The 72089-nt window shown below is 38.8% G+C and overlaps 3 protein-coding genes across 7 annotated transcripts; 1 reads left to right on the top strand and 2 right to left on the bottom strand.

Annotated features, from left to right (window-relative positions):
• The first annotated feature begins 34141 nt into the window (after nt 1-34141).
• On the top strand, nt 34142-46057 carry LOC107820410 (DNA repair protein XRCC2 homolog). 5 transcript variants are annotated; one of them, XM_016646691.2, is made up of 12 exons: nt 34143-34395; nt 35579-35726; nt 38952-39097; nt 40624-40694; nt 41712-41774; nt 42860-42994; nt 44324-44426; nt 44571-44607; nt 44690-44781; nt 44881-45040; nt 45320-45497; nt 45591-46057. In XM_016646691.2, the coding sequence occupies exons 1-10, from the start codon at nt 34213-34215 to the stop codon at nt 44902-44904; spliced, it is 1002 nt and encodes a 333-aa protein (XP_016502177.1). In that variant the 5' UTR covers nt 34143-34212; the 3' UTR covers nt 44905-45040; nt 45320-45497; nt 45591-46057. The 5 variants fall into 5 exon arrangements, with proteins under 5 accessions (XP_016502182.1, XP_016502177.1, XP_016502176.1 ...); XM_016646690.2 differs by having other exon boundaries at nt 45583-46057; XM_016646696.2 differs by lacking the exon at nt 42860-42994 and having other exon boundaries at nt 34142-34395; nt 45583-46057.
• An 8670-nt stretch (nt 46058-54727) lies between these two features.
• LOC142173368 (putative mitochondrial protein AtMg00710) lies at nt 54728-55309 on the bottom strand. Its single transcript, XM_075238949.1, has one exon. It carries the CDS (start codon nt 55307-55309, stop codon nt 54728-54730), a length of 582 nt encoding a protein of 193 aa, XP_075095050.1.
• A 5869-nt stretch (nt 55310-61178) lies between these two features.
• On the bottom strand, nt 61179-69207 carry LOC107787493 (phenylacetaldehyde reductase). Its single transcript, XM_075239630.1, is given in 6 exon segments — nt 61179-61682; nt 61873-62017; nt 62883-63045; nt 64092-64283; nt 66611-66780; nt 68906-69207. Coding segments are annotated over 6 exon segments (999 nt in total). The 5' UTR covers nt 69024-69207; the 3' UTR covers nt 61179-61471.
• Between the last annotated feature and the right edge of the window lie 2882 nt (nt 69208-72089).

The following is a 72089-nucleotide window of genomic DNA, read 5'->3' as shown; positions in this document are numbered from 1 at the left end:
ACATAAAGAAACATTTAAACAAGACCAGACTTGACTTAAACAGACATTTTAAGAAAAACGGCAAAATAACAAGACTCAAAACACCAAAAGACTCTTACAGACTCAAAGACAACAAAGATTAATCAAAGTGGACTTCCAACTAACAGAAGACTCTGATCTCCGCAGGAGAATCCACCGACATCACTGTAGTCAAGGCACTTATTCCTGCATCTAACCCCCAACATCGCGCTATATCCTCTCTAAGTCTGCAGATATGTGACGAGCGACGTTTAATGATACTTCTGCAAATCGCTCAGGCGTCATTCCCTGGCAACTCATGCATGCTCGAGGGGTATATGTGGCTACCTCGAGGATCTTTTCCTTAATGTGCTCCTGAGCCAAAAAACTCTTGATTTTGCTGACCACGGATTTCAGCTAGATCCAGCGCATCATGCTCGCGCTCCAATGCCATATCTCTAGCGTTGAACTTCTAGTGACTCCCCCTCTAATCGATCAATCACCTTTTGATAGTGATGTCTTTATATTTCAAACTCGATGATCTGGCGCTCCTTACTTGACTCAACCCCCCCATCTGATCCCTTAGACCTTAGATTAATGGAGCAAAACCCCTGCACTCATGATCACATACCACCTTGTTGCTGAACGGTAATGACTTTGTATTTCTACCTAATCTAGGCCTTGAGTGCTTGCTTATCTCGTTCCCACTGAGCATTCTCTTCCTCGAAAGCATCATACTGCAGATCCCTATCCACTTTAACGATGTTAAGCTCTTCTTGTAGAGCTCCAAAGGTAGATTCATAATCTATTTTCATCTCTTCCGTGGCCAGCCCAACTCTGTTTCGAATCTCAGCCTCCCAATCAAATGTATTCCTTAGGGATTTTTCTGGCCTTTGCTCCGGGATCGCCTGATTGTGAAACCACTCAAGATTCACGATTGGCTACTATCTCGTCCAAGTCAGAAAATCTACTACCGAACCAAACCTTTTGTGCATATGACTCCCTTGGAAGTTCATCTCCCTTGAATTCCCTCTTTTGCTCGCTCCCTAGTTGGCGCATCACACGTAGGGGCGCGTAGGGTTAAAAACCTCTAAAACCCATGAGTATAAAGAACATGCGATACGCCGACATATGCGTGACCCTAACATAACCCAATAATAGTTCTAAGTGATTATATCAGCAATTAATGGACCAAGTAATGTCCGCCAAGCCCTAACCCCGTTTGGAAGATTACAACTCGTGGCCCTATCCGGGCGACATCCAATGTAATTCATCCAATTATCACTAAAATTTACTACTATTGGATGATGATAAATATGCTCTATGAACCACATCTGCAACAGAATATTGCATCCCTCAAAGTAATCTTCACCCTCTTGGAAGAAGGTATGATCCTCGCTACTTTGCAAAAATGAGACAACCGCAACCAATCAAATTGTGATGCGCCCACCACGCTCTGGAAATACCATGATTCCCAAAAATGATATCATAAACGTGAAGATTCTCAACTCCCTCCAGGCATCGTAACTTAATTAGTTGACGAATTCTGAGCACTAGAAGTTCTCAAACCCTTTCACAACCCCAAATTTGTCATACAAATATTCCAACGGAACCCAACCTTCATTCAAGCAGCCCATTGGAATTCAACGGAGGCATAACTTCTTCAAGAAATTGTTCACGCCAACTTTTCTCGGAGCCACAGGCTTTTTCCCATGAAATTCTCCCCAACCCTGTAAATCCCCCAATTCTTCCAATGTATGCGTCATTTCACAATCTTTGAACTTGTTCACAGGGTCCCAAAAACCCACCAGGGCCTCGATTAAATCTCTATTAGGCTTAACTCCCATTATGTTTGTGAGGAACTTGAGGTGTTTAAATACTTGATTATGTTCCCATGTGGCAAATCTAGCCCACCAATTACTGAGACTACTCGGCGTCTTATCTCTGATCAAGAACATGGAGGTGTCTCGTCCTTTACCCTTTTTTGACTGCTTATTTGTCGAGAATTCATGGTGAAACCTAAGAATAAGGTTAAAAAAAGGGTCAGGACTTACCTAAACTATATGCAACTTCCGATTTTTTTTAAAAGCCAATTTAGGACTCAATCTATTTTTTATTATTATTTTTTTTTGAAATTACTAGACACAAAAGGTGAAATGATAAAAAGTAAAAAAAAAATGGCTATTATTACGAAAACGACCTTTTAATACTCCCGAGAGAGATTTAAAGGCTGCCTCGGCAAAAAGGCCAAACATAGGGATAAAATGATAAAAAGTAGGCAAAATAAATAAAACGACTATTTTTACGAAAACAATCATTCGTTACTCCTGAAAGAGGTTAAAAGGTTGTCTCGGCAAATACAACTAGACAAAACTAGATAAGATGGCTATTTTTACGAAAACAACCTTTCGGTACTTCTGTAGAAGGTTTAAAGACTGTCTTTGACAAATATGGCTGAACAGAAGGGCAAAATGGTAAAAAGTGAATAAAAATGGACAAAGTAGGCAATCTTACAAAAACGGCCCTCCAGCACTTCCAAGGAAGATTTTAAGGCTATCTAAAAAATTGGTCGGATACAAAGGCAACACAGCAAAAAACAAACAAAAACAGGCAAAATTGTTATTTTTACAAAAACAGTCGTACAACATTTTCGTGGGAGGTTTAAGGCTGTCTCGGCAAAAATGGCCGGACAGAAGGGCAAAATGGTTCAAAGGTGACCAAAAATAGCTATATTTGGTTTTTCAAAAAAATTCATGTGCATGTGTAATTAATATATTTTTGAAAAATGGGGGTCGAACTCGATGGAGGTTGCCTACATATCTCATCAGTAGTGAGAATCAGACCCGCGTAGTTCAATGAAATCGACCATAATCTTTTTGAATTTTATGGAAATTAATCTTTAACACCATATGCACTAGACCACATCACTTCTTTTTAGAAAAACAGACATTTGTACAAAAATCGAGAGCAGTTCTTTATTTCTCTTTGATCATTCAATTGATCTACCCTAAAGCCGGTCAACATGCAAGCCTCCTAAATAATGTAACAGGTAGCACATAACATGAACATAATGGTCTCAACAAGGTACATGTCCTAAAACAGAACCCGACCCCTATGTCGAGCCTTGCTAAGTCAAATGCACGTGATGCAAATAAAGTGAACCTATTAGGGATATCCGACATGAGGTTTGTTCTTCTAGGTTTAAATCCTGATGGAGAAGGTATTTAGACTGGCTTACTCGAGCGGACAACTCGAGCCGAGCAGGGTCAGTGTACCGGTAGCATTACTTTCTGGCTTAGCTGGTGGTGCTCCCCGCCTAAAACTTGTGTGACTAAAATCCTTCATCGGGTGGCAAGCACCCCGGTTGTCTCAAAGAAAGCGGGCTACTTCAAGCTAATGCCCAATTTTAATTTCAAGAAGACTCATAGGGGTGCGTGAGAAGACAGTTTATAAGGTAACGTTCAACAATATCAAAGAGGTAAAAAGCATACAAGTATGCACATTAGGCCCAAATAAATCACTGTAAATACAAATTTAATAAAGTCAAATAAAAGTCAACATGTACAAGCTCCAATTCTTATTAGTTCCGCAAATTGTGAAATGAAACCTTTGTTGGAAAAAGCTTGCTGCTCCGAGAAAAGTTGGTGTGAAATATTTCTTGAAGAAGTTATGCCTCCTTCGAATTCCAATGAGTTGCTTGGACGAAGGTTGGGTTCCGTTGGAATATTTGTATGACAAATTTGGGGTTGTGAAAGGGTTTGAGAACTTCTCGGGCTCAGAAGTCGTCAACCAATTAAGTTACGACACCTGGAGGGAGTTGAGAATCTTCACGTTTAAGGGTGGCAAGTGGGCCGGGCCCGGTCCTAAGTGGGCTTCGCGGGCTCGGTCCTAAGTGGGCCGGTCCTATGCGGTCCGGTCCTGGGCTTCGCGGGCTTATTGCTGGTATATATACACACACACTATACTATATATACATCTTATATATACACACACTATACTATATATACATAGTATATAAGTCATATTCGATAGTATACATCTTAAGATATATATAATATATATAGTAAGATGTATATATATTATAGTATAGTATAGTATATACTATATATACAACTTAAGATATATAAGCTATATTCGATATATTCGATATACATATATATATCTTATGAGATGTATATATAGTATAGACTATAGTATAGTATAAATATAAGCTTTTATATATATATAGCTTATATATCTTAAGTTGTATATATAGTATATTATATACTATACTATACTATATTATACTATATGTATAGCTTAAGATATATAAAAAGACAAAAATATTGTAAAGAGATATTCAAATCAATGCGTTATATTTTTATTATAGCATTAAAAATCATGGCAATATCTTTCTTAGTCTTCCTCCCCCCTATGGAATGAGCACAACAAGGTGCTAATACCAAAATTGAGGACCTCCTAATTTCATAGTAGGATTTAACAATGCAGCAATACTATAAATAGGGGGAACAGGGAAAAAAATATTTTTTAAACTTTTTTCTCATGGAATCAATAGCAAGTTGATAAATTTCCCCACCCTCTGAAAAATGATCAAACAAATTTGCAAGTTCTGCAATATAAACTAAACAGTTAGAAATAGTAGGATAATATTGCCCAGAAAATTCATTTGTAGCAATATGAAATTTTTCTAAAAAATCTACAAGCATTTTAACATTAGCCCAATCCGCATTTGTAAGGTGCTCGTCATCATCACTTACATGAGCATTAAACGTTGAGTTTATGGGATTTCTATATTCATATGCAACAACTAAACTTTCATACATGTAATTCCATCTAGTTGGACAAGGTTTAGGAACCTTTCTTTCTCTTAGGCCAAATTCATCGCATCTTTTAAAATATTCTCTAAGTCTACTTCTATGGTTTGAATAAAAAAGCCAATTAAGAGCCATTTTAACCTTTTGAATTTCAACATTTAAAATTCGCATACCATCACCCATAATTAAATGGTAAATATGACAAATACATCTAACATGAAAAATGTTACTAAATACAAGACTTAGTGTAGTGGTAAGCAAGGCTACAACATTTGTGTTACTAGAAGCATTATCCATTGAAACTAACATTATTTTATCACTAATGCAAAAATATCTACAAATATCCGCAATCGTGCTAGAAATAAACTGCCCTGTGTGATGTGAATTAATTATTCTATAAGCAATAATGCACTTTTGTATTATCCAATGCTCATCAATCCAATGACTGGTAACAGTAAGGTAATCACAGTCATTACCACTTCTACCAATATCATTTGTAATAGCAAGACGATAATTTATATGAGTAAATAAATAGCGCAAATATTGTTCATATTCATGTTTATATTTATAAATATCACTCTTTACGGTTGTGCGAGAAAAACCTTTATAAGTAGGATTATAAACTTTTCGAATATAATGCACAAAGTGGGGGTTAGAAGGAAAACTATAGGGTAAGCACATAACAGTAACCATTTTTGCCAATTCTTCCCGATCTTTTTTTGGATCATAATATAAAATACCACCGGTAATAGTGTTAATTTCCAGTTGAAATTTATTTGACCCGGTACTAAGGTCAGCCTGACTAGGTGCACTTGTCCCCTCAGCCAAAGCTTTCATACGAAAATATCTAGTTTTATCTTGAGGGTGTAGCAATATGTGTCTAGTCAAACTTCCCGTCCTCCCCCTCCTCCCCCGGACTTCCAACATATTGAAAAACTAACTCTTTGCCACAAGTTTTACACTTAGCCCTTTTTTTCTCTTAGTTGAGTAAAAAATTGCCAAAGAAGAGATGTTTCTGCCCGTTTAGAAGGTTGTCTAGAAAAAGTAGGGGCACTAACAGGAGGGTTAGACGGGGGATCATCTGGATTATTATTAGTTGAGTTAACTTCAGGAGCAGGACTAGTGGGTGTATCGTCATCCGGTTGCGTTTCATCAAAATCTATTTCTTCATCATCATTTTCATCAATAGTTGGATTACCATAAAGAGCATTCATATATTCATGGTTTAATTGTTCACCGGGTGCAATATTATGGCAAAATTGACTCTCGATAAATTGTAATAAACTATTATCGCTATCAAGAATAGGAGGTGTAGGACGGGTAACAGGTTTGGATCGGGGAACCAGGGGAAGTGGAGGAGGAACAGATTGGCCACTAGATTCATCACTCTTCGATTTTTCCTTATTTTTACTAAACATATTTTTTAAGGAATAAGCCATCTTAATTAATCAAACAAAGTAAATAAAATAAATAAAATTATAATATTAAAACTTAAGAGTTGGAATAAGTTTACCGAATTGACGAATAACTTGTTGGAAATTAATTATCGTTGAAGAGTTCAATTCACCAACTTCACAATTATTTCACAAATTGTAACAATAAAGTAAGCAATAGTAGCAATTATAGAAGTAAATTAGAGAGAGATTGTGATAGATTGATGATTTTGTAAGAAAAATAAAATAATGATGGGGTATTTATAGTTAAAAATAGGAAAAAAGTGTAATTATAAAAAGTTTGAGACTAAAACAAAGTTGGGGGGTTAAATGGCTATTTTATAAATAGCCAACGGCTATTTTTGATAGCCCAACGGCTATTTTTTTATTTTTATTTTTTTTAAAAAAAAAAGCCGTTGGGACCGTTTGGCCCGCTAAGGGACCGGGCCGGTCCCGGGCCCTGGCGGGCTAAACGGTCTCGGGCCTGACGGGCCCAAATCATAGGACCGGCTCACGAGACCGGACCAGGCCCGCTAAAACGCCCGTTTGGCCGGCGGTCCCGGGCCTGGACCGGCCCACTTGCCAACCTTATTCACGTTTATAATATCATTTTGGGGAATCATGGTCTTTCCAGAGTATGGTGAGCGCATCAGAATTCGATTGGTTGCGATTGTCTCGTTTCTGCAAAGTAGCGAGGATCATACTATTCTTCCCATGATTCTTGGAGATACTTTTCGAGCTTTGACCCCCTCTGTTGAATGTTGCATTAATGTTGCAAATTGGCTGCATTACATTGGATGTCACCCAAATAGGGCCGCGAGTTGTAATCTTTCAGAGGGGTTGAGGGCATGGCGGACACTACTTGGTTCATTGACTACTAATTGAATCACTTGGAACTATTATTGGTTCCTTTCTAAGGTCATGCATATGTTGACGTATCGCCCGTTCTTTATACTCATGGGTTTCAAAGTTTTCCAACCCTACGCACCCTTACATGTCATTGCCAGCTAGGGAGAGAGTAAAAGAGGCCCCAAGTTGAGGATATGCGTCCATTTGTGTGGGAATTCAAGGGAGAAGAACTTTTCAAGGGACTATATGCACAAAAGGTTTGGTTCGGTAGTAGGTCTTCTGACTTGAACGAGATGGTAGCCGATCGTGAACGTGGAGAGGCGAGCCTCGCGTACCTTAGTGGGTTCACAATCAGGCGATCCTGGAGCAAAGTCCAGAAAGATCCATAAGAAATGCATTTGATTGGGAGGCTGGGATTCGAGACAGGGCTGGGCTGGCTACAGAAGAGATTATGAATCTAGCTTTGGAGCACTACAAGAAGAGCTCAACATCGTTAAAGTTGACAGAAATCTACAGTATGATGCTTTCGAGGAAGATAATGCTCAATGGAACGAGAGAAGCAAGCACTCAAGGCCTAGATTAGGCAGAAAAACAAATCACTACCGTTCAGTAACAAGAAGAAAGAGAAGCGCAGTTCAAAGTGGTCTGTGATCATGAGCGCAGAGGTTTTGCTCCATTAATCCAAGGTCTAAGGGATCAGATAGGGGGGTTGAGTTAAGTAAGGAGTGCCAGATCATCGAGTTTGAAATATAAAGACATCACTACCAAAAGGCAATTGATTGGTTAGAGGGGGAGTCACTAGAAGTTCGGCGCCAGAGAGATATGGCCTTGGAGCGCGAGCATGATGCGTTGGATCTAGCCTAAACCCGTGGTCAGCAAAAGCAAGAGTTGTATTTGGCTCAGGAGCACATTAAGGGAAAGATCCTCGAGGTAGCCACATACATCTCTCGAGCATGCATGAGTTGCCAGGGAATGACGCCTGAGCGATTTGCAGAAGTATCACTGAACGTCGCCCATCACATATCTGCAGACTTAGAGAGGATATAGCGAGATGTTGGGGGTCAGTCACAGGAATAAGTGCCTTGACTATAGTGATGCTGGTGGATTCTCCTGCAAAGATCAGAGTCTTCTGTTAGTTGGAAGTCCACTTTGATTGTTCTTTTGTTGTCTTTGAGTTTGTAAGAGTCTTTTGGTGTTTTGAGTCTTATTGTTTTGCTTTCTTTCTTAAAATGTCTGTTTGAGTCGAGTCTGGACTTGTTTAAATATTTGTCTTTATGTAATTTTTATTCTTTAAGTCTTGTATCAAAAAAAAAATTTAAATCAATGGATTTTGTTTTAGAAAAATTCGAAAATGAACCAAAAAGATTTTTGTTTTTGTAAATATAAAAAAAATGAAAACAAAATCGGCCAGGTCCCTGAACTACGTAATGATCTGATTCACGCGGCGATTAGATACGCAGACAACCTCCAAAAGGTTCGATTGAAATATTTTTCTACGACTCTAAAATGAGGGATCAAAATAAGGTGAGTGAAAGAAAAGTAAAAAGAGACAGAGAGAGAAAAATAAGAGCGTCAATAAGCAACAACCTTATAAGCCGGAATGAAATATGAAGCCTTCCAAAAGCATGAAATATGAAGCCTTCCAAAAGCATGTTATAAATGGTGATAATGTTAGGAGCATGGCATATTATGTGTGATTCATATCTCTAAAATGCTTAACCCTAACACGTTTGTTGTCTCTTATACAGTAAGCTTAAGGTGGTTGGTTTGTGGTAAAACTGACAACACATCATTACTTCACCACATCTAAGAGAAAAGTAGCAATGGCTAACAATGATGAAATCGAGTTGGTTAGTGACGACCCCAGGGTCAGTCAGTTGAGCAAGAGTCGTAGGAAGTAAGAAGATTGAAACATCAACTATCTGATGTATATTAGGCTTGGGTCTCCGGTCAGCCTCTGCCTCAGGGTCCCTTAGAGGGAACTTCGATCGTACCCCTAGCTACTCAACCACCACTCCATGCTACGAGCGATCACATTCCACCACCAGGGTATGTGTCAAATTACAGCTTCCCTGCTGCCCCTGGTACCTCTAATGTGCGACCCCCAACCGCACCGGTCAGGAACACCCCCTTCGTCGTGTCTGGCGCGCCGGCATATACAATCCCACCATCACCTCCTTTGACGAGGCCAAACAATGAGCCACCATCATATGCTTATGATGACCAATACTACTCTCCAGATATGGCTTTTAGGGTCTCGGTTCCATACAATCAGACTTCTCAGTATGAGTCACTAATGGAAACTGAAAAGGCTACCAAGACGGGTGAGCCAAATGAATGGCCAAAACAATGAAAAGTCGCAAAACATACAAGGACTAGGTGGTCACAAAAGTGTTTCATTCAGTGATCTATGCATGCTCCCTCGCATCTATTTGCCACCAGGGTTCAAGACCCCTAAATTTGAGAAATATGATGGACACGACGACCATATCGCCCACTTGAAAAGGTACTGCAACCAGCTGAGGGGTGCAGGGGGAATAGAAGAATTGCTGATGGCTTATTTTGGAAAGAGTCTGGTGGGGGTAGAGTCTGAATGGCTCATTGACCAAGATATCTCCCTGGATCAAGTTAAATGTATCAAAGATGAGAAAGGTAGAGTTTTGATTGTAGAGGCTTAGATTAGACGAAGATGGCAGACATATTTCCATAAACTCCTGAACGAAGAGGGTGATAAGGACATTGTGTTGGGCAACTTGGAGCACTCCGAGATGCGCAAGGATTTCAGGTATTATAGGCGCATAAGATTAGAGGAGGTCGAGGGGGCTATGCGTAAGATGCACAGGGGTAGAGCTACCGGGACAAATGAAATGCCTGTCGAATTTTGGAAGAATGCGGGTAGGGCAGGTTTGGAGTGGCTCACTAGGCTGTTCAACGTCATTTTTATAGGGGATTAAGCTGCTAAGCCATACTATGAAAGTTTGGGAGAGGGTGGTTGAAGTAAGGGTGAGGACCAGTGTGTCCATTTCTGAGAACCATTTCGGTTTCATGTCGGAGCGTTCGACTATGGAAGCCATTCACATTGTGAGGAGATTGGTGGAGCGGTATAGAGAGATGAAGAAGGACTTGCACATGGTGTTCATTGACCTAGAGAAAGCATATGACAAAGTCCCGAGAGAGGTGCTTTGGCGATGCTTGGATGCTAAAGGGATCCCAGTAGCCTATATTAGGGTGATTAAGGACATGTATGATGAAACTAAGGCTCGGGTTAGGGCAGTGGGAGGAGACTCAGAACACTTTCTGGTTATGATAGGGTTGCACCAGGGATCAGCTCTTAGTCCATTCCTATTTTCCTTGGCGATGGACGCATTGATGAGACACATTCAAGGTGAGGTGCCATGGTATATATTATTTGCTAATGACATAGTTTTAATTAACGAGACGCGGGGTGGTGTTAACGAGAGACTGGAGGTTTGAAGGCAGACCCTAGAGTCTAAGGATTTCAAGTTGAGCAGGACCAAGATGGAATACTTGGAGTGCAAGTTCAACAACGGTACCCATGAAGGGGATATGGAGGTGAGGCTTGATACGCAAGTCATCCCCAAGAGAGGTAGTTTCAAGTATCTTGGACCTATATAATATAAGGTAACGGGGAGATTGATGAAGATATCACACATCATATCAGAGCAGGATGGATGAAGTGGAGGCTCGCTTCTAGTGTCTTGCGTGATAAGAATGTGTCGCTGAGACTTAAAGGTAAGTTTTACAAGGTTGTAGTTAGACCGACTATGTTGTATGGAGCAGAGTGTTGGCCGGTCAAGAACTCTCATACCTAGAAGCTAAAAGTAGTTGAGATGAGGATGTTGATGTGGATGCGTGGGCATACCCGGTTGGATAAGATCAGGAATGAAGTTATTCGGGAAAAGGTGGGAGTGGCCCTTGTGGAGGATAAAATGAGGGAGGCGAGGTTGAGATAGTTCGGGCATGTTAAGAGGAGAAGTATAGAAGCCCTAGTTAGAGGGTGTGAAAAGTTAGCCTTAGTGGGTAGCAAGAGGGGTAAAGGTAGGCCTAAGAAGTCTTGGGGAGAGGTTATTAGGCGGGACATAGAGCAGCTGGAGCTGACTGAGGATATGGCCCTAAACATGAGGGTGTGAAGGTCAAAGATTAGGATAGAAGGTTCGTAGGTAGTCAAGCGTTTTTCTTTGTCTTACTCAATTCGCTAGCATTAGTGTTAATATGATATCTTTTATCAATAGATTGCTATCACTATCTAGAGTTTGACTGCATTCTCCGATTCAATCTTATTTTATCTTGCTGTTATTCCTACTTGTTGAAAGTACCTTTTCTTTTTCAGTCATTCTCTAGCCGAAAGGTCTATCGGAAATAGCCTCTCTGCCCTTCCAGGGGTAGGGGTAAGGCTGCATACATCTTACCCTCCCAAACCCCACTTGTGGGAAACTATTGGGTTTGTTGTTGTTGTTGTTGACCAAGATATCTCTCACTAGCATGTTTGGGACGACATGGCCCGGGCCTTCTTCAAATAATTTCAGTACAACATTGATATTGTGCAAAATTGCAATTCCCTGTCCAATATGAAGAAAAAGCCAACTGAAAGCTTTAAGGAGTATGCCAGCAAGTGGAGGGAGCAAGCGGTTAGAGTTAAGCCACCCATGGATAACCACGAGTTGATCACTATTTTTCTGGAGGCTCAAGATCCTGATTACTTCCAAAAGATGATGTCCGCAATAGGTAGACCTTTTGCAGAAGCGGTCAACATAGGGGAAATGGTCGAAAATGGCCTCAAGACTGGCAGAATTGTAAGTCAAGTTACTCTCAAAGCCACCACCCAAGCAATCCAAAATGGGTCGGGAAGGTTGGCAAATAGAAAGAAGAGAGATGAAGGGTCCATGATGACTTTGGTATCTAGGGAAGTTCAAAGAGGGGCAATACACCCTTATATGCAAGTTCAGCAGAGGCAGTCCAGCTACCCTCAACATTATTATTCCCCGCCAATTTCTCAATACTCTATCGTCCCACCACAGTACAAGTGTTTAATGCCCAGTCTTATGCTCGACCTCCCAATCAACAGGTACGGGCACCAGCTCCTAGGATCCCCCGACTTCAGCAACAAAATTTTTGGGCACCCTACAATGCTCGTCCCAAGCAAGATTATGGTCGAAAGCGGAGTCTGGTTGAAAAATTTACTCCATTGGTTGAATTATACTCTAGTCTGTTCCAGAAGTTCAAGCAGATGGGTGTGATTGGACCCATCGTCCCCACTATATGTATCCCGATTCACATGGATTTCAAGCAAATGCTAGATGTGAATATCATTCAGGTGCCCCGTGGCATAGCATTGATGACTGTTGGACTCTGAAAAGGTCCATAGAAAGACTCATCGCTGAAAAGTTGATTGTGGTAACAAATGGTGAGGACCCTCCTAATGTGACAAATAACTTGTTGCCAGCATACAATGATGCTCATTTTATGGGAATGATTGGCGGAGATCAAGAATACAAGCCGGTTGGTCGAGCAGAAATGACAATGGGAACGATTCAAGAAGGAATAGGACAAGAAGTAAGTCCAAGACGAGATGTGCCGTTGATTGTGAAAGGCACCCAGATCTCAGAGAAGGCAACTTTATTTATTCCAAAAATCTCGAGGTTGGAAGTGCGCTCCAATGTCCTAAGCCTAAGGTTGTATATCCTAGGAGGCCACCCCGTCATGAGGTAGAATCAAGGTGGTACAAAAGGTATAGCAGAGCTGATCATAATCAAACCCGCCGTGTAACCCCGTGTGACAAACACAAAAACCATTCTTTGAAACTACAACAAAACTGTGGTGACCTACAAAGGCAAGGAAATCATAGAAGAAGTGGGGAAAACTGGAGGTTTGACTCGATTGGGAAGGTGTTACTCTCTAGAAGAGTTGAGGAAGGCCAAAGAAATCAGAAAAGGCCAAATGCTAATAAAGAAACCAGTCACTGAAGAAGAGGTGGAAGAGTTTTTGAAAAAGATGAAAGTTCAGGATTGCTCAATCATTGAACAATTGAGAAAGACTCCTGCTCAAATCTCTCTGCTATCTCTTCTCATACTTTCAGAAGAGCATGCCCGTGTACTAATCAATATCCTGAACGAGGCATATGTCTCAGATAAGACATGGTTAATAGATTTTTTGAGGTGGCATAATCTCCTCTACTAATGATGAACTCATCGAGGAGGGAGCCGGGCACAATAGGGCTTTGCACCTGACTGTCAAATGCGAGGGGCACTACGTAAAGTGAGTCATGGTTGATGGAGACTCGAGTGTAGATGTATGCCCTATCTTAACCTTGCAAAGCATGAAGATAAATACAGACATAATCTGACCCAGCAATGTCTGTATCCGGGCTTTTGATGGCTCGGTGAGAGATACCATTGGGGAGATCAACCTCACCATGACAATTGGACTGGTTGATTTTGAAATTGTCTTCTAAGTAGTGGACATGGAAACTTCTTATAACTTTCTTCTTGGAAGGCTATGGATCTATATGGCCCGAGCTGTGCCATCCATCTTGCATCAGATGCTCAAGTTCGAACATGACATGCAAGAAATTATTATTCACGGAGAAGACGAGTCATCCATCTATAAGGGGACATGTTGATTCCGTGTATTGAGGCCAAGGAAGGGTGCTAGTCCATTGCCTATCAGGCTTTCGAAGTGGTTGTTGTGGACCATGCTGAGGAAGGAAAGCACATTTTGCAGCCTCGTCTTTCCGCCACATCTGTAATGGTGGCTGCACTAATGCTGAGACAAGGTTATGAGCCAGGAAAAGGCTTGGGGGCATCACTGCAAGGAATTTCGGAACTCATTTCTCCCTTTAGTAACGAGGTTACTTTTGGCTTAGGCTTCAGGACAACACAGGAAGATGAAGACAAAGCCAAGCACCATAACAGGCATGGTTGGGTCTTGCAGATATCGATCCCTCACATTTTCTACACTTTTGTCAGGCCACGACTCCAAGAGGCTCAAAATTCCTCGGCGTTGGAAAATATTGATGAAATTTGCCATGGCCTCAACAAGATATTTTCTGAAGTGAATATAATCCAGGCTAGTGAAGGCACTAGTCGTGCCGATATGCAACTAATTGGCCCAGACACCATGCTCAACAATTGGGAAACAACTCATCTCCCCACAAGGAAGGAATCTTGATAGTTTGCTTTTGCAACTTTTTTTTGTACTTGAGTTACTTTCAGGGTTGTAATCCAAACATCTCAGTATGATTGTTTTGTTTTGATTCTAACCTTTCTATTCGTTCAAATTCAATGAAATGCAGTTTAGTTTCGTACTAAGTTCTATATCTTTTCCTTTTCCTAATTTCTGTCATTTTGTTTCCATTTCAGTTTTGTTAATGTCGGCTTTAATAACGTGACATGCATGTGGAATTCACATCTTGAATATGATGACGATGAGGCTGTTGAGGAAGTAAAAAGAGTGTTGGAACAATTTAAAAACAAGCCTAAGCCCAACCTCAATGAAACTAAGCTAATTAACCTTGGAAGTCATGGAGAAATCAGAGAAACAAAGATAAGCATTTACACTGGGAAAAAAAATCAGAGATGCCTTGATTCAAATTTTATTTGGATAAAGAGATGTGTTTGCTTGGTCTTATGATGTATGCCGGGTTTAAGTGTTGATCTAGTGGTTCATAAGATTCCTACGTATCCTGACTTTCCACCAGTCCAACGTAAGCAACGAAATTTTAAAACGGACATGAGTCATAAAATCAAAGAGGAAATTATGAAGCAATTAAGTGCTAATGTGTCAAAGCCGTCTGATACACTACCTGGGTGGCAAATGTTGTGTCTGTGCCGAAGAAGATGGAAAAACTAGAGTCTGTGTTGACTACAGAGACTTGAACAAAGCGAGTCCAAAGGATAACTTTCCATTAGAAAACATCCACATCCTTGTAGATAATTGTGCAAAGCATGAAATACAATCTTTTGTGGATTGCTATGTCGGATACCACCATATTCTAATGGATGAGGATGATGCAGAAAAGACCGCTTTCACCACTCCATGAGGTATGTATTGTTACAAGGTCATCCCATTCGGTTTGAAGAATGCAGGGGTAACTTACATGAGGGCCATGATCACCATTTTTCACGACATGATGCACAAAGAGATTGAAGTATATGTCGATGATGTCATCATAAAGTGAAAGACATAGGTTGATCATGTGCGCAATTTGAAAAAGTTCTTCGAATGGCTGCAAAGGTATGACCTTAAGCTCAATCCAACCAAGTGTGCATTTGGGGTTCCGCCTGGGAAGCTCCTCGGTTTTATAGTCAGCCGGAGATGCATCGAATTGGATCCATCTAAGATAAAGTCCATTCGAGATCTGCCGCACCCGAAAAACAAAACTGAAGTCATAAGTTTGCTCGGGAGATTGAACTACATCAGTAGGTTCATTGCTCAGCTCACAACCACATGCGAGTCCTTCTTTAAGTTGCGAAAAAAAGATGTTGCTATCAAGTGGACGGACGATCACCAAAAAGCTTTTGACAGGATCAAAGATTATCTATCAAAATCCCCTGTACTGGTCCCACTTGAACTTGGTAAGCCTTTGTTTTTATATCTATTAGTGATGGATAATTCCTTTGGATGCGTTCTGGGACAACATGATGCGACAGGCAAAAAGGAACATGCAATCTATTATTTGAGCAAGAAGTTCACCAATTATGAGGTTAAGTATTCCTTTTTAGAAAGGACATGTTATGCCTTGACTTGGGTTGCTCAGAAGCTGAGGCATTATCTTTTGACCTACACTACTTACCTCATATCCATAATGGATCGTCTATGTCATTCGCACCGCAATGAAAGCACAGGCTTTGGCAGATCATTTGGCAGAGAATCCAGTCGATGATGATTACGAGCCACTGAGCACATACTTCCCAAACGAACAGGTCAACTCAATAGAGGAAGTAGTTTCGGACCCACGTATGGAAAATGTATTTTGATGGGGCTGTCAATATCAAAGGAGTTGGGATTGGGGCAATCCTCATCTCACCTATTGGATAACATTACCCTACAACAGCACGATTTCAATTCTTCTGTACCAATAATACTGCAAAATACGAGGCTTGTATCATGGGTCTAAAAATGGCCCTCGATCTGGATGTGCATGAACTATTGGTTATGGGAGATTCTCACTTGCTTATCCGGCAAGCCCAAGATGAATGGGAGACTCGAGACATCAAGCTTATTCCATACAGACAATGTGTGCAAGACCTAAGCAAAATATTCAAGTCCATCGAGTATAAGTACATTCTAGGTTTCACAATGAGCTAGCCGATGCCTTGGCTACCTTAGCCTCGATGCTCCCTTATCCAAGCAACACTCATATTAATCCATTGGAAATCCAAGTTCGGAATCAACAAGGTTACTGCAATACAGTTGAGGTAGAACTAGATGGTGAACCATGGCATCATGACATAAAATGATTCTTGAAAACAAAGGAGAACCCGGAGCATGCCAAGGGAGATAAAAAAAGAACGATAAGGCGGCTCGCTGGTGGTTTCTTCCTGAATGGGGAAATTGTACAAAAGGACCCCAGATTTGAACTTTTGAGATGCATAGACACCACAAAAGCGGAGCAGATCAAGAGTGAAGTGCATCGGGGTATGTGGACCTCACATGATGGATACGTTTTGGCGAAGAAGATTCTACGGGAGGGTATTATTGGATTACTATGGAGCGAGATTGCTTCAGTTTTGTTCGCAAATGTCACCAATAACAAATTCATGGCGACCTGATTCACTCGCCTCCGTCGAAATTGTACCCTATGTGAGATTTGGCCTTTCGTGGCATGGGGAATAGATGTTATTGGGCCAATCGAGCCAAAGGCTTCAAATGGGCATAGATTCTTTTTGGTCGCCATTGATTACTTCAACAAGTGGGTGGAGGCAGTTACTTTCAAAGCAGTCACCAAGAATGCAGTGGTAGACTTCATTCATTCCAACATCATCTGTCGTTTTGGTATCCCAAAGACCATTATCACTGACAGTGCAACCAATCTGAATAGTCATCTGATTGAGGAGGTATGCGAGCAACTTAAAATTATGCAATGCCATTCTACCCCTTACCGGCTGAAAGCCAATAGAACCGTTGAAGCAGAAAACAAGAACATCAATAAGATTCTTAGGAAGATGATCTAAGGGTCCAGGCAATAGCATGAAAAGTTGCCTTTTGCTCTTTTGGGATACCGCACGACAGCTCGCACTTTGTGGGTGAAACTCCTTATGTGCTGATATATGGAACTAAAGCAGTAATACCGGGTGAAGTCCCTCTCTCGGAGTCATTGTGGAATCGGAGATTGAAGACACTGAGTGGGTTAAAACCCGATTAGAACAACTAATGGTGATTGATGAAAAATGGCTAACAGCAGTGTGTTGTGGTCAGTTGTAACTGCAAAGAATGGCATATGCTTATAACAAGAAAGTGCGCCCAAGGAACTTTGAGGTAGGCCATCTCATTTTGAAATGCATCCTTCCGCACCAGGTAGAAGCTAAAGGAAAGTTCGCCCTGAACTGGCAAGGACCCGAAATCATCAAGAAAGTGTTACCAAAAGGGGCATTGCATTTGGTATATGAAGAAGAACGGGTACCCGACAATGACTATTAACACAGATGCAGTCAAAATATATTATGTTTGATATATACCCACTGCGTAACTTTCACGCATGATTTTCTCGGATCGAGATGACGAATGCTATCATTGCTCACTATCCCAAATAGGTGTCACCCTTTTGTTAATCCTTTTGAGTCGTATTTGTCTTCTTTGTTTTCCCTCTTTTTGGAACTTGTGTACAAAAATTAAAAAATCAAACAACAAATCTTCGTAGTCAATGAACTACGTTCGACCTGATTCCGAAAGGATACGTAAGCAACCCTACTCTGGGTTCGGTCCCATCACAACAAAAAATCCACATTCCTAATATTCCAAAACTAGGGCAGAAGTTTGTTTATTTCTTACGGCCATTCTGTGAAAACTATTCCAAAAGTTGTAATTTAGTTCAAGGATCTTTTCACCTTTTCCCGTTAAGACCTTTTGATCAATCTCTGAAAATGCTGAAGGCAACGTGCCAATGGCGTTGGACAACCTACTACATGTAGTATCTTAGTCAAGGGTGATAAGTGGGGATTTTGACTACTTATTAGCATCTTTTAGCTTTTGTTTTAGTCTAAAAGCATTGAATTATATTCCCGAAACTGATGAAATGTGCTAAATTGCAGGAATATTGGAAGATGGACTCCCGAGATGAAATCCAACTCAAAAAGGAGTAATCTAAACTCAAGGCAATAAAAGGGCATAGGAGATCACAAAGTGCGGACCGCAGATGATGAAGGAAAGTCCAGCAGACATTTATGCAAAGTGCGGAGCGCACATGAATTGTGCAGCGGCAAAAGATGGGCTAAAAACAAAGTTCAGAGAATGTGAAAATTCCCAAGTTTTCGAGCCCCTCGGAAGTGCGGACCGCACAGGAATTGTGCAGCCGCAGAAGAAGTGCCTTGCGGCCGCAGACGTAAAAATGCGGACCGCAGAAGACCAAGTTGTGACCGCACTTACAAATTTGCGGACCGCAGAAAGAATGTCGTGCGGCTGCAGATCAGAATTATGCGGCCGCAGACCTTCAGTTCCTGACAAGTTGAAGAAATCTGCGGACCGCATATGGAATTGTGCGGCTGCATAACCTCCCGAAGGGCATTTTTGTCCGAAGTTTTCAGTCCTATATAAATAGACGAGTTTCACAAATTTAGGTCAACTTTTGACATCAGCAGCTACAATAGCCGTTTCGCTTTGCTTCTTTTAGTAGTTTTTTATATTTTGGGATATTTTAACATGGATTATATCACTTTAATTTTACAATATGAGTTTATTTATTATTTTTTCTTTTATTTCTTCAATTTCAAGCATGAGTAGCTAGATGTTTACTAGGGTTGTGACCCAACCCTAGTGTGTAAACCTTATGAGTGTTTAATTTACTGCTTGTTTATGGTTGGTGTTTATTATTTTGCCTTGTTCATGCTTTAATTTGTGGAATTAATGGTTGCAAACATTAATTAATGCCTATTTGACTTAGTCTCTTCTTGAGAAAGAGAGACTTAATCTAGGAAGACTTGGCTAACAAGAAATTGGATCAATCGAGAGATTGATAATCCTAATTAAAGGGTTCAACCTAGAGATAGTAATAACCTGACTTGAGCTTTTATCAACCGTTTTGTGCAATGCTAATTGGACTTGAGAAAGCCAAATTGGGCAAAATCACTCTCTGACCGAGAGGTATTGAGTGGGTAATTGAGAGTTGATAGCTATAATACACCCCAATCAATAAAACAAGCATCAAGGTTTATATCCCATTAGGCAAACACCTAGGTGATGGTCATAGCCCTAGGCTTTTTACAAAACTTGAAAAACAACAAAAACAATTCTCTTTGTTTTATTTTTCAACTTTGCAATCTTAGTTTTAAATTAGGCATAGAAACAACCCAAATTTGTGGAAGTGTAAATTAAGATAGGCAACTCACGTAATACAATATATACTCCTAACTCCAATATCTAGCTCCATGTGAAAATCGACCCCGACTCTTGTTGGGTACTATTATTGCAATTGACCGTTTCATAACCTTGAATTGAGGTGTGAAATTGGATGAGATCAATTTTTGGCATCGTGTTAGCTATATATTTAGGTGTGTTTTTGGAATATTTTCTTTTTCTTCCTTGTTACTAACGTGTTGAGAAATTATAGGTGCAATCATGGCAAACAATGAGCTCGGAAACATAGCTTTGGGGAATGTGGACGTTGAGGATGATCAAATGGATGGGGTCCCTCTTGAACCTCAAGCCAATAGACGAGGCCGAGTGCCTCATGACAATGTGCCCGCTCCACCCGCACCTCCACCACGAGCGGCTCCACACCGAGTGTTGCCGAATGAATGGTATGAAAGTGCTATAGTCCCTCCTCGTATTAGGGCGGGCAACTTTCAAATAACCAACATGATGCTCACTTTGCTCGAGCAACAAAGGTTCTTCACCGGTGCACCGGGTCAAAATGCATACAAACACTTGAAGGGGTTTGTCGATACGTGTTGGGGGAGTAAACAAATAAATATCTCTGAGGATGCTTTGAGGCTAAGGCTTTTTCCATTCTCTCTACGGGGGAAAGCCTTAGATTTGTTGGAACGTTTGCCAAATCATTCCATTCATACTTGGGATCAATGCAACCAGCCAATGTGTAGTGAATCAACTTGCCGTAGGGAACTTCATGACTATGCCTTATGTGGAGGCGTGTGATATCTTGGATGAGATGGCGGATACTTCATCGGCATGGCAATCTCGGGCTAATGTCCCACAAGGCGATCCCAATGTGATTTTCCTTCACAAAAAGTTGCATGATCATGGACAAGACGTAGCCGAGTTGACTACCACTATGAACCAATTGGTAAAGGCTTCAACTTCAACAAGCGCAAAACCCGAGGCAAGTCAATGCAATGGATGGAGTAAGTATGATGGTGAACATGCGAAGAACGAGAAGTCCACAAGTGCAACAAAGAGCGGACAATTTTGTGCAAGATGATAGTGGATTTGATCGAGATGACTCTTACAATGGCCAAGAAGAAGAGGTCCAATATGTGAACAACTTTCAAGGACAAAGAAACAACTTCCAATGCCCTAGCCGGCAACAATGAAGACCTCAAAATAATCAAGGCAATTGGAATTCTCACAACCAAGGTAATTGGAGTGGTGGAAATAATCAAAGCAATTGGAATAACAATAACAATCAAGGAAATTGGAGTGGCGGAAATAATCAAGGGAATTGGCATAACAACAATAACCAAGGCAATTAGGGAGGCAACAATCAAGGTGGTTGGAGTAACAATCAAGGAAATCGGGGGTCGGGTTTTCAAAGGCCCCCGATGTATCAACAAACGAGCAACCCACCTCCTTATCCTTCCCATGGTCCTAGTTCTTCCAACAATGAAATGGGCCGTATTGAGAACATGTTTAAGCAAATGATGGAGAAGAATGCCGATTCCGATTCCCAACTTACTTCACACAACACATCGATCCACAACTTAGAAGTGCAAATGGGGCAAATCTCTCAATTTTTAAATTTTCATTCTAAGGGGGCACTACCAAGTGACATGGTGGTGAACCCAAAGGGTGGGAACAATACGAGGTATGCCATGGCCGTTACTACAAGAAGTGGAAGGGGTTGGCATGTACCCACCTCAAGTCAAAAGTAACTTGTGAATGATGAGCAAGTGGTAGAAGAAGAGGAGATCCCTAACAATGTGGTGCAAGCAAATGATCATGTGGGAGAGACTCAAGAGGAAGTGAACTCGTCTAGGGATCAAGTTATTGGCATACTGGAACCGGTAGTGCAAAAGGCTAAGGCACCCTTGCCTAAGCCTTCTCATCTATATCCTCAAAGGCTTGCCAAGCAAAATGGCAAGAATCAATTCAAAATGTTCATTGACATGATGAAGAGTCTCTCAATAAATGTGCCATTAGTTGAAGACTTAGAGCAAATGCCTGGTTATGCAAAGTTTATGAAAGATTTAGTAACAAAGAAGCAGTCGATGAATTTTGAAACTATCAAAGTCACTCATCAAGTGAGTGCAATTATGCATTCGATGGCTCATAAATTGGAAGATCCCGGTGCTTTCACAATCCCTTGTACCATTGGAAGTGCCGAGTTTGCTAAAGCTCTTTGTGATCTTGGGGAAAGTATCAATTTGATGCCCTATTCAGTTTTCAAGACCTTGGAAATTGGGCAATCGAGACCCACATCTATGAGATTATAAATGGTCGATCGTACAATAAAGAGACCGTTGGGAGTGATTGAAGATGTATTGGTTCGTGTTGATAAGTTCATTCTTCCGGTGGATTTTGTTATTCTTGATTTTGAAGTGGACTATGAGGTGCCGATTATTCTTGGAAGACCTTTCCTTGCTACGGGGAAGGCTCTTGTTGATGTGGAAGCTGGAGAACTCACTTTCCGGGTTGGTGATGAAAAGGTGGTGTTTCACATGTGCAAATCTGTGCGGCAACCAAATAGCAATGAAGTGTGTTCTTTCGTGGACTTGGTGACCGATGTGATTATTGATGATACAAGTGCCACGATTAATGTGGGTGATATATTGGAGGTCGTCTTGCTCAACTTTGATGATGACGAGATGGATGGATTCATGGAATGTGTGAATTATTTGCAATGAATGGGGTCGTACAACTATGCACCCCGGAAACTTTCCTTGGATCTTGAGAAAAGTAATTCTCCTCCTACAAAGCCTTCAATTGAAGAGCTTCCTACCTTGGAGTTGAAGCCATTGCCTCCCCATATTTGGTATGAATTTCTTGGCCATTGTTCTACTTTACTGGTTATTCTTTCCTCTTGTTTGACTAACGTGCAGGTTGACTCCAAATTGGCGGTGCTCCACAAGAGAAAGAAGGCTATTTGGTGGACTTTGGCAGATATTCGGGGAATAAGCACCGCATTTTGCATGCACACAATTAACTTGGAAGAGGATGCCAAACCATCTATTGAACATCAAAGGAGACTCAATGAAGATATGCAAGACGTGGTCAAAAAGGAGATTATCAAGTGGTTGGATGCCGGGGTTGTCTACCCCATTTTTGATAGTTCGTGGACTTCTCCGGTGCAATGTGTCCCAAAGAAGGGGGCATGACGATGGTCACTAATGACAAAAAAGAGTGCATTCCCACAAGAACGGTGACCGGGTGGAGAGTGTGTATGGACTATCGCAACCTTAACAAAGTCACGAGGAAGGATCATTTTTCACTTCCCTTCCTTCACCAAATGCTTGATAGGTTGGTCGACCATGCTTTCTATTGCTTTCTAGATGGTTATTCGGGCTACAACCAAATCCTTATTGCTCCAGAAGATCAACAGAAAACAACTTTCACATGTCCCTATGGCACTTTCGCTTTCAAGCGGATGGCATTTAGCTTATGTAATGCACCGACGATGTTTCAAAGGTGTATGATGGCTATCTTTACGGATATGGTCGAAGATTACCTTGAAGTCTTCATGGATGACTTCTCGGTAGTTGGGGATTCCTTTGATGATTGCTTGGCAAATTTGGATAAAGTATTGACAAGGTGTGAAGAATCAAACTTAGTGCTAAATTGGGAGAAATGCCATTTCATGGTCAAGGAAGGCATTGTTCTTGGCCACAAATTTTCAAATAATGGCATAGAGGTCGACAAGGCAAAGATAGAGGTGATTTCTAAACTTCCACCTCCAACTTCGGTGAAAGGCGTGTGAAGTTTCTTAGGTCATGTGGGGTTTTACCGGCGCTTCATAAAGGATTTTTCTAAAGTGGTGAACCCGTTGTGCAAGCTCTTAGAGAAAGATGCTAAGTTTCACTTCAATGATGATTGCATGAGATAAAGTTCAAGTTTAACAACAACTCCTATCATTACCGTTCCTAATTGGAGTATTCCTTTTGAGCTCATGTACGATGTTAGTGTTGTAATGGATGGAGTAGTTTTGGGGCAACGTATCAACAAGATTTTTCATTTGGTCTACTATGCTAGTAAGACCATGAATGATGCCCAAGTCAATTGCATCGCTACATAGAAAGAACTCATTGCCATTGTATTTGCAATTGAGAAGTCCCGGCCATACTTGATGGGTGCAAAGGTTATTGTTCATATGGATCATGTGGCACTTAGCTATCTTATGAGCAAGAAAGATTCAAAAGCTCGGTTGATGAGATGGGTGCTATTATTGCAAGAGTTTGATATTGACACCCAAGATCGAAAAAGGAGTGAAAATCAAGTGGCGGACTACTTGTCTCGTTTGGAGGAGGAGGGGAGGCCGCATGATGGCCTCGAAATCAATGACTTTTTCCCCGATGAGCAGTTCTTGTCTATTTTAATTAAGGAGGTGCTATGGTTCGTGGATCTAGCAAACTTCCTTACATGTGGAATCATCCCGGATGAGCTCTCTTCAAATAAAAGGAAGAAGGTCAAACGGGATTGTCAAGATTATTATTGGGATGAGCCATACCTTTTCCGGATTTGCACGGATGGGGTAATTAGAAGATGTGTACCGGACGAAGAGCAAAATATTATTCTTGAAGCTTGCCATCCTTCGCCTTATGGTGGGCACCATGGCGGAGCAAGAACGGTGGCCAAAGTGCTAAGTTGCGGTTTCTATTGGCCCGCTCTTTACAAAGATGCAAGTGATGTGGTTAAAAGATGTGATAAATGTCAACAGGCCGATAGAATCTCGAAGAAGAATGAAATGCCTCTCACTATTATTTTGAAGATTGATATCTTTGATGTATGGGGTATTGACTTCATAGGTCCTTTTGTGAGTTCTTGTGGAAACACCTACATCTTGGTCGCGGTTGATTATGTGTCTAAATGGGTTGAGGCCATCGCTCTACCCAACAACGAAGCGAGAAGTGTGGTGGCATTCTTGAATAAGAATATTTTCACAAGATTTACTCTGCGGGCTATCATAAGCAATGGGGGGTCGCATTTTTGCAACAAGGCTTTTGACACTTTGCTTAGCAAGTATGGTGTCACTCATAAAGTTACGACTCCCATAACCCACAAGCTAGCGGTCAAGTGGAAGTCTCCAACTGGGAGATAAAGAGTATCTTGTCCAAAACAGTGAATGCTAATCGGATGGATTGGTCAAAGAAGCTTGTTGATGATGCACTATGGGCTTATCAGACTGCTTTCAAAACTCCTATCGAGATGTCTCCATACCGGTTGGTGATTGGCAAAGCTTGTCACCTTCCGGTAGAACTTGAGCACAAAGCCATGCGGGCTTTAAAGAAATTGAATCTTGATTGGGATGCAGCCGCTAACTTGCGGGTTGCACATTTTAATGAATTGGATGAGTTCCGGTACGATGCTTATGCAAGTTAGTCCTTGTACAAAGATAAGATGAAGTACCTTCATAAAAAATACATCCGATCTTGAGGCCGAGGTGATACTTCAAAGGGGAGGGGTGAACCTTCCAGGGGTCGAGGCAAGAGTGCTTTACCCCTCGCCCTCCAGAAGATAATCACAAAGAAGGCTACAGCCGGCCGAGGGAGAAATGCAGAGCCCTCTGAATCTAGTTCCTATGTCCCGTCGAGGGAAGCATCGGAGGGTAACTCGGTTCAAGAGCAGTCAGTTGTTCAATCAAAGCCACCAAGAAGGTACCAATACCGGGATAAGTCATCATCATCACATAGCACCCCGAGGGGTCGAAGAGTGCCAGTAAGGCTTCTGAGCCCTCCACTACACTTGTCCCCCAGGAACCAGAGACTTCAGTTCAGGACATCCCACATGATTGCCGATGGGGAGATACTACAGTTGCCGGCCTTGAGCGATCAAAGAAGAAAGAGGTCTGGGAGGACCGGTTCGTCAGTCTGGCTGCCTTCACTAGCTTCTGTGGCTGGTGGCCAGTGAGATCGCTCACTCTTGAGAGACAGCTCCAATTAGAAGATCTTGAAAAGTACAATCTCGCAGTCTTGAGGCAGTTCCAAGAGCGGAAGGGGTGGATGTGGTTCACCCAGAGCGTAATGGATGCAAATGAATATCTTGTCCGGGAGTTCTACTCTAATGTGGCACATATCAAGAAAGGGACAAAGATAACTAAAGTGAGAAACCTGAAGGTGCATTTTGACCAGCACACATTGAACACCTACTTGAGGTTTGATGATGCTGAGCCCGACAGTATTTGGAGAAATTGGCAATAGGAGATGCAGCTCGCCCATGGCTAGCTGAGATTTTGGCATCACCAGGGCCACCACCACCATGGATCACAACAGGGGTTCTTATTCAGAGGAACACCATGAACTTTGAGGCGAAGGGATGGCAGACCTTTGTCTGCAGCAGATTAGACTCGTGCCAGAATGAGACAAATCTTCCTATCCCGCGGGTAGTTCTAGTCGCCTCCATCATGGCCGGGTACCCGATCAATGTGGGTGCCGTGATGTCGGCCAACATATCTGTGATCGCCAGGCAAGCTGATACCTCCTACCCATATCCCAACACCATTACTGAGTATCTTACAGATGCACGAGTGGATCCGAGAGATTTTGATACGAAGGTGCGGGCGAAGAAGCCCTTCTCGTGGCATTTTGTTGATGGATGCACACAACCCTAAGAAAAAGGGCCAGCCGACTACCACCATAGGCTAGTCTGATGAGCCATCGGTGGTAGCTAAAGAGACAGTCAACATGCCATCTACGTCAATAGAGCCTTCATCCAGTGCAGCAGATATGCCCCCATTTTCAGCCTCAGTGCCTCCAACAACCCCTATTACAGGTTCCACCTCGGCTTTAAACTCGGTGTCGGTGCCTACTGCTCTACTGACTGCGCTATGAGTCTCCCAGACACTAGCGAGCCTCAACAACTGGATGCAGAAAGCTACTACAAAACTGTCTGACATATCCAGTAATGTTGAAGCATAGTCCTCCATTCCGGCACCTCAGATACCCCTATCACTGGAAGAAATATTGAAGAAGCTTCTGGAGAACCAGAACACAATTATGGAAAAATTAGTGCAGTATGGGTCAGTGATCGAAGAGTTGGGCAAAGAGGTAAAGAAGATGAGAAAGCGCCAAACCTCTAAGAAGCCAGTAGACGAGCTCCAGAGGCAGGTTACTAAGCTTGCGGTAGCAGGAGACATTCCATTTGACATGTTGATTGGCCCGCACCACCCAGGCCCAGACCCTATAGCACATACCGCACCAGTTGGCCAGTCTAAGGAGCCAGACCTTGATGCTGACGCTGCCAAGGTAGTACGTCAGATGTTCACCAACCCAGCCACCCCCGGAGTTGAGGTTGATGAGATCCGGTTAGATGAGGCTGAGGTCGGTGACACTGGTGTGGACACAGAGATGGCCAAGGAGCCATAGGGACTTTTCTTTACTCTTATTTTGTTAAGCATTGGGGACAATGCTTATTTTTATTCGGGGGTAGAGTTTATTTGATATATTTTGTTGATTCTGAGACATTTGGCCTGCAATTAACTTGATACTGTTTTCTTCTTCTTTCTCATTATGTATATTCATTACATTTCAAAAGTTTTTGCTTTTTAGCTTCTTTATGTTTGTTTTCTTATTAGTTAGTGTTTAACTAAGTAGCTTCTTTTTTATTTAATAGCTTTTTTATATTTTAGTAGATAATAAGCCTTTGGTTTTCTTAATGCCATGGTTCTTTCCAAAGGTAGTTTTTGTGTGAACCGGGTGACTCTTCCCAACGATGGATGATGTGACAACCTTCTTAAGGGATTGCATCCGTTTTTGGTATTTAGGTAATAATAGTAGTAGTAATGAATAAAAAGACCTAACTGAGTCATGCTCAAAGAGTCAAGAATGCTTCACTTGGTACCAACATACTTAACTACATGCTTATGGTTAAAAACAAGTTTTGTTTTGGAAAGAAATAACTCTTGTTAGTGACCTTGTGACTTTTGTGTTGACTTAGGCAATTATCGAGTGGTTCAATCAAACTATAGTGATTTTCAATCTTGAATATGGTCGTTGTGGGCCCTCGACTCTATCCTCTTTAACAATCCAGCTGCGTGAGAGGTGAGATGTTTTTGTTGCAAGTCCAAGTACCTGTGCTAATGGTCTAGAACTTGCCATGAATATGTTTCAAGGAGAAATCTTAAGTTTTGCTTGGCTTGAGAAGTGATTGTAGGCTTTCCTTTACCCACTTGAAGTTTTCCATTGCCTGCCAATGTTGTTATCCCTAGTTAACCCATTTGAGCCTCAAACCTTTTTCATTTGATAACCATGTTACAAGCCTCTACCTGTTTTGTCGTGACCCTCTCTTGGCACCCGAGCTTTCCTTAACACTCTTGTGAAACGATTGGCTAAAAAAATATATGTTTGGGGGAGAGACGAGGAACTTGAAAGAGGTATCGATGCACAAAAAGAGAAAAGAAATGATGAGAAGGAAAGGCAAGAAAAGGAAAGGGAAAAAAGAAAAATACAAAGACAAAATGAATAAGTGGAAGAGTTGAAGGGATTCAAAGAAAAGTATTGATGCAAAGCATGGAGAAATCAAAGAGGGGAAAAATGAATGTCATAATCAAGAAAGAGTGATGTTAAGTCTCTCTATTTTCCCCAAAGGAAAAGAAAATGCCTTAAAGAATTGGCAAAGCATGAGCTGAGAACAGAAAAATGAGTGCTTAAGGAAAGATGAACCCGCTCTATCATAGCATATCCAACCTTGGTTCAAAAGCCTTCATTGCATTCCGAAAAAGCCCTACGTGATTTCAAGCCGAGTGAACTTACATTAGTGGCGATCTACATGAGGGGCAAGCCTATTGTACTTAAAGTCGTACTTGTGACATTCTCTTGAGAGAAATGAGTGAACCTTTCGCAAATCTTTGGATTGAGTGCTAAAATTCTTAAGCAAGATAGGCAAACGGAGAGTAGAGGAGGAGGAGTTTGGGATCCACAATGACCTACATGAAAGAGCGAGCCTCCTTGATGAATAAAGTCAATCTTGATGCTCAAGTGTCACATTAGAACTATATGTGCATAAAAGTTTAACTTGTTGATAATATATAAGTGGTGTGGGTAATTGTTGGTCCCAATTGATGTGTGAGTGACTCACCTTTGATTAGCTGGAATGGCCCTTAACTTGTGGAGGTGGGAACTAATTTATTTGCTTGAGGACAAGCAAAAACTTAAGTTTGGGGGAGTTGATAAGTGGGGATTTTGACTACTTATTAGCATCTTTTAGCCTTTGTTTTAGTCTAAAAGTATTGAATTATATTCCCAAAACTGATGAAATGTGCTAAATTGCAGGAATATTGGAAGATGACTCCCGAGATGAAATCTAACTCAAAAAGGAGTAATCTAAACTCAAGGCAATAAAAGGGCACAAGACCTCACAAAGTGCGGACCGCAGAATCTCATCTGCGGCGTAGATGATGAAGGGAAGTCCAGCAAACTTTTGTGCAAAGTGCGGACCGCACATGAATTGTGCGGCCGCAAAAGATGAGCTAGGAACAAAGTTCAAAGAATGTGAAAATTCCCAAGTTTCCAAGCCCCTCAGAAGTGTGGACCGCACAGGAATTGTGCAGCCGCAGAAGAAGTGCCTTAAGACCAAGCCGTGACCGTACTTACAAATTTGCGGACCGTAGAAAGAATACCTTGCGACCGCAGATCAGAATTATGCGGCCGTAGACCTTCGGTTCCTGAAAAGTTGAAGAAATCTGCAGACCGCACATGGAATTGTGCGGCCGCAGAACCTCCTGAAGGGTATTTTTGTCCGAAATTTCCAGCCCTGTATAAATAGACGAGTTTCACAAATTTAGGTCAACTTTTGACATCAGTAGCTACAATAGTCGTTTCTCTTTGCTTCTTTTAGTAGTTTTTTATATTTTGGGATATTTTAACATAGATTTTATCATTTTAATTTTACAATATGAGTTTAATTATGATTTATTATTTTATTTCTTCAATTTCAAGCATGGGTAGCTAGATTTTTATTAGGGTTGTGACCCAACCCTAGTATGTAAACCTTATGGGTGTTTAATTTAATGCTTGTTTATGGTTGAGTGTTTATTATTTTGCGTTGTTCATGCTTTAATTTGTGGAATTAATGGTTGCAAACATTAATTCATGCCTATTTGACTTAGTCTCTTCTTGAGAAAGAGAGACTTATTCTAGGAAGACTTGGCTAACAAGAAATTGGATCAATCGAGAGATTGATAATCCCAATTAAAGGGTTCAACCTAGAAATAGTAATAACCCGACTTGAGCTTTTATCAACCGTTTTGTGCAATGCTAATTGGACTTGAGAAAGCCAAATTGGGCAAAATCACTCTCTGACCGAGAGGTATTGAGTGGGTAATTGAGAGTTGATAGCTATAATACACCCCGATCAATAAAACAAGCATTAAGGTTTATATCCCATTAGGCAAACACCTAGGTGATAGTCATATCCCTAGTCGTTTTACAAAATTTGAAAAACAAAAAAAGAATTCTCTTAGTTTTATTTCTCAACTTTGCAATCTTAGTTTTAAATTAGACATAGAAAGAACCCAAATTTGTGGAAGTGTAAATTAAGATAGCCAAACTCACGTAATACAATATATACTCCTAACTCCAATATCTAGCTCCTTGTGAAAATCGACCCCGACTCTTGTTGGGTACTATTATTGCAATCAACCGTTTCATAACCTTGAATTGAGATGTGAAATTGGACGAGATCAAAGGGCGGCAAAGAAAAAAAGAAAAAGAAATGAGAGAGTCTAATCGGTAAAAACATGTATAGGCACCGTAAGGCGACAATGAGTAGAGAAATGAGAGAGTCTTATTGGTGAAAACTCATATCGGCACTATAAGGCGATGGTGAGTAGAGAAATGAGAGAGGTCAGTTAGCAAAAATCCGCAAAGGGCGCTACTGGCCGAACGAGGGCCTTCGATACTCCGGCATGAGCACAACCAAGAACTCAGTTTCAAGACGAACATTTGTAACAGATTTTGAGAATTAGACAGCTCAGATGGATCAGGCGTCTAGTCCAAAATGCATGTCCTGATTCATTGAAGTTGGCACATACCTCCAGATAAGTCTCCCTGTTCCTTCCCCGAAGGGGACACCTTTTGTTTAAACAAAGTTCTTTTTCACTTTCAATTGTTCTTCTCTTTTTACCCATAATTTTCGTTGAGTTCCTTTCGGTCTAATCTTGCACCAAAAGCGAAGCAAAGAAATGGTTGCAAAACTGGCTACAATTTTCCCGTAATACCGAGCACAATTTGGAGCATATACGACATTGACAAAGGCACAAATATTTGTGATCTCTTTTGATAAGCTAAACAAAGTGTCTCAAATAAACTAAAAAGGTCGCCTAAGCAAGACTTGCTTCACGGAAAAAGTTGATAGCACTACGAACACAAACTGGTACTGGGCGTAAGACAACTAAGTTTGATTTTAAAGGGAAAAATTGTCTTTCCTTAGGGACAAGGATTAGCTATACCATTGACATCCGGATATGAAACAGTTAGGGGTAGAGTCAAAAAGCCAAGGTCTCCAGAAAGCAATACATAGTATTCGAGCATCTCGGTACCAGAGTGACAGAATCAGTTTTTCGACAACGGAGTGGTCGTGTATTCAAACTACTCACTTTTTAGTTGAAGAACCTAGTGAGCCAATTCCTACTCCTTCGGCAGGGCATCAAGACCACAAAACGACCACCGCTTTGAAAACTCACAATTTTTTCTTTGTTTGAAGCAGGAACAAAGCGGCGCAAAATGGCCATTCTCAAAAGACGAATGTCGCCAAAGGTAAGTTCCTCAAAATCTCCATTTTCTTTTATTTTCAGCATGCATCACTACTGTTCATACCTCTCATTTTCGTAGCTTAACTTGGGTAGAACCTTTTCGCCTAGGGGGATCCAGCTCATATTTTCGGGTAGAAGCACTCTTCGCTCAGCCTATTTTCGTAGCTTAACTCGGGTAGAACTTTTTCGCCTAGGGGATCCCGCTCATATTTCCGGGTAGAAGTACTCTTCGCTCAGGCTGTTTTACTAGCTTCACTCGGGTAGAACCTTTTCGCCTAGGGGATCTAACTCATATTTCCAGATAGAAGTACTCTTCGCTCATGCTGTTTTTCGTAGCTTAACTCGGGTAGAACCTTTTCGCCTAGGGGGGATCCGACTCATATTTTTAGGTAGAAGTACTCTTCGCTCAGGTTGTTTTCATAGCTTAACTAGGGTAGAACCTTTTCACCTAGGGGGATACATCTCATATTTTCGAGTAGAAGTACTCTCCGCTCAACAGATATTGGGCAGATATCTTCAGCAGATATCACTTGAGAATAGTGATATTGGGCACACACCATCAACTGGAGTAAAGTTGAAAGGAAAAGCAGCAGTGACACAAAGACAACTTCATCAGATAAGAGGAAAAAAGGTCGCCCGGACAAGGTCAAGAGCTGCATAGTTAAGTCAAGGAAGCTCCACAACACAGTCTTCACTACCATGGAAACCTTAAATACATCTTGTGTACTTGGCAGACTATTATGAACTTTATGATGTATGGTTATGTAGAGTAGTTACTCTTTTGTGTTAGCAGCATTGACTGCAATGATGCACTCTTTTATGTTAGTAGTTGTGACTGCAATTATGCAATCTTTTGTATTAGCAGCTGTGACTGCAATTTTTTGTGTTAGCAGCTGTGATTGCAATATTAAGTATTATGTGACTAAAATGCTTGGAACAAATGTTGTTCTTTATGGTAATTATTGTAACTAATGAATGGTGTTATTATGGAGCAGCAATGACTGCATTTTAGTGGTGATTATTGACTGCGATTATGCCTATTTCTATTAGGATCTTTCAATACATTTCAGGGATTCAATAAACTTAAACAAATCAATTTAGATTCAAAACAATAACCAATTTCATTCCAAGAAGAGATAATACAACAACAACAACAACAACAATAACAACAACAACAACAATAACAAAAATCTGTGGAATCCCATAAGTAGGGTATGAGGAGGGTAGTGTATACACAAACCTTACCCCTACTCTGGAGTAGAAGAGAGGATGTCTCTGATAGACCATCGGAAAGGATTCACCAATATTAAATTGTATCATATACCAACAAGGTTCAACAAATGTACCAAATGGATAAGAGAAACAAAGAGCATATGGCAACTTCAATTCATCCTCATTCACTTGAATCCTACTATTAACATCGATAATTAAACAACATAAAATGATAAACCAAAGAACCTTCTCCCTTTTCCTTTCCTTGATTAAGCAACTTTGCTCCTCCATTCTTCTCCTTTTCTTACATCTTCTCCATTTCAGTTTCCAAGTAATGTAGTTGAATGCATATCTTATCAATCTCATGTTCATCATTCTTTGTTGCCATAAGATTGTCTAATTTTTCAAAAACTTTAACTTGGCTCTCAAGTTTTCCAATCTCCTCTTTCAATTTAGGAATAACAAACTTTGATTTAGGGTCAATTTCTCCATCTCTCCAACGCTAAAAATCACATGCTCTAGCACCCTATCATGAATAACAATAAAGTTGGTATTTTGGAGTTCAATTTCTTCATATATTAACTGATTTAATCTTGAAAATTAAATCAACTTACCTCATATTATGAACAAGCCAAATACCTTCTACCAGGATTCCTAGGGGTTCAAGAAGTCAACAATGGCAGCAAATATCAATGATTACATCGCACTTTTTCAGTAGATGCATGATCGTCCTCTTCTGTACAAAGCCCACTCAATCTTTTTGAAGCCATTATATACCTTAACTGCAGTTCAAAACACAAGAAAAATAGACATAAATTAAGTAGAATTAAACGAAATTTAACTCAAATTACTAAAAATTACCTACTGTTGCCTTAAAATATCGAAACTTGAACGTTAGTTGTGGCTGATTTGGTAGTAAAAACAAATTAGGGTTAGTGGGGTTGGTACGGTGAAAGAAGAAATAGGGTGAGTCGAGTATTAAATTGGAGGAAAGGGGAATATATTACTGTTGGGGGTTGTAATTGTTTTCCTTTTTTACGATTATACAATAGCAATAAACGCGCCCCTTTGCAATTAGGCACAACATGCCTGAGAGATGGCTTACAAGGGTGAAAAAAAAAATTTAATCAATTCTAATAAGTATATGATGGTACTGGAACACCCGTAAAAATTACATATGTATTGGAATAGAAGATTACTTGCGAAACTCATTTATCGGGACAAGTTCGAGATCCATTTTATGTATTATCTCTTAACTATAAGACTAAAAATCTTATCATAAATTTAAGGATCAAGAGACCATATCAAGAGACCGTTTGAACATAAGAAATTTCTTTCTTCTTTTAAAAAAATATACTTTTTTCGAAATTAGCATTTGTTCATAAAATTTTTAATTTTCGCTTAAAAATACATTTTAAAAATTTTGACAAACTCCAAAAAACTATTTTTCAAAATTTTCACTAAAATTACTCATAAAACTTCAAAATCAAACCAAAATTATATTTTCAAATATCATAATCTAATATTTTGTCATTTTCTCTCGAGCTGGTTATACTTTCCCTTTTCGTTTCATCAGAGCAACAGAGAGAGTGTGAAAATGGCGTCGGCTAGAGAATGGATAGAAGGAGACGAAACGGCGAAGCAGTTCCTAACAAGGGTTCTCTCGGAGCGGCCATTTTTACCACTACCTCCACCTCTTCATCGCATCCCTCTCCGCGCCGGCAACGTCGTCGAAATCGTCGGCCCTTCTCCTTCTTCCAAAACTCGCATTCTTATTCAGGCAAGTCACAAAATATAAACCCTAATTCTCTTTTTCGTCTACGACGTTTTACATACATAATCCAGAATTTAAAGTAAGTAGTTCCGAGTGTGTACGTTTTGTTATTATATAAATTTATATTCTACTTCTTTAGCTCCTACATTTTATTGTCTACTCATAATAATCAATTAACTAGGTTTCAATCCGGAATAGTTGGGTCCTAATTTTGTAAGCTCCTTGAGTTTTTAGGTAGGAGGATAAGTAATGTATAGGAGCTAACTAAGTTTTTGTACTGATTTACATCCCCTGGATGCCTATTGAATGAAATTCAGCCTTACCTGATTAAAGAAATAAAAACTAGTTGCGTCCTACTTGTAAATTTTTTGTGACTGTTCTGGTCTATTTCATTCCGCATTTGGACCATATTTCAGATGAAACAAAAAAAAAAGATTATTTGAAGTTAAAATTGAGAAAACGTTTGTGGAAGTCTTTCCCATATGCCTAAGCTTTGGTGGGCAAAATTTCTTGTGATGGTGGGAGTTAGCAACCTGTGCTTAGGGGCGGATGGAGCTTTGGGATACTGGGTTCATATGAACCCAATACCTCTATGAGTAATAGTTCTCTAAATTGCAATAAATAGTAGATATGAACCTATAACTTTAAAATATAATGAGTTCAATGCTAAGAACCTTGAAGATTATACCCATAAAGCTTAAATCTTGGATCCGTCTCTGCATGTGCTGGTTGGTGTGAGGTAACTGGTAAATAGTTGAGGTACGCGAAGCTGGACTATACCTTATCACAAAAAGAAAAGTTTATAGGAAGTGTTTGGACATGAACTTAACTTGAAAATGGTTTGTGAAGTTGATGATTTAAAACGCTTCACTTGAAATGCACATTGTTACCGACCTTTCAGTGGTTCACTTGAAGTTCCCCAAACGACATGACCAAACGAGTATTTGCAAATATTGGAATTATTCTTCATGGCGAAGAAAACAATTTATCTTGCAAATAAGGAGGTCTCTAAAACTCTCACATATCCCTACACGATGTCTTACACGTCCTTAACTTGCTTAAAAGGATTTCTAACAAATATCAAACCTAATGTTAAAGTGTGAAAAAAGAAGAAGCATTAATACCATAGTTTTTGGATTATATGACTTTTCAATTTATAATAATGTTATTTTTTTTGGTTCAATGCTAGGCTGCTATTAATTGTATTTTGCCTAAGGCATGGAAGGGCATCAACTATGGAGGCTTGGAGCGATTAGTAATGTTTATTGACCTGGATTGTCGTTTTGATGTGTTAAGCCTTTCACAATCACTGAAGCGGCAGATCATTAAAGCAAATGGTAGATGTTTACTCTTGAGCTTATTTATTTTGTATTTTGGAATTTCCTCGTTGTTTAGACTTGAGGGGCTTTAATTTTATAGTTTAGTCAACTGCTGGAGATGTATGGTTACTTTTCTTGCTTGTAGTTTCAAAACATTTTTTTTTGTTTTTCTTTTGCGATTAATCAAAGTATTTATTGATAGTACAAGAAGTTGGTATTGACTTTACAGAATTATATAGTAAAAACACACATTAAGCCTCCCAAAATGGAGCCAATCATCTATACATACAAAGTAGACCAACACCTCAATTATTGTAACAATGAACCCTCTTTATAAATTAAAATAAAGAGCAAGTAGCAATGAACTCCTGGCCACTTCAAAAGTTTTTATTGACACTCAGATACTGCTTTTTAGCAATTCAGTTGAATCAAACAAAAATATTACATTGCCTTGAAGATTCAGAACATCTCTCGTAATCTATCTTTGAAGAACTTTATGTAGTCCCTTGTACACATCACCCTTGATAGGAGGGTATGGAGGTCGAGGATTAGGGTAGTAGGTTAGTAAGTTGTCAACAGTATTTCTTTTCAAACATGGACTTCTTTTTCCATATCTGTAGTACTAGTGTTATCCTCGTATTCCTTATTTTTAGATCTCTATTATTACCTTATTACGTGATGTTTCTTTTGCTTTGTTTATATTATTTTTTTGATTGTTGTTATTGCTTCTCTTTCCGTTGTTCTGTCATAACTGTTGTGAATTTGCTTTCATTGAGCCGTGGGTCTACCGGAAACAACCTCTCTACCTTCACAAGGTAGGAGTAAAGCCTGCTTACGTAACTTCACCAGATCCCACTTGGTTTTTGCTTTTTTCGCTAAAAGTTTTTGAAAAAGTATTCAAAGAGCCATCTTAGGTTGTAACTTGATCATGAGTGAATTTATTGATGTTGCACCCATGAAGTATGGAAAGTGCCAAACATTGGGAACTACCTGTTGGGGAATACAACGGGTATGTTGTTGTTGTTGTACTTAAAATGTAACATGCTTATGTGCTGAGTCTATCGATCGAATATTTGTTTTGAATTGGCCAGCCAATTGTGTGTTTATCAAAGTCGGTAACCATTCTATTAGGTTGAGAGTTGACTTAAGTTTGCCAGGTCTGGATGAGTTAAAATGAGTTTTTAGAATGAGTGCGTGTTATGATCTTTTGGTGTTGCAATATTGGTGATATGCTTTGTTAATTGTTACCTTTAGTAGTCTACCGTAATATTGCATTTTTACACAGGCATTCTGACCAATAGGGGAGATAAACCAAGGGTGTGGCCTAGTGTCAACAAAGTGGGATGAGAACCATGTGGTCTCATGTTAAAATGCCAGCAAAGGCAAAAAGCACTAGGTGATTTCTTCCCACTTGTCTAAACTTTGGTCGGTGGAGTTATATGGTATTTATGTTGGTGGGATGTAGCAGGTACCCAATGGAATAGTCGAGGTGTGGGTGCAAGTTGGACCGGACACCACCAAAAAAAAGGGCAGCCCGGTGCACTAAGCTCCCGCTAAGCGCGGGGTCCGGGGAAGGGCCGTAACATAAAAAATGGGAGATAAAATAAATCAAGGTTGTGTCTAAGCCCTCTAACACGCGAGAATTGAACCCATGGGTGCTGTGAGTTAATTCATTGTAATTGGATATTGGGTTTAATGAATTAGGTAATTATTTGAAATTTACATCCATGATGTTACGATCTTGACAAGCTGGCTGAAGTAAATGGATATTATTGATTTTGGTGTTAGAATGGCAGAATTCATCGTACTGTAATTGAAGAAGCATAACCCAATTCGGAAAATGCAGTATAGTTCCATGAACTAAGCTGCTACTCTTCTGTTTGCTTTTGGAGCATCTTCTAATTGCTTGCAGAATCCAATCTTGAGTAACTTGTGTTGATCATAATTTCAAATGTTCGAGGTGTAGGGCTAGCTATTTACCTCTAAGCTCTACAGGTTAACATTTCTTGAAAAAAAAAAGTTTAAAACATTCAGTAACTGCACAGAAGATTCGAAAGCAAGATAAAATATATGTAGCACAGAATTAGTAGTGACCCTTTGGTGAAATCCAATAAAAAAACAGAATTTCAAGTGGAGTTTTATAATGATGAGTTGTTAGTGTTTGTGCTAGAAACAAGGGAAGGAGTCTAAACATTTGCTCCTCATTTTTGTCATGTTGTGGAGCTACGTATTGTGGTGTATTCCATGTTCAGTATATCACAGTTACTCGGTACTCCCTTAAGAGTTGCTGATACCCTTGAGACATGGAGCCTGAGCAGATTAGGGAAGGAAAGCAAGGAAGTCTGGAATTTGCACTGTTATGCATCTATTGGATGATATGCAGAGAATGAACTGGAGGATGTTTGAAGGAGTTGACAGACCCATATGGAAGATCGACAGCTCTGTTTTCTGGTTAAACTTTTGGTGTAAATAAAAGATCCTTTTATGTGTAGATAGTTGATAGAATTTTTAGAGTTTAACACTGATCACTTGTATCAATAAAATTTGCATCTCCTTGGTGCACATTGGTGACATTTCATTGACTTATCATCAGGAAAAATAATAAAAACAAAGCATTTAGGTATCACTTAAAAATTGGAAAGAGTTGAGAGCTATCATATGCTCCCTTGATAGTAGGGGCTGGCGTTTAACCAATAACCAGTGTCCATCTTCAGAATTTTCATAAGAGAAACTAGAAAGTAGAAATAGTAGTCCATGGGTGAGAAGCTTAGAAGTTCCAAATTCTGATAGGGTCTTCAGTGCAAAACTACATAGGGCAATTCTACTGACTACCTCGAGGCTTAGCAGGGTAAGGTGCAAATGAGGCAGAATAGGGACTAACCTCCTGCAAAAAATGTTTCCTGACAGTTCGGGTAGAGGGAGGATGTTCTTACCATGTGCAGCCTTCTTTAAGCACTTCTGCGAAGAGGCTACTTTTATCCCTCAAGTCCATGTCCTACGGGTCTCCAAAGGAGTAACTTTGCAGATGCTCCAAGGCTCGCCTTGCACGAAATGGAGAATACACACACACATACTGATAAAAGGGTAGAAAAACTAGTAATTGTTTTTAGAATGAAAAAGAAAGTACTAGTATTTATTTAGTTATTTCATTACTAGAAAGCTAGTAATAAAATATGTTGAAGGTCTCATACATTTGATGCAAGTAGTCTTTGGTTTAATTTGTCTAATCATGCCATGACGTAGGCCACAAGCTAAATAAAGTGGATGATTCTCTTAGTGGATCAAAGGATGTGCACTCGGAATATGACCAAGAATTGTTCGCAGTCAGCATGAGAAGGTTCTTGTACATACGCTGTTATGATAGTTCTGAATTTCTTGCCACTCTTAAGGTGAGTTAGAATGTGTTCTAAGGTTTTAATTTCCGCGTTTTATTTTGTTAACTATTTCCCAAATAACAAAAAAAGAATCTGTGGTTTATCTATTTTTGCTTCTAACTTTTCCTACCTATCTTTTTCTCTCTTTTAACAAGTCATCTTTCCTATCGATTTACCTGGGAGTTCTCTTAAGATAGCTTTTTTTCCTTAGACCTTGCTAATGCTTTGTTAAAATTATTACGACCAGCATTGTGGACAATTTACAATCTCCTTGATGTTAGGGATGTAAATAAAGTGAGTCTCTATGATTGAAAGAGGTTGATATGGTTCTACGTTGACATTCTCTTGTTAAATATATTGGAATACAACTTGGAAATATGTGCCCCACTTATCGTCCAGTTCTGAACTGTTTTTGTTTAAGGATGATAAATGTCCCTGTCTTAGATTTTACTGACAAAAGATGTCCTTATTCTATACGAAGCTCGCTTGATAAGGCCGGTCATGTCCTACATCGACCTCCAGATGCTACGGTCCATAGATGCGAAACCATGCTTAGTGAATGTGTTAAAAAGAATGAAGTAGAGCTAAAATCATATGTGGAAAGAAGTTGTCTCAATAGACCTACAATCTCTTGGAATCTATGCATACCTAGCGAACAATAGGATGTAATGGGAAAAAATTCTATAAAGGTGATACCATCAGTTATGATTATATTTTTGTCATGTTAGTAAGTTTACTTAGTTCCAATATCTGCGAGGTCTCATTAGAAATTTATATGCCAGTAGAAAATATAGAGAACGTCTAGTGATTGAGAAACTAAGTTTTTATGCTATTGGGCTGTGAGAGGTTTAGATAGTGTAATAGGGACAATGAGGAGTCATATAGTCGATCTTAACTTGCTTTAGGATTGAGACATAACTGTTGTTGTTGGTCGCAGACTGCAGCATTGTATCAGAGCATTCATCCTTGTTGTTTTTCTCAATGTTAAGACTTGATCTTACGTTATTCACATTTCAGATTTCCAATCTTTGTCTTGCAAAGAGGTGTTAGAGTGTCCAGATTGGTTAAGAATATGAAATGCAGTCTTTTTACATGGGTTTGACAATCCTCACATCATAACCTAATTTTTGGAGCTGCGTTAGGTTCAAGGTCCTTTTTTGAACTCTTTATGAGAGTTAGACAAAGGTCAACAGAGGTCCCGATTTCAAGTCTCACCGCCATCCACTATAAAAAAGAATGTCGACGTGCTTGACTCATGAAAAAAGAATCAGGCCCTACATATGAGGAGGTGTGTTGAAGATATAATTAAAGTAGATAAAAGTGTCCTCTTTATCATCTTTAACTTTTAGATGAGTTGATCACATGATTCAACACTTTCCTCTGTGAATATATGCTGTTAATTTATTCTTATTTATCATTTTGTGTCTACAAAGCTTTCTTTTTGATTGGCCAAGTCCGTGAAATACTTCTTTATCTTTGAATAAAAAAAACACAATTCATATACAAACATGTCGCTTATTCTTTCTCTCATTTCGTTGCAGACGATGCATCTCCAACTTCAAAAGGAAAAAGAGGCACATGGTACTGGTGTTTGTTTGCTTATGATTGACAGGTTTCTTCTTATGTTCTCTTCTCTGTGATGTTAACTGATGTTTTAGTTTCATACAAATAACAAAGAGAAACACGTGATGTTTTTAATGGTTGATTACTATAAACAAGATTATCATTTGTGGCGAGGGTCTTACATTGACCTAGCACTGGATTCCATCGAAATGAAAAGCATTTGTATGAACATGTTTAGAAATTGAAGATGTGTTAAATCCCCATGATAAGATGAAGAATACGTAAACAGTTATAGCAAAGAAGGAAAGGTATCTAAACGATGATAACATCCAGAATTGGGCTTAAAAAGGGTCAAATTTGTCCTTGTTTATGCGTGAAACGTTTTCAGATCAACTTAAAATATAAAATTATTCTTAGGATAAGTATATGGATACATAAATCAAACATCTCCTCATAGTGCATAATTCTCAACCTTTGAAAACCAGTCATAAATCCAGACTTATCTTTGTAATTAGGCATTGTGCCAATTTCTTCATGTGGCCATGTTAAAACAACCAATCCTATGGTATGCTGATAGAAACCAATAGTAAGATAGTCTTCTTTAAAATGACATTTTCGTCATGTTTTATCAGGGCAATGTCCAAGGAAATTACCAATTTATCAAAAGGTGCCTTGTTATTGGAAATTTGTGTTAATTTTTATAGTTCCTTGTCTGTTTCATTGGCAGTGCACCTGGGGGCCTGGGAGTGGGAAATACATTCTTGTCCTGTTTTCACTTGGACTAGATTTTTTCTTGACTAGATTTGACATGTATGTTGCAAAGGACTGTATCCATTTAGCTGTTCTCTGTTAATGCACCAGATCTGTGTTCAGACATTAGGACTGTACTTCACTGTAAATTATCTATTTGGTGGTTATTGGTTAGATCATCTGATCTGTGTTCAGACATTCTCTGTGTTCCTTCTCCTTTTGTCTTCTTTAGGTCTTTTCCTTTTTCTAACACTCCTTAGTGGTTTAACTAAATTCTGTACCTTACTAAGATATGTTGCTTCTCTTGTATGACCAGTATTGGAGCTTTTTATTGGATGGATCGTGCTTCACCTTCTATACCACCAGGGAGCATTAACAGGTTAGAGTCCACTGTAATGTCTTACATATAAAAGAGGAAAAACTAATGAAAGAAGCAATCTGAAATGAACCCCGAAAAGAATGAGTAATGGAGAAGCCTTAAAGCTTGTTTATGTCTCCATGTACCTCCCCTTAAGCACCTTGCTATGTAGCAGTTTCGTGGTGTTATGTAAGGCTGCAGTTTCTGTTACCTATTTGTTAGTTAGAAAGTGACTATCAGCAGTCAAACATAGAGGATAAGAAGTGCAAATATGCAACGTTTTGCTGACAAAATTTGTATTCTATTCACTGTATATCTTTTTTCCCCCTTGCATGTGCATAAAAACAATTTCGAGTTTATTAGGCACCTGTCTGTTTGTGTTTATTAGCCTGTTTTACAATTTCATACTTTTGGATTCATCTTAACAAATGAACCTATTCTTGGTCATGCCAAAATTCTGGTTGTGTTATACTAAATTCACATGCACGATAAATAGCTCTTGCAAAACCTGCCTCAGCTCTTGGAGAGTGCTTAAAAGATTTAAAACATAGTCTTTTCAGTTTGAGAATGGTGCTTCTTAAGAGCTCCTATTCTGCATGCGTTTTAGATGTATAACTCCATTCATATAATGAAGTTTATAGTTAGTTGTCTTTCTTTTGTTTTCGTATAACTCTATCATGTTGAATAAACCCCAGTTCAATTGTCATTTCTTTTTCTTCTTTTCTCATGGAGATGGGGAACGTCACATGTTAAATCAAGTGCATACTTCGAGCACTATATTAATGATTACGAGTTCCTTCTGCTTGTTTTCATCTGTTTATGTTTCCCACCCAGCATTCTCTACGTTAACACTTATGTTTGGTTCTTAGGAGGGAAAAGGAATGGTAAGAAGATGGGAACGAGGATTGTATCTCTTTCATTTATTTTCCTATCTTATAAAATAATGTGAAGTAAGGACAGAGAAACTCATTGGTGTACTTCTCATGTATACATATATGCAGTATGCTCCTTTTCTTCCTGAATAAGTTGCACCTTTCTTTTGCGATTCTTATTCTTAAATTATAGTCTATGAATTTTTTAGCATTAGATAATTGTCTTATTACCAGGAAAAGTCTGTCTCTGCAATGTGTGTCAGAGAGTGTTGTTCAAGAGATCCAGAAGATCCTTTTGGTGCATCCGATGCTTGTTCTAACTACAAAAGCAACAAGTTTACAGGATAAATATACAACACGCGAAATTAGGTTGGTTTCATTACATTTCTTTTGGCTAAAGCGAAATAAAATAAATCTTGTATTGCATTTTAATTAGGGGTATCAAATGGGCGGGTTGGGCCGATTTTGGGCGGGTCAAAATAGGTTGAGTTGACCCGCCAAAAGTTACTTGGGTTAACATGGGTTGGGTCAAGAGGGGTTAAAATTTGCGTCATAACCCAACCCACCCAACTCTTACCAAGCTTTAATTAATATATGTTGTTTTCTTATGAATTGTATAATTACTAAATAAAGCTTTTTTCCTTTTGTTATAGTCATATACAACATACAACAACAACAACAACAACAACAATAACAACAACAATAACAACCCAATGAAATCCCGGGAGGGTAGTGTGTACGTAGACCTTACCCCTACCCCGAGAGGTAGAGGCTGTTTCCGATAGACCCTCGGCTGAAGAAGGCGAAAAGAAGACTACGGTCATATACAACATATCAAACAAAAAAGAATTATCTAAGATATTTCGGCAAAGTTACTCATGGATCAATTTGGGCTAAAAATCAGTCCAACTTTAATGGGTTGAGATGGGCTAGGTCAAGATGGATTGAGTTCAATAAATGGGTGGGTCAATAACTAGCCCAACCTTGGACGGGTTGGGCGGGTCATTTGGGCTTGGGCCATATTTGACAGCGCTAATTTTAATAAAATTTGGGTAACAAAAGAACTGATAATATGATAATTTATCCTGCCTAGAATAGGTGGGGAAAAACGCCCTATATGTACTGTCTGTTTGTCAATGCGCAATGGTTTTAATTTCATGTTCTGGGCTCATTGGTTTGGACAGTTTAAAAGGGCAGCCCGGTGCACTAAGCTCCCTCTATGCGCGGGGTCCGGGGAAGGATCAGACTACAAGGGTCTATTGTACGCATCCTTAACCTGCATATCTGCAAGAGGCTGTTTCCACAGCTTGAACCCGTGACCTCTTGGTCACATGGCAGCAACTTTACCCGTTACTGCCAAGGCTCCCCTTCAATAGTGGACAGTTTGTGTTCTGATTTTTCAACTAAACAAGTAACATCTAGTTGATCATCAATAGTGGTTTACGACCTTGAAAGTACCAGTTTAGGACCAGTGTGTGTACCATTTTTGAATTTGATCGAGTGAACTGTAATTTTATGGGTAATGCAAAAAGTCCTGCATACCATGTTTATTGAACTCTTCAGTTGCTCCAGATCTAATTGAATGCTGATGCTTATTGTTGTCATAAGTTCATCTCTTGATGATTTAAAGCTGCTTAATTATATGAATAGTCTTCTTTCTCACATTTATCATTCTCTAATTTTCAACTACTCAAACAGGATTATAGGACAGTTGTCTGTTGAGGGTACCTTGGACTCGAAGACCATCAGAAGTAGTGCTAGTGTTCAACTGTATCGGGAGTATATGCCTTCTGTGTGGCAGGTATTTTATGATGTCTCCTAAGTATCTAAGATGTGTGTGTTCGTGTGAATTAGATGATTGAAGGCGTGAAGGCATCATGATTAAACTGAATATTTGGACTTTAAGCAGCTTATTAGCCTTAATAATCTTTTCTGGTTGTTACAGTCCTTTGTTTCTCACAGAATACTTGTGCGCCCTTCAGGTATGGCTCCAAGTCATTTAGGCCAGTCATATTCTCTTGCTCTTTCCATGAATAAAAAATTGGCTTTCTCATTATTCTTCAGATGATAGTGGGAAATATCAAAAGCAGCCCATCTATTTGTCGGAATGGCTGTTGCCATCCCTGAAGATATCAGACAAATTCACATTCAATGATGTATGTACTATCTAAGGTTTGAGTGTTTACAATGATGTGCTTCCTGTCATCGAGAATTCACTCTCCAGCTTCACTAATGTGATTACCTAAAAAATGTAGGACGGTGCATACATCATATCATGAAGACATGTTTTTGGACTGGCTTTTGACATACCGATTCATGATTGCTCCCTCAACTTGAGGTCAGGCAATTAATTGAAGCCCAAGATGAATTTCCTAATGTCACTTGTTCATCTGGCAGTGGTACCAAGTATCAACTGTAAGTTAAATTTGGTTCATTTATCTCTGCACTTGCCAACACCCCCGCCCCCCCGCCGTCAATACTTTGTTTACTTGTAGACATAGTTGCTCTTCGTGGCATACTTTAGTTGTTGCTATGTACCCTGGAAAAAGAGTTACTATGGAGTGGAATAAAGCAGAAATGTGTTTAAATAGTCTAAAGAGCCACTTTATTTTAATTAGATTATAGTTGTAGAAATTTGACCACTAATTTTACTTCATCAGCTCTTTCATAGCTGAATATATTTGTGATGTACAGCTCTTTTCATAGTTGTTTGCTTGGAGCCTTAACACTCTGACGAAAGTTGATTAATAACTACGGATGACCCTAAGCTAGCTAAAGGTTGACGTGACATGCGAAGTGGAGGTTTTCTGCCTATGAAGATTTTGGATAGACAATTCCTGGCAGAAGAAATTGCTGAGTGTCCTCAATATTTGTAGGCATCTCATTATTAGATTTTGACATGTTCATTATTGTGTATCGTGTCAAGTGATGTAAAAGGTGATTTATAGGACTCACAGTGTTGCAGGTTCTGGGTACAGATAGACGATGATGTCCATCTTCTTTACATCAGCCGATGTGAACAACAATCAAAGCAAGAAAAGGAAAAGACAGATGTCAAAAGTTTTCTGAGTATTTATGGATTGTTCATATAATCTCTGAGTTTGGGACACAAATCTGCTCGAGAAGAGGAAAAATTGGAGTTGGACAGTGAAGCATATAAGACTTCTAAGAAAGTAAAGTAAAAGCAGCACAATTGGTAATTTCAGTAGCTAATGAGCTGAAGTTGGAGAAAAAAAGTTAAGGCTGCATTTGTTTTCAGTTGGCAATCTTTTGTGTTACTGCTGTGATATTTGCATGGGATGATAGCTAGGAATAAGAGGTAAACCTCGTTTGGAGTTCGTAGAATATTTATTTTGTGTTTAGATAAATTAATGACATGACTTTTGCACAAGAGCTGTTGGAAACCTTGTTATGGAGTTCTCTTTTTTCTTTCGTTTGGAAGGTGTTAGAATGTATGTTATGTTGAATTGTTTTAATGACTTTGCACAAGGGTTGTCCACCGTTACAGCCGTACGAGGGGATTCATTAGGATTTAAACTTGATGGGTTTGACTTTTAAGAGTTTAGCACTCTAACTCATGGTCCTTTTGAATTTATTTGTTGAGATTGTAGTGGGCTTTCACACACCCGCACACATTTTACTTGGGGAATCTTATGGAAATGTACCAAAAAAGATACTATTTGCCGACAATTAGCCATTTAATCATGCTATCAAAAATAGCCAAAAAGATAATCAATGAAATACAACATTCAAAAAACATAAGCGGAAAAAAAAAATTTTAATGGGTATTGTTGCGATTCGTTGAAAATACATAGATGAGGTAATATACAAAATTTGAGGAAGTTTGAAGGTATATTAGATTAGTTTGGAGTCAAAATTAGGCAAAAAAGGTGAATTACAATACTAAAAAATATTAGGCAAAAAATGACTTTTTTCAATGGGTATGGTTGGAATTCGTTGAAATCATCTAGGTGAGGCAGTATACATTTGAGCAAGATCAAAGGTTAGTTGGACTGGTTTGATATCAAAATTTGTAGTTAAAATTGAGTTTAAAAATTCTTCCGCAACACATGTATCATGCATGAATCTCATATACAAGTATACATAGATATACATATAATACACATTAGATGCACATGATACATAAATGATACACTGTGTGATACACATATCTTTTTTCATGTTCATCTTCTACTTCGAATTTTCAATTCAAACTATCTCAAAACTCCACAAATAATCCGAAAACTGAGATTCAAACTCCTTAAGATGTACTCATTCCAACAACATCCACTCAAAAGAATGCAAAACTTTGACCTTTTTTGGCTATAAATAGCTCTTTGGCTAATATTTGTAATATTTTATGAATTAACCAATTTTTGTACTAATTTGCTTATGGGCGGACATAACAAGTAGTTCCTCTCTCTCTCTCTCTCTCTCTCTCACACACACACACACACACACACACACACACACACACACACACACACACACACACACACACACACATATATATATATCGTCATCGGAAGAAGAAGATCCCGATTATGGCTTCCTAGAAAAATAATCAGAATTACAACAGCATGACAACAATATGAGATCATCATAGCTGACATCACCCATGATATCAACAAGGTATTTTTGTCATATTGTTGTCAAGTTGATTATTAAACCTGCAGATATACAGTTAAAATGTAATATATAAAACACAGTTGATCATATGAACGAAATGCAATAAAATATATTAGGTGGTACAGCCAACCATAAGCACATAAAGAGTAATATAAAAACTTGATATAAAATAGTAAAAATATTACAAGCTAATAAAATCGAAAATAATAAACTAGAGGGAGTAAGCTCTAACCAATTCTTGAGGAAGAGAACTAAGGAAGAAGTGTTGTATTGTGTTATTACAAGCAGGAGCGTATTCAGAACTTTTGGTAAGCGCTGTCAGATTTGCATAAATAAACAAGTAATAAGTATTACTACCTCTATTTTAATTTAGATGGTGTAGTTTGACTTGTCACAGTTTAAAGGGAAAAAAGAAGACTTCTGAAATATGTGGTCTTAAAAGATGAGATAACACATGAGATAAAGGAAAGAATCTTTCTTTCTCTCTTTTCTTCTTTCTAGGGGCAAAAGCTTTATATAGCCATGACATTTTTATTGCTGTAAAATCTTTTCATTAAGGGTAAATTGAGTAAAATGAAAAATTAAAGTTAAATTATTTTCAAATATAAAAATGTGTCATTCTTTTTTTAACGAACTAATCAAAAAAGTGTGTCATTTTAATTGAACCAGAGGGAGTATCTAATATCATTTTCCCACAAGTTGAAAGCTTAGGCCCAATGATTTAGTTGAATGTTATTGCAAATGGAGGTGTAGGTTCAACTTTCCTTAGCCTCACATTTTTAACAAAAATGCTTGCTCACAGAATTTAAAAATAGAATGTCTAGGTCCAGCCTCGAATCTACGACCTTTACAAGCCCAAATATGAGTTTGACCAGTGGACCAAGCAATACTTTATCAGGAAGCGATGTCATTATTATATATTACTTTATTTTTGTAGAATATTAATAAAAATATTTAATATTTTTTTCTGGCAAAGCGGTGTCGGATGACACCACTTCTATCCATGTACGTCCGCCCCTGATTACAAGTGAGGGGGCTATTTATAGTAGTCTGCTACAGTGATATAATTGTTGATATCATGGATGATTTTGAGTTCATATATATAGTACATTTAAACCCATTAAATATAAGCTCCATCTGCCTTTGGTTACAAACGAATAGCTATTGTAGTGTTTGTTGTTATTTGATAGGGAAATTGCATCTCAGGAGTTTGCAGAGTATTGTGAATAAAATATTTGGGAAATAACATTTAGACGTCTACTAATTTATCCACAGTAGGATTTTAGGTCATCTGAGAGAGCCTTTAAACTAGAGCAAGCATGCAATGAGATCGCATTTTGAAGTAAAGAGGTCTGTATTTAGCATCTTGTGTTAGTTCCCAGAACTCTATCAAACTCACACTAATAACAACACCAACAAATACTAGCTACTGCATGATGTAAACTAAGGGTCCACCAAACTGTATAGAGAGTCTAGTTCTCTATCAGTTCCCACAGTACACAACGGTACATAAAGAATACAATGATATTTACGTGAAAAACTCGCAGCTCACGGGATTAAAAATCAGTACCTACACTGGTAGGAGTTCAACTTCACTAACTGAGCAAACTTTAGATTGCTACCGATTGCAAATTACGAATTAAACTCTTTATCCCTCACCTTCTTACATTAACTATATTGTAAGTTTCTTTGTAATAACTCTATTACAAAGCTACACACTTGGCTAACTCTAGTCAAAACAACCACAATGATAATGGTTTAAAAGATGTCCTACGAATGCTTCTGAAAAGTTGTATAGAAATTATAATGTAATAACATAAGACAAAGACACAACAATACTAAAGGACACACGACATTATCAATACTGGCATCTGACCCTTTGTCGTGTTGCTATTTTGTTCTTCAATGCCTTAGAGGAATTAAGGGTGGATGCACACTTGGGAGAGATCTTTGTTTATGTTTTGCAAGTGTTAAGTGAAATCCCTTGCCTCATATTGATAATATATGTGTGTGGTCATCAAGGATGATGCAAGGGAGTGTCTAGTACACTGCACACTTCAACAGTGATGTTGTACTTGTTGTGTGTACAGTGCAGCAGCTTTAACAACTATTAGAGTTGACTTGTAGTGTGACTGGAGGAACTGCTCCTTATTTATCCCTGTTGCTGTTCCCTTAACTGATTTCATTGAGAGTTGAACAAGACATTTGATTAGTTGCTCTGCACACTAAAGAACCAATTATATCAGGTTCCCTATCTGGTTCTCAGTTTGTCAAATCATCAAAACAAAGGCATATAACTTATCAATTTTTCCCTTTTTATGATGACAAACTCAGAATTGATATTCTCCTATGAGAATCAGATTTCACATTGTTCCCCTATGAATCAGCCATATTCCCCCTGAGAACCTGTTTCTTCCCTTTTAATTTTCTTCCCCCTTTTGGCATCATTAAAAATATTAGACAAGTAAATGAAAGAAAAAGTCCAGTAAATTTAACTCATGCCACTTGTGTGCACACAACATAGCTAAAAATAGAACGCAAGAGTATAACAATGCATTAAATAGACGAGGATTCTCATTAATAAGGGAAAGAAGAAAACCGTAGTAGTAGTACCATAATTACACACTTATACAATCCAAACAAAAACTAGAGTACCACAATCAATAAGGAAGGACAACAAAAAGACAAGGCAAGATTAAGAAGAAACTAGCAAATGGGTAGGATAGGGGACATTGGATGGGGAACGGAAGGAATAGGGAGCAAGGGCCTGATGAGGCTATCCATACGAGCATTAGCAACCCTTTGATCGTTGATCAACTGCTCCTTTAGGTTCTCTACTTGGTTCCTCAACTCTGCATTTTTGGCTTTTAGGCGGACAATCTCTTCTCATTGAGCATTGCTGGAACCAGGTTCCTTGCTGGCCTGATTGAGCTTAGACTCAAGAATAACATTTTGTGCCTTCATATACTTGATTTCCTCATTTGCAGCATTTTGAGCATCAATGAGCTGAGAAATAGTGGAGCTGCTGCCTATACCTCCCTTCTTGTCCACACACTCACACTCCTCCAAGGTGGTCATGGTGAACATTTGCTTGGGAGTTCTCACTGATGCTCTTCCCAAAGGGACCTCAAAGCGTTCAAGTACCTTAGTGAACAGGAACCCATAAGGGAGACCATGATTTCCATCTTTGAAATCTGCTACCTTCTTCATATGCTTAATCATAATTCCAGGTAGATTAATGGGAGTGTAGGAGTCCAGTTCTTCCAGAAGAACTAGGTACGCTATAGAGGCCATGGATCTCCTCTCAGCCCAAGGTAGCAAGAACTTGTTCACCAACTCAAATAACAGTTCGTATTCTGGCAGAAGTGCTTTCTTGTGCACTTATTCTCCTGTTTAAACAGCTCGAGGCTTGATGATTATTTTCTTAAAATCTGGGGAACAGGTTCCCTCTACAGTTGACAGCCCTTTAGTAGTCACCCCAAGAATCTCCCCAAGCAGAGCCTCATCTATCACAAAATCTTTTCCATTTGTCTTAAAACAAAATTGTGTCCCCCTCTACCATAAATATTTCAGCATAAAAACTGCAAACCTCCTCTGCATACACTTTTGGACTCTAGATGTCAAAAGGATGAGTCCACTTTTGGAAGTCACAAATCTCCACCAACTTCCTCTTGCCTAAGCGACCAAGAATCTCATAATAAAACACTCTCCCCTACAAGACTTTCTACTTCAAATTTGCTCTCCGTTACAACTCAGATAGTTCTATTCTTCCTCTCTTTGAGGAACCAGGTTCCTCATTGCTACTTGGCCTCTTTCTGAGAGGCCTCTTCTTTTCTACACTCTCCTTCTCCTCATCTCCTTCTTCACCAACTTAATCAGATAAAACCTTCTTTTGTTTCATAGAAATTGTCTTCTTTGATGTTTTCCTGACCAGAGGAGCAGGTTCTTGAGCGGTTTCCTTATCATCAACCTCTACCACATTTGCCGGAGGCACATCCTCCTCATAAATGAGCCTATTTTTCATAATACTTCTCTTTTTATTCTTCTCCTTATTCTCCTTCAACACACTGCCAGGAGCAGCCTTCTTCTGCTGCCTAGTGGTGTCTCGTTTAGGAACCAAATCTTTTGTGGCCTTCCCACCGCTCCTAGAAGCTATAAACTGGGCTACAAATATGTTATCTAGGTCCTCCTCACTATCACTATATTCTCCCTCTGACACCGGCTTCGTCTCAGGGCGCACAACTTCCAAAGGGACTGTAACATAGTGAGCAAAAGAGGTAGGGTCAGCACTATCCAGGGGCTGCCTTGTAGAGCTAGGAGTTTTATCCTAAGTAAGAGCAGAAAACTCCTCTTGGACAGAGAGACCAGGTCCCTCAGTAGGCTGCCCTGTAGTACTGATCGGTGCTTGGTCACCTTGAGACACCTGGTTCTCATTCCCCTATTATTCCCCCTGAGTCTCGTCACCTACATCATCAGTCAAAGAATCCCCAACTAAACTTTTCACAGCACCAACATGCTCTTTTTCAAGAGAGGTAGAGCATGTTTTAATAGCATCACTCCTATATGTCTCACCCTCATTACACAATAATATTGTACCAGTAGAGGATGATATAATGTTACTTGATGTTGACAAGATATTCAAATCAATCCCCTGAGCACTTGGAGTATGAGAAATACCAGATGCAGAAACACCATCAACCTCACCAGGAACTAATATTTCATCCACGAGCCTTTCCTCAACATGCTGACTTGACACTTCTACTTATTCATCTCCTTCCACTGTTTCTTCAGTGGTTTGAAGAAAAGGATAAATAGTGCTAGTCTTTTATTATTTGACTTTTTCTGTAGTAGCAGACGGAGAAGGAGAAGCAACGAACGTTTTAGGATTTAGGCCTTTTCGGGTGTGATGGGGACCAGAACCGGATAGTGTAGGGGAGGGGACTGTGGATGGTGGTTGGTTGAAAATTGGGGCTTTTGTGAGTGAGAGTTGTGGCTCTGATCCAGATGGATATACTTCGTGAGACGGAGACACAACAAAAGTTTCTTTAGTGGCTTTGGGAGACTTAGTTTGTGGTGAAGTCATGTTTGATTTTGTGAGAGCAAGAAGACACAAGAAGAGGGCTTGAGAGAGAAGAGAAGTTTGATATAAACAGTGAGGAGAGAGACTGAACTTTAGGGTATTTAGAGTGAAAAGAGGGATCAGTTACAATTAGGTGTGAATGAAGAGATGGGTAGTCTGGTTAGTTTGTAATGAGTGCGTCGTTTGTTTTTTTAAAAGGTATCGTAAGAGACGGAAACAGTTAATGATGTGACACTTTAGTAGTTCAAAATTCATATGAGTGTAAGAGGAACTACTAACCTAAGTCATGGGAACCAGGTGCCCCGACAAATTTTGAAAATATGAGCATCATCCTTCCAAATAATTACAATGTCATTTTCCACTTGTTTGCTCTGTAGTTGACATGCGTGTTTACCTGTAACGGTATAGAATTGAGTTAGAAGTCTCTAGAAAATACTTTTTAGCAATTTACCTTACCATCCTTTCATATTCAATCATCGAGGGACCGAGTTCTCAGTTCATCTTAATCAATTCCAACTCCAGACGATTTCTTTCAAAATGCTCTCTGCTCAGTGCTTTGGTAAAGATGTCTGCTACCTGATCTTTATTTTGCAAAACTACATACAGATGAGTCCTTTTTCAACACTGTCCCTCAAGAAATAATGTCGCACATCAATGTGATTTGTCCTTTTATGCTGAATCAGGTTCTTTGCCATGTTGAGAGCACTTATATTATCACACAATAATGGTACACAACCAGAAAATATACCAAAGTCCTCTAGTTGTTGTTTGATCCACAACAGTTGGGCACAATAGGAAGCAATTGCCACATATTCAGCTTCTTCAGTACGGAGGGCCACAAAGTTTTATTTCTTTATACCCCCATGAAATCAAGCATGACCTTAGAAAGTGTGTCATTCCCTATGTACTCTTTCTATCCACCAGATATCCAGCCTAATCAGCATCAACATATCTAATTAAGTCAAAATTATCTCTAGAGGGATAATAGAAGACTAGGTCCTGCGTTCCCTTGAGATACTGCAGAATTCTCTTGGCAGCCTTCATATGATATTTTTTTAGACTTGATTGAAATCTGGCACATAACCCAACACTAATCACAATGTCCGATTTGTTGGCCGTTATGTACAGAAGTGAGCCAATGATACCCCTATGCATAGTTTCATTTACAGGGGAATCGGGTTTGTCCATGTCTAGACGAGTGGCAGTAGCAATGGGAGTATCAATGGTTTTTGAGCTTTCCATTTCAAATTTTTTCAGTAGCTCCTTGATGTACTTCTGTTAACTTATCATAGTTCCATTAGAGGTTTGCTTTACTTGTAATCCAAGGAAGAAGTTTAGTTACCCCATCATGCTCATCTCAAATTCACTTCTCATGAGCTTTGCAAACTCCTCACAAAGGGAATCATTTGCTGTACCAAAAATGATGTCATCAACATAGACTTACACAATCAACAGGTTCGTCCCTTGTTTCTTCAGAAATAGAGTGTTGTTAATTTTCCCTCTAGTGAAGCCACTATCCAGAAGGAACCTGAACAATCTCTCATACCACGCACGAAGGGCCTGCTTCAATCTATATAAAGCTTTGACAAAGCTTAAAGATATGATCAGGATGTTCATGGTATTCAAATCCAGGTAGTTGCTTGACAAAAACTTCCTCCTTTAAATATCCATTCAGAAATACACTCTTAATATCTATTTGGAATAATTTGAATTCCATATGAGATGCAAAAGTAATAAGAATTCTGATAACTTCCATTCTGGTAACTGGAGCAAAAGTTTCATCATAGTCAATTCCTTCTTCTTGATTGTAGCCTTGGACCACTAGCCTAAATTTATTCCTTGTTGTATCGCTAGACTTATCAAGTTTATTTCTGAACACCCACCTGGTTCCAATCATTATTCTATCTGAGGGCTGAGGAACCAGGTGCCACACTTTGTTCCTTTCAAATTAATGGAGCTCTTTTTGCATATCAACAATCTAGTCGGCATCTTTCAATGCTTCCTTGATATATTTTGGCTCAATTTGAGACAAGAAGGCTGAGGGGGAAAACATGTTTCTTTCCTTGGATCTAGTCTGAATACCAGAGTCCAAATGAGTGATTCATTTTGAAGAGGATATGAGCTCTTGTGCTTCCAGTTAGACACCTGGGTTTCAGGACCTGAGGGACCGAGTTCCTCCATGTGTGACCCATCATTGGCATCAATGGAAATATGAGTACCATATCTTTTCTCTGCATCGAGAGTGCCTAATACATCATCAAAAACTCTATTGTTAACTTCAGTTGTTGTTATGGAAGGACCAGGTTCCTCCAAATCAGTTGGAAGTTCTGTTGCATCTTCTTCACTAGTCTCCTTGACTTGACTCATTAGATCTACCTTCCCGTTTGACATATCTATAACCTCACCATGGACCTTTGAGACGTCACCATCTTGATCATCCTATCATGTGAATCTTTCCCACTTGAGTGGTGAGATTTATCAAAGATCACATGTATACTTTCCTCTACATATCGAGTCTTTTTGTTGTAGACTTTGTATGCTTTGCTTTGAGAAGAGTAACAAAGAAAGATTCCTTTGTCACTCTTTGCATCGAATTCCAATGCCTCCTTACCATTATTGAGAGCGAAACATTTGCATCCAAATGCTCTTAGGTAATTTAACTTTGGTTTTCTCCCATTAAGAAATTCATAAGGGGTCTTGTCAAGCAAGGACCTGATCATGTACTTATTAATCAAATAAAAAGCAGTGTTCACTGCTTTAGCCAAGAAGCTCTTTGGCACACCACTGTCAATCAACATTGTCCTAACCATATCTTCAAGAGTCCTATTTTTTCTCTCCGTAATACCATTTTGTTGAGGTGTTCTGGAAACAGAAAAATTGTGACATATACCATTTTCAACACAAAATTCATCAAACTTGACATTGACAAACTCGGTGTCGTGATCAGATCTGATGCTCACAATATTGTAGCCCATCTTCACTTGAATCTACTTGATAAATGCAACAAAAATTGGAAAGGTTTGATCCTTGGTCCTGAGAAATAAGGGCTATGTGAATATGGAGTAGTCATCAACAATAATGAAGATATACTTCTTTTTTCCTCTGCTAGGCATCCTCATAGGTCAACACAGATTCATATGAAGAAGATCCAGTAGCCTTGAGGTGCTCACTTCCTTCTTTGGTTTGAATGAGGACATGACTTGCTTCCCTTTCAAATATGCATCACACACTTTGTGATCTTTAAACTTTGACTTTGGTAGTCCACGAATCAGGTCCTTCTTGATCAGCTTATTCAACAGAGAAAAACTTGCATGCTCTAATATTCAGTTCCATAGCTCAGCATCATCAATGGCACTCAAGAATGTAATATCAATACCATTCAAAGAATCAAAGTCTGCAACATAAATATTTTGAACCTTTTTGCAATCAGAACCACTTCACCAGTTATGAGGTTGGTGACAGTACATGACTTTGACAAGAACTCCACTTTGTTTCCTTTGTTGCAGATTTGAGAGACACTCAACAAGCTATATTTCAATCCATTCACATAATACACATTTTCAATTGAGTGAGAGAGTGTTTTTCCAATCTTTCCAACTCCCAAAATATATACTTTTTTTGCCATTTTCGAAGGACACACTCCCACCTTGCAGGACCTTAAGTGGGAGAAAACCATCCATTCTTTCAGTCATGTATTTAGAGTAGTCACTATCCATGTACTATCTTTAACTGATTCCCCTCACTACTGCCTGCACAAAAAAATTAGAGATTAGACTTTGAAACCCAAACAAGTTTGGGTCCCATGTAATGATGGAATGGGTGAATCAAACTTCTTTTTTTTTTCTATACAAGTATCAAATAATTTTTTTTTCAGGGAACTGGGTTCCTTAGCAGTAGGTACCTTTTCAGAAAAAACTTTGTTTTTCTGCTGAGACTGAAGTTTGGCTTTACAAGAGGCCTTGTAATGGCCAATTTGACCACAATGAGTACAAATCCATTTATTAGTCGCAATAACATATTTGCTTTGTAGATTATAGGGAGCTTTAGCCTTATGGAACCCGAGGCCTTGCATGTTCCCCCATTACTTTTATATATATAAGTGATTGTATCAGAGGGTCAGGTCCACTAAAGTGACTTATCTAGATCATTTTTAACTCTCCTGAAGTTGTCTATTCCTTTCAAGTTCAGCTACAAGACTTAATTTGATATTTTTGAGTTCATTTTCAAGCTTAGGTTTTGCCGCACTCGCCACTTCCTTTCCCTTAGGATTGTTAATGCAATTTTCAATTTGATTCTTTAATATGATATTTTCCCTTGTTATTTCTTGCATTGTTTCCTTTAGATCTACAACTATAACCACCAAATCATCTCTCTTTTTCTACCTCACAAATTTCCTCAATTAACGTATTTTTATCATTAATGAGGTTATGGTAAGCATCAATCAAAATATTAGCTAAAGATACCAGCTTCTTTTGAGATTAAGATTTCAAATTTCTTTGAACATCAAGAAAGTTTACCTCATCGTCATCATTATCTTCATCCTCATCAGATTTTGCCATCAGTGCAAATATGGAGTCATACTATGTAGATTTACTTTCAACAGCCATCATGGAGGTGTCTCATTGGTCATCATCACCCTCAGATTCGCACGAGGAATCTCCTCATGCAGCCAGAGCTTGCTTCACAACATTATCAGCAACATCTCTTCTCTTGAGCTTCCTGTCGGGGACTGGGTTCCTCTTAACCCCCTTGTCCGCATTTTGTTTGTAGTGGTTATGCTTGTGGAGAGGACAGTTTTTGATGAAATATCATGGATTTTCGCACTTGTGATAACAGTCATATACTTTGGTGTTTCTGCTGGAGCTGCCTTTATTGGGAATTCCTCTATTTCTACAAACCATTTTATGGAATCTCCAAGTAAGATAGGTCATGTTTGTGTTATCACCACTTGAGTCACTGTTGTCCGCCTTGAGAAATATGTTCTTCTCCTTTTTGGGTTCTCTTCTTTCAAGATCCTTCTTTTTTTTCATCTCATAGGGTTTCAGATTTCCAATAAGTTCATCAATAGTCAGCTTCTGCAAATTCTTGGATTCCATGATAACATTAAATTTTCTCTCCTTAGAACCTGGTAATACACTGAGTATTTTTCTGACCAATTTGTTTCTCGGAATAACTTCTCCAAGGGAGTGAAGTTCATTGAGGTACAACGAGTATGCATATCCTGAATAGACTTATCCTCCTTCATCTTAAAGAGTTCATACTCAGTAGTAAGCATGTCAATTTTGGACTGCTTGACTTGAGCTGTTCCCTCATATGCAGTTTGGAGAGCTTCCCAAATCTCCTTGGCAGACTGATAGGCTTAGATGCGGTTGTACTCATCTAGTCCGATCCCACAAATGAGAATCTTCTTTGCCCTAAAGTTTTTCTCGACGGCCTTCCGATCAACATCATTCTACTCCTTTCTTGTCTTTGGAACTGTAACTGTTCCATTGCCAATGGTCTTCATGGGGACAAAAGGTCCATCACAGATAACATCCCAGAGCTCTGAATCCTCAGCCATGATTAAATCATGCATTCTTGTTTTCCACCAGCCATAGTATTGTTCATTGAATCTTGATGGTGTGTAGGTTGATTGTCCTTCTTCAAAGTTTGGTGGAGCAGCCATGTAGATCCTTTCTAAGTGTTAACCTTTTAGAAAGAACCTGCTCTGATACCAATTGATGTAAATTAAGAGTCCACCAAACTGTATAGAGAGTCTGGTTCTCTATTAGCTCCCATAGTGCACAACGATAAGTAAAGAATACAACGATATTTACGTAAAAAACTCTCAGCTCACGGGATTTAAAACCAAGACCTACACTGGTAGGATTTTAACTTCACTAACTGAGAAAACTTTAGATTACAACCTATTGCAATCTAGAAATTAAACTCTTAATCTATAACCTTCTTATAGTAACTATATTGTAAGCCTATTTGTATTAACTCTATTACAAAGCTACACACTTAACTAACTCTAGTCAAAACAACCACAATGATAATGGTTTAAACGATGTCTTATGAACGCTTCTGAAAAGCTGTATAGAAATTACAATGTAATAGCATAAGATAAAGACACAACAATACTAAAGGACACACGACATAATCAATGATGTGATCTGGTCCTTTGTTCTGTTGCTACTTTGTTCTTCAATGCCTCAGAGAAATTAAGGGCGGATGTACACTTGAGAGAGATATTTGTTTAGGTTTTGCAAGTGTTCAGTGAAATCCCCTGCCTCATGTTGATAATATATGTATGCAGTCGTTAAGGATGATGCAAGGAAGTGTGTACACTGCACGCTTCAACAGTGCTATTGTACTGTTGCGTGTACAGTGCAACATCTTTAACAACTGTTAGAGTTGACTTGTACTGTGACTGGAGGAATTGCTCTTTATCTATTCCCTGTGCTGTTCCCTTAACTAATTTTATTGAGAGTTGCACCAAACATCTGATTAGTACCTCTGCACACTAAGAAACCAATTGTATTAGATTCCCTATCTGGTTCTCTCATGAAGTTTGTCAAACCATCAAAACGAAGGCACATAACTTATCATTACATCTTTCTTCTTCCTAATATTTTCAAGACATAACCTCTTATATTTTTAAAGTTATGGGTTCATATTTACTATTTATTGCAATTTATATATATAAATTTGTGTTCCACATTAAAAGTTATGGATTTTTAGGACCGAAATAATCATGTGCCATGTGGAAGCCAGTAAAGCAAACCTTGAACGACGATTAATTAAATAACAAATCAGAAATACACCAAAAGAGACACAAACATTTAACGCGGTTCGGTCAATTGACCTACGTTCACGTCGGATATGAGCAATCCACTACATAAAAGAGAGTACAAAATATCGAGAGAACAACCTCACGAAGCGGCAAACACAAGTGACACACTAACACTTGTCCCATAAAGTTTCCCCCTAAACAAGACTCTCATTAATCCCCTTATGGCTACATTGTGGATGCTACTGAATGAGAAGAAATGATCCTCAATTTATAGAAGTCCAAACCTTTTCTTACAAAAAAAGGGACTAGCCAAAGAATAAACATGATGCTCTTTCCTTCAAGAGATAGGAAAACTAAATATGATAAGAAAATTAGGACAACACATAACATGGATTCAATTGAACATGTTCATATAATGCTACATCCTAGGGACGTATCTATATGTTAAAGCATGGGGCACGTGAACATATGCTCATCTCTTTATACCAATGTATAATAATGTTATATTTCTTAAAAAGTTATTTAAATACATATGCGTGCACCCAAGCTAAAAGAACCCTATAATTCAATGATTATATTATGTGCACTTTTACAAGTGAAGTTAGAGGTTCAATTCTCAGTTTATAGGCATATCTAATGTTCCTTCTTGTATTTTAATTAAGTATTCTTTTTTTTTTTTTTTTTTTATATTTGGTTTATTCATTCAAGTTCCCAAAATCTAATACACTGAAATCCTTGATCTTCCTTTGTCATTGCAAAATCTTATAGAATTAAAACTAATAGCAGTGGATGATGTAGCATGGTTTAATGATCTCAGCATTTTTGATATGAAGTATAAATATATATGTTAAAATTACTAAAATTATAGTAATTTGTTTTTAATCTTAATCTATAATTTCTAAATGGTAATAGATTTATGGTAAGAACTTAAAGGCTAAAGCCGTTAAATATATATTCTAGATTGACCTCTTTATAACAGTGCACCCACATTCTTGGAATTCTGAATCCGCCGATGTTACATCCGCCCCATGCTTCCACGATGCTGGTTTCTCGTAACGGCATCCAAGGTGAATGGCTGCTTGAAAGTAGTGGCATATCTGCCATGCACAAGCAACTCCGTACTTGAGAGTATAATAGCAAGGTGTTATCTTTTATAGGTCAGATTTTGGCCGTTCTAATCTCTCACTTCCAGAGCGTCGTTGTTGCTATGATCAGTGGCGAAGCCACTTTTGTCCAAGGAATATCAACTTAACACCCTTTCGCAGAAAAATTACCATCTATTCACTCTGATTCTCTCTTTGGCTGCTCTCTTCATTTTTTTCTTGCTTCAGTACTTCCAGTGAGTTTTTAAATTCTTGTGGTTTTTGTTTTCTCCACTTTCTATGCTCAGAATTCTTTCATAAATTTTGTTTTTCCTATATTTGAATTATTTTCAGCTCCTTGAACAGTGTATATTTAATTACAGAGAGTACCAAAAGCTACAACAACGACGACATATCCAGTGAGGGAGGGTAGTGTATACCTATTAATTAATAATATTTTGAAATTAGGACTATTCAGTACTTCGCAAAATTCTTATGTAACTGCCATATCCACATTAAAAAATCTATCAAATCCGGAATGCCAAGATTCATGTTTTTTCCAAACTACCACTTCTCGCGTTTGGACATAAATTTTTGAGATTGTGTTGAAAAATAATTTTTAAAAGTTGAAGTTGTATTTGAATATGCATTTTATTTAAAAATAAGTTGAAATTTTATGAGTGAAAAGAAAAATTTCACCCAAAAACTAATTTTTGGAAAAATAAATTCAATTTTGTTCAAAAATCATGTTCCATGAACAAAAAATGTTTTCAATCTTTTTTTAAAAAAGCAACCAAAATCTATGGCCAAACAGGAGAATGTCCCTTTCCATACTTCGCCAAATAAAACTCTTTTTTATACCATCCACTACGCATTACAATCTCCGTATGTTCTGACAACACCAATTACACCTCAGTCTCAAACAAATTGGTATCATCGGTCATTAGGCAAGGTCCGTGTCATTGTGCATCTCTAATGTTCTGCTCGTGGAATAGAAAGAGTTTGTTGCATCAAGACAGTGACTTAAAGTCTTAAAACATATTTTGATGCTTGTATTAATAGCTTTGCTAAGCAATCTCTGCAGCTATAGAAATTCAAAAAAAAATTCAACCAAGTTTGATAAAAAAAATTATTAGGGGGTATAGACTCTGAAACCTCAATTCTAAATTAGCCCAAAATAAAAAGAAGGGAAATTGTTCAGGCTATGGTTGTACTAGCTTTTGTAAAGAATATAAGTTTTTCAAGATTTGCTGACATTCCAGAAAAGCATTGAGAAACCCTCACATAGCCGCCGATGAGCCTCCAAAAAACCTTTTTTCCTTCAAACTTTCAACAGTCTCTTTGATGCTTTCTTCAAGAGGAGTGAATTTGACACCCAAATTTTTTGCCCTTTCCTTTGATACTTGATAGTTTTGCATCAACGGATTGTCGTCAGCACACCTACAGAGGTTATTTCAAGAAATGTAGTTAAAAAGCAATTTCAATGCAAAGCTTGATAGTTTCATGCTATTTCAAAAGCTTGATTGTCTCATGTGCGCGCTCTCTCTCTCGCTGATCTATTTCTCTCACATAAAGTGATCAAGAATCAATCTGCATGTCATATTCATCTAACGACATAGCAAGTTTGTGTGATCAAAGCCAGAGGAGGATTTAGAGGGGCGGAAGGGGATTCACCCGAAACCCCTTCGCCAAAAAGTAGTGGGCAACTCTCTCAACCATTAAATATCTTCCATTAGCTGAAGGATTCTCAAATGCGAGAATATGTGCATTTGCAACATCTTTGACGTTAACCCACCCAAAGGTAGAATTTGGGTATGTCTCGGCACCTATATAACATGGAAAAATAAGCATTCAAAATGACGAAAGGGATGGTAAAACATATTTAATGAATAAACAGATTGCAATATCATAAGAGGAAAAAAATAAGAAAAAGTAATTTTTACCAACAAAATAATTACATTTCCATGACTAATATTGTCTGCCTCAATTGTTCTGTTTAGCCTTTGATTGATATTTAAACTTAAAAGGGTATATTACTACAAAGTCCTCTCTAGCTTACAAAAACTAAGCTGATCTCCCATTTTGTTTGAAATATACAAGAGAATTCACCTCTAGTTTAATAAGCACATCACCCCAGCATTGTCTTTTGCAATAATTGTACTTACCATAGCCACCCCACCTAGCCCCTCAGCCTCGAGTCCTTCAAATTCCAGCCAAAGCAACAGGACAACACCCAACAAGAGCAAAATGATAAAAAGCCGAACCGGTATTTTGGACGAATTGCTCTCAATTTAACCCCATTATTTTAAGCCATAAGATAGAGGTGAGATTCTTGTCATATTCATTTTTTTTTAAGGTAAGTAATTTTATTAATAATGGGAAAAAGAACTCCCGTATACAATCTAGTCATATTCATACTAGGAGGAAGATCAATCTAGTTTTGTTAAAGTAGTCGAATAGGTCTAATTAGGTTGACCGTAAAGAAAAAGATGACAGAATTTTGTGTTTTGCCTTGGCATTAGAGACGGCCTTGGCATTGCACACAGCCTTGGTCTTGGCCTGCCGCGCGGCCTTTGATATTTCTATTTGTTAGATTTAACAGTCCTGTCCATGTTACTTCACTAGATTGATAAAGGTACTTAGCATAAGCTATAAGGTAAAGATTTAACGAACTTAAGTTTAGAAACATACCATTTACCAAGTTCAAGACTGCACCAGAACTGGTATTAAGTGTAGGCTGTAACAAAGGACCAATAACCATAGCAGGGTTTATTGCAACCATATCAATGCCTTTCTCTTTCACAAACTTCCATGCAGCATCCTCGGCCAATGTCTTTGAGAGAACATACCAGAGCTAAAAAAAAAAAAAAACAGGAGAAAAGAAAAATGTCATTGTCTTCAATCCAAAGAAAGGGTGGGGTGGGGGGTGGGGGAGGGGGGAATTTTAAGGGGGGATCAAAATAGTGGAGAGTCTACAATTCACACAAGAGAGAGAGAAAGAGAGATTCAAAATGGTGGAAAGTCTGCAGTTGCCAAGAGTAATAACATTATTCATATATTGTGTAGTTTTCCTTTCTAAGGAAGCCTGGAGACTGAAAACCGGAGATCTTCAGAAAATGTGACTGCTTTTTTTAAACATGCAAAGAACAAGGAGGTCACTTACAAGACTCATTGCAACTAATATCAAATATTTCAATCAAAACAAACCAACCAAAAGTATGTACTCACCAGACTTGATACGTCACAAATAAAACAGATAATATAACATGAGATGATTCTTTATAATTAAAAAGTCACTAAAACAGCATAGTTTTAAGCACATATGTCCAAAACACACGCTGTTCTAATTATATATCAACCAGAGAAGTGCTTGGATGAACACCTAAAAGTAAGAAATTGTCAAAACCTTCAATTAGCATAAATAACTTCAAAAATAGCAACTTGCGACATTAATCAGAATTAGTGCTGCGCATAACAGCACCTAAGAAATTCTTTAATCTGGATTCTTGTCATGGTTAATGAGTTCTTGTTGAGATCAAAATGAGAGAGATGCACACTGTTATGATGCTGCCTTGTCAATATTAGTGCCAACCTATCGTAAAAGTAACTTTAGGCAAAGTGCATTTAGTTCATCACATATCTAGGTAGCCCTTATACTCTTATAGAGTGTATATTGTGTTTACAAACTTTTAGGAAATGCGTCAGCTGCAATTTTAAACATTTATAAGTCCCTAACCTTCCAAATACACAACAACAACAACAACCACCCAGTGTAATCCCACAAGTGGAGTCTGGAACCTTCCCAATACACATACAAAAATAAATAGTTACACAACATTAGCACACTTTAATTTGTCCGTGAATGTGCTCAAAAAGAAGAAGAAAGAACTATAGGCGCACCTGCTTTTCTCTGCAATAGTCTGGACTGGTCCACCAGCTTTCATCAACCACAACCTCAGGTGTCCGAGGCTGACCACTATAAGCAACTGCAGCTATGGAAGATGTTAAAACCACTCGTTTTACTGATGATGCTTTGGCACATGAACCAAGAAGATTGAGTGTCCCCTTGACAGCAGGATCAAGTAACTCAGCCTGAAATACGGGCAAATCTAGGGTTGAATGAAACCATCACTAGAAGTCCATAAAGCTAATTTACTTTGAGGGGTCGTTTGGTAAATGGTTACCAGGATAAGGATACTAATCCCGGAATAGAATTTGGGATTGTATTTATCCCATGTTTGGTTATGAGTATTAGCTAACACCGGTATAAATTTTACACCAAAATGATGGTATTAGCTATCCCATATATAGCTAATCCATGGGATATCCTTGTCTATCCCACAATTGAACCAAACGACCTCAAAGTGCCATAGTAAGCAAGTTGGCTATGTCAGTTTCATAAAATAATATTAACATCATACACATTTCAGTTTCTAGAAAACATGACTAATCTTATGTGCAACTACCAAATGTGAACAGTTCCACCATCAACTAGTAGAGGTCTATTACAAAAGCTCCATAATAACATTACAAAATTCTTAAGCTTCATACTTACACAACAATTACATTGAAAGGAGAAATATGTATTTCAAGAGTAGTATACTTTAATTTGATTTTCCCTCAGAGAGTTTTGGTGCCCACTCTGGCTAAATTTGGTGACCTAGCGTAAGTCTCTTTCTTCATCCATTTGAACCTAATTGAAGAGATATTGGAACAGTTGAGGTTCATTATTGACTTTTTAAACATTAGATTTGTGTAATATCTATAAGTTGGCCAGTAGTCTACAAATAATCTTTTTCCGGATCACTGAAAAATTTTCATTTTTCACTTTTGTATGAACAATCTCAAAGACAAAACTTGGATCCAAATTCCAAAAAAAAAAAATGTATTGGCTTCGCCTCTTTTTAATGAAGTAATTATCTTTCTATTATACCGTTTATAATTTCTAAATTATTCACGAGTCCGAATTAGATATTACAAGTTTCTGTCATGTCATTCCATGCATGCAAAGCGAGTTAAGAAATTATGATAACACACGCTTCATATATAACTTTTATATTAGATGGAAAATAAGTTTCAAAATGTACAAAAGATGGGTTAAGTTTGGCACGTCGGATTATGACTCACTGTTTAGCCCACCTTGATTCAACACATCTCAGGCCAGAATATACTTTGGGAGGGTCATCTATTGATTTGGCCAATTTTAACCAGCCAAATTCCGCCTAACCCACCTATTTTCCACCCCACCACTTACTATAGTTAACTTTCCTCGGCCAACCATAAGTGTCTAGTTTTATAGCCATTAGACATGATCCAAAGCAGAGAAAGTTCTAGAGATAGATCAAGGAAAGATTGTTATCTTACGAACATGATTCAAACCATTCAATCACCATTTTTATAAGGTTTCATATTTATGTGAGAGTTTCAGTCTAGTAGGTGGTTAAAAGTAACTTAACTAACATGTGGGGACAAGTAATAATGGTGAATGAATATTTTCTTGCTCTTTTTTTTAACAATGGTGGTGTTCGAGCCCAACTTGCGCACACCTCGACAATTCCACCGGGTACCGAGTAACTCTGCCCACAAGCGCTTAACGCTTAGGCAGATGGGAAAAAATCACCTAGCTAAGCTTACCGTTTTTCCAATGGTGAGCAGATTTCTTGAAACTAAACTGTTAAGAGTTTTCTATGGCAGTCTACTTTTGATACGAATCGTCAAGTTAAATTTATTTACAGCCAAGCTACAAAGGAGCTTGAAATAAGAGAAGAAAAGAGAGTGAAACTTCAATGTGAAAAAGAGAAAGATAGAAATATGAGTAGGGCCGAACAAATAGAAAAGGAACGAGGAGCAGAGAAAATGGGAATGCAAATTATATAGTATCTCATCCAATGAAACAGGATGTTTTCCAATGGTGAGCAGATTTCTTGAAACTAAACTGTCAGAGTTTTCTATGGTAGTCTACTTTTGACACGAATCGTCAAGTTAAATTTATTTACTAAACAGCCAAGCAACAAAGGAGCTGGAAAGAAGAGAAGAAAAGAGAGTGAAACTTCAATGTGAAAAAGAGAAATTTAGAAATATGAGTAGGACCGATCAAATAGAAAAGGAACGAGGAGCAGAGAAAATGGGAATGCAAATTATATAGTATCTCATCCAATGAAACAGGATGGTTTATCAGCATAGCATCTCTCTCCTTTCAAAGGCATCTGAATTTCTCCTTGTGAGATTAGAAGCGGTGATATTGATTCTGTAATGACTAAAGCTAACTTGATATTAACATAATAAAGATGCTGATTTCCATACTTCTATTGATTTCTGGATAACAGTCGAACACCATTATACTATGGGCTTTTCTCAGCACTACCTAGAATGAAGGATAAGCATTTCCACTATCAAATTTACGAGAATTAGGAAAGGACCTGTGGGTCTGTAACAGAGTAGTAAAATGGAGATGCTGTATGGAATACACCTTCACATCCATCAACCACAGCATCAAATGAACCTTCTTCTAACAGGTTTGCTTTGAACAAGTGAAGCCTCTCCTTGGCCCCACCGAGGGAAAGCAAATGCTGTGTTTTCTTGGGATCGTCTGCAAGAAGAAATCACAATGGATTCAACACATATAAGCAGTAAATCCGACCTAATAACACAGGCAAAGAATGAAATATCTCATTTTTTCATAGTTCGATCTTAAATTAAGAGAGCTGAAATTTTTAGTCCCTGTGATAAGCGAAACAAGATCAACCTTAGTAATCTTTTCTTTAATAAACAAGATCAACCTTAGTTGTACATTTGAAGAAAAGGATCTGCAAAGGCACCATACCGACTAGATCTAGAGTGGGCTCTGGCTAATTGATTGGCAGACATTACTCTCTAACTGCTTGCAAGTTGGTTTTGTATAGAGATGTACCATATTTATCAATCAAGTAATCAAGTCCCAAAGCTTGAATTCTCTAAACAAAGGAAGGGGGGGGGGGGGAGCTGGGAGAAAAAGCAAAAAAAAGAAAGACACGGGGAGGGTGAAGGTGGGAGAAAAAGCAAAAGGATAAGTGGAAAAAATTTTAAATCTCAGAATGCACTTTTAAAGGAGAATGCTAAATAACACATTTTCCCCTACATTGGTCGAGTAAGGACTTGGCCAAGTGTTCATAAAATATGTTCTCCAGGTTCATCAGACACTAACCAAAAATAAAGAGAAATTCTCATAACGAAAGAAAGTGGCCGAAAGGTCATGGATGAGATAAGATTTGGTGTACAGTGCGTTGAATCAAAAAACATACGTACCAGTGCCTAAAGGTATAATGTGTCAGTGGCTCATAATAGTGGTGGTGGAGTAATATTAGACGGCTTAACATGGAGAAGAGGCGGGAAGGTGCAGAGAGCAATCAAATAATCTAGACATATTAATCAGCCACTTCTTACTCAAACTTTATGTCTTTCGTACACCAACTTCTTTACTAATTTAAAGAGAATTTCAGCAGAAGATTTTGTGTTTTCTGCCCAACCAGGTAGATTTTCCCTTTTCCCTCATCTCCCATGAAAATGAATACATGACTGGCTTTATAAGGCAAACTGAGGCTACCATAATCGAAACATCAGTTTTATGTCAAATTAAAAAACTATCTTACTATAATCACATTATCATTCTTTTTTCCTTTTTGTATTTTGTGCGTGATAACAGAGAAATCCCCAAGGGCAAGTGGTGCACGGTTGCCAGCCCCTCTACCCATCTTCACTTAATTACCATGCTTTTGTCTTGGAAAGATGCGAACCTTGTGAGTATGCCTAACGCACACGTCACATGTCGCGCTCTTACCACTAGACCAAAGCCTGGGGGCACCATAACCAAAAGGTCATTTATATGTCAAATTGAAAAAACTAACTCATTAGCATCCATAAACAAAGCCTTCTATCAATGTATTTGACTACATAAGAAGCTTAAATCAACTCAAAACATCCAATAAGATACTGCAGACCTTAGACAAATAAATATAGCTTAAATTTTTAAATCAAGTTGGCCATACAATTCAATATTGTATCTAAGCAGGTAAAGGTCCTAAATTCAAGTCTAACTGCCACCCATCAGTAATAAAAATAAAAGAAAGAAAAACTTCTCATTACAAAAATAAATTCACATGTTTGGTCCAAGAAAAAAATCAGGCCCCACGTGAATTAGGATAAATAAATAAAAGTGTATTCCTCCCTACTAGTTTAAACTTTTTGGATTAGGCAGTTTATACAATTCAATGTGATATCTACACATGTAGAGATCCTAAGTTCGAGTCTAATTGACACCCATCATTAATTAAAAAAACAAAAAAGGAAAAATTTCTCATTTCACTACTGTGGCCCAAGACAAAAATTGGGGCCCGGCACGTGAATTAAAATAGATAAATAAACAAAAGTGTATCCCTCTTTCTAATAATTTTTAAAACTTTTAGATAAATGTTCACACAATTCAACAAACAATCCTATGTCAAATAATAATGATATTTTAAAACCTGAAATTCCATACCGCAACAGCCCAGACGATCATAACAACAAACAAATCAATTGCATGGCAAAAAAACCCACATTTTTGCTCCCAATTTTGTCATTAATCAAATCAAAAAATCACAAATCCATGTTCCACATTTCTACATCAAATGAACAAATAAAAAAAGTGAATCGTTTGATTATAGAGAGAGAAAAAAAGAAGAGAAAAGGGGACAAACTGGGGTCACGAACGGAAGCCTTAACAGTGTAACCACGCTGGAGCAAGAATTTGACGAGCCATGACGCTATGTAACCTGAAGCTCCTGTTACGCATACTGTTTTCGCTGCTAAACTCATTCTTCCAAACAAGACACAGACACAGACACAGAAACAGAGGAATGGTGTTGAGAGAAAACAGAGGAATGAAAATGTGCGTATTTGGATTTTGGGAATAAAGAATTGAGAGATTGATGGAAAAGGAAATTGAGAGATTATGCTTAAAACCAGCCACGTGTGTTGTTTCCTTTCTTGGTAGTTTTTAGGTAATATGGCTTTTTCTAATCCCGACCTCTTTTAGAAACACTATCTAGTTCACAATGATCGTTTAATACATACTTTCATATTTTACTCTTAATAATTTTTATAATCACACCTTGTTTACTGTAACCGTACAAATAAAATAATCACATATTTAATACCGAAAATTTCAAAATCTTTATGTTTTTCTTAAATTTCATATCTAAGTCCAACTATACTATATAAATTAAAATGGAGGGAGCATATTTTCTTTTCTTTTTAAAGTTCTTTTTGAAAATAAAAAATCAGGAATAGTCTTCTTTTCTTTCTTATGCATTGTTTGATCAAATAACGGTAGTGTTTGTTTATTCTTAAAAAGGATAACAATTAAATTTGTACGCGGTTTTAAAGATATGTGGATTGATTCAACACAAATAATCAAAGATATTACATAAACGAATGAAAGACAAAATGAATAATCAAACCAGTTATTATGTTAAGGCCCAGCTCGAACTTAGGTTGAACAGTAATTTGGCTCTCGATCAGATCCTCGGTTCGCAACCAATAGTGAATGGATAACAAACAGCAAATTAATAGTTTTGCTATAGCTAGAGAGCAGAAAAATAAAATTGTATTGCCTTGATTTGCGTGTTATAATATGTATTATCAAAGAAAAACTTCCCCTTTATATAGTAGGGGAGTTTTATCCCTAGTACAAGTCTAAAAAAAATAAAAATCTCCCTTTCTCGTTAATTACCGATCTGTAACCGACATTATTCGCACCGTGATATCCAGTTAGGCATGGATATCACGGCCCTCCGTTAGTTGTTCGTAACCGTTTGCTATATCTCCGAGGTTCAAAAGCTCGTTTCGGGTCCGGGGAGCGTTACCTTATCACGCCCGGCGATGAGCCTATTGTTCATCTTTCATAGGTCTTGGTACGAAAGGCTCCCAGCCTTGATTTCATCCTCGTGCATTCGTGCCCTCCTTCCGTATTCTTCACCGGGAAATCGGGGTATGCATTACCCCCGATTTTACTCGTATACAGATAGTCCCCTCGTTTATTGGAGAGTAGGTTTGCCGGATCGATGGGAAACGAATAGGTGAGCCCCAGTTTCTTCCCTCGTACATTGTAACTGAGATGACGGGTAAGTCAAAAACGTTCCAACAGTCGCGTCGTTCTAACTTCGGACACGTGTCGGTCATCGGCTGGTTGTCTTCGAACATGAAACGTCGCGTATTGATTGCATTCTCCCCTATAAAAGCTTCAACCCTCTTCACTTCTTCTATTTTCCGATCCTAGCTTATACCTTCAAACTTTCTAACGCTTTCAACTTTTTCAAATCTTCATACCGCTTCTTGAACCATCATATCTTCATCTCTAACCTTCAAACCTTCACATTTTTTCTTGGATTTCCAACCCATAACTTCATATCTTCATCTATAACCTCCAAACCTTCATACTCCTTCTTCAAATCTTCATATATTTCACATATCCACGATGGCTAAAATTTCCAAGTCTGTACCATAACAAGCGACCCCCTCATCTTCCCATCCGACCATGGGCATCGAGGCGACCGTCCCCAAGGTGGCTCATGAGCCTCCTATGAAGAGTTTTATACCCGGGGGCTGCGATGATTTCAAAATCGAAAAGTCCTCCGTCCAACAAGACCGAGGCGAGGAAGCATGGAGGTACACATGTTCCGTTACTGAAGATACCATTCCCATAGTTTGAGAGGACTGTAATAGGAAGGCAAAGACGTGGTCGTCCCCGGGCCTAATGACGATGTTACTACCCACGTGGAGGGGTATTTAAGTGTTTACACTTACCCCTTCACGCTGGGCCCAATAGATCTAGTAATCCTGGCCTTTTGTAAGCAGTACGAGATGTGTATCAGGCAAATCCACCCGTCCCTCTGGAGGATCGTGATCCTCTTACGCTATTTTATGTACAACATCGAATCTCTTCGATTCACCCTCGACCACCTACTCCGCCTATACAGTCCCCGAATTTTTTGAGGGGGTCTAATCAAGCTTGTTCGCTGAGCGAGCAAGGCCCTTTTCTCGAGCATCGACGAGGATCGAGATCGAGGTTGGCAGGGGCATTTTGTTCGGGTAAAAACCGAAGACCTAATACCTCCCGAGTTCCTTCCATTTCCCGAGAAGTGGAACACATCTCATAAGTGTAGTATTTCCTTAAGTGTCAATTTCCCTTTATTTTTTCTCGTATTTCCAGTATTTATGGTCGTGTAGCTGTTGCCCAGGTTCCTAATGCGATCCCCCGGCTCAAGGAGTAGCAGATGCCACACTCAGAGCGCATGTGGAACAAACTTTTGAAGGGAAAATGGGAGACCCGTTCTCATGATAAGGCTCTCCCCTAAATAGTTATTACTACACACCAAGTTTACATAATGCTGATTTTTTCCTTTCCCTCGTAGGTCTGCCTAAGACCACCAAACTTAGGCCGCTGGACGGGGACAAGGATACGTCCTTACCCATCGAACCCTCTGTTTCAGGACAACCCGGGGATACTGCGGAGGAGTAGAAGAAGAGGAAAAGAAAGTCCTCGGGTTCCCCGATCCCGAGGCGAAGAGAAAAAAAAGGGGGCCACCCGGGTTCGGAAGCCAAAGAAGAATACTAAGTCTAAGGTACCAGACCCTAACTTCCTTTACCTACTCAGGGATGAGCCCGAAGAAGACGACATCTTTGTTGCCCATGGATCGACTCCTGCCGGGGAGCAGGCGATGACCGAGGAAAGAGGCCATGAGGTCGATACCCTTCCGATTCAAGAGGCCAAAGTGGAGATGGAGGCTGCAACCTCCCAAGAAATCATTCATGTTCTGAAAGAGGCGACCGATGTGATCGATATCATTGAGACGCCCGCTTATACCGAGTCAATGCTTGAAG

Source organism: Nicotiana tabacum, chromosome 19 (genome assembly GCF_000715075.1).
Source record: "Nicotiana tabacum cultivar K326 chromosome 19, ASM71507v2, whole genome shotgun sequence".
Taxonomy (NCBI): domain Eukaryota; kingdom Viridiplantae; phylum Streptophyta; class Magnoliopsida; order Solanales; family Solanaceae; genus Nicotiana; species Nicotiana tabacum.
This window is presented reverse-complemented; position numbering and strand designations above follow the sequence as displayed.

Bases quoted from the DNA above. Each gene is read 5' to 3' on its own strand.
- LOC107820410 (XM_016646691.2), top strand. From the start codon at position 34,213: ATGGCGTCGGCTAGAGAATGGATAGAAGGAGACGAAACGGCGAAGCAG. The intron at 41,775-42,859 runs GTTAGAGTCCAC...TCTTATTACCAG, and splicing joins CCACCAGGGAGCATTAACAG to GAAAAGTCTGTCTCTGCAAT. The intron at 44,782-44,880 runs GTATGTACTATC...TAAAAAATGTAG, and splicing joins ACAAATTCACATTCAATGAT to GACGGTGCATACATCATATC.
- LOC142173368 (XM_075238949.1), bottom strand. From the start codon at position 55,309: ATGGGCTACAATATTGTGAGCATCAGATCTGATCACGACACCGAGTTT.